The sequence below is a fragment of the Amblyomma mixtum genome, chromosome 2, assembly GCF_055824585.1.
Source record: "Amblyomma mixtum isolate Tamu chromosome 2, ASM5582458v1, whole genome shotgun sequence".
NCBI classification, from domain to species: Eukaryota; Metazoa; Arthropoda; class Arachnida; order Ixodida; family Ixodidae; genus Amblyomma; species Amblyomma mixtum.
In genome coordinates, this window is record NC_143013.1 from 18,182,060 (window position 1) to 18,253,291 (window position 71,232).

At 46.5% G+C, this 71,232-nt stretch overlaps 2 protein-coding genes across 4 annotated transcripts in view; one reads left to right on the forward strand and one right to left on the reverse strand.

The window, feature by feature from the left end:
• The window catches only part of LOC149358574 (muscle-specific protein 20-like), a 5,015-nt gene extending 3,889 nt beyond the window's left edge, over nt 1-1,126 (reverse strand). The window contains exon 1 of the mRNA XM_089570684.1: nt 839-1,126. Within this exon, the coding sequence (XP_089426810.1) occupies nt 839-1,111 (273 nt within the window). The 5' untranslated portion in view covers nt 1,112-1,126. The remainder of the gene's footprint in view (nt 1-838) is intronic.
• Nucleotides 1,127-29,851: 28,725 nt separating this feature from the next.
• LOC149358575 (transient receptor potential cation channel subfamily A member 1 homolog) lies at nt 29,852-60,629 on the forward strand. 3 transcript variants are annotated; one of them, XM_089570687.1, is made up of 22 exons: nt 29,854-30,193; nt 31,675-31,849; nt 35,249-35,325; nt 36,432-36,611; nt 38,418-38,612; nt 39,452-39,560; nt 42,904-43,099; nt 46,472-46,655; nt 47,085-47,192; nt 47,655-47,743; nt 48,054-48,312; nt 49,238-49,383; nt 50,029-50,150; nt 50,739-50,909; nt 52,094-52,194; nt 53,288-53,487; nt 53,591-53,723; nt 53,789-53,920; nt 54,781-54,981; nt 56,110-56,349; nt 57,123-57,293; nt 60,323-60,629. In XM_089570687.1, exons 1-22 carry the CDS (start codon nt 30,101-30,103, stop codon nt 60,515-60,517), a joined length of 3,477 nt encoding a protein of 1,158 aa, XP_089426813.1. In that variant the 5' UTR covers nt 29,854-30,100; the 3' UTR covers nt 60,518-60,629. The 3 variants fall into 3 exon arrangements, with proteins under 3 accessions (XP_089426815.1, XP_089426814.1, XP_089426813.1); XM_089570689.1 differs by lacking the exon at nt 54,781-54,981 and having other exon boundaries at nt 29,852-30,193; XM_089570688.1 differs by lacking the exon at nt 31,675-31,849 and having other exon boundaries at nt 29,853-30,193.
• Nucleotides 60,630-71,232: the final 10,603 nt, after the last annotated feature.

The window sequence follows — 71,232 nt, forward strand, 5'->3', positions numbered from 1 at the left end:
CTGGAGAATTTCGGGCAGCCCGCCATCTGTGACGAAGTACTCGTCGTGCTGCCGGGTGTTCCTAGCGTTTGTGATGTAAAGCTGTCTAGCTCCTTCGTTGCTATTGCTGCATCTCAGCTTGTCTTTCCAAAATACGCAAGATTTTTTTTTTTCCGGGATAGGAAGATGAAAAATCTGGCTGGGCGTTTTCTTGCGACGAGTATCGCATCTCAGCGAATGCGCAGGTCTCCTAGTTGCCGATACTAAAGCTGCGAATTGTTCAATGCAAGCAGTCTTCACGCAGCAAATGTCGTTTCACAGAAAGATACCGAAATATGAGTATTTGTTACTAGCCACAGTAGTCCTGAACTGTTGCCATTTTTATGGACTACCTTGAACTAACTGAGCTGTCAAGTTTGTGATGTGACAGTGGACTACGGTAGACAAATTCTGATTTGATCGGATCTGTTTTTTTTTTTCTAAGTCTTAATATAAATAACAGTTAAGCAGTAAACTGTCAATAACCTATCAGTAACTACTCTGCTTTTCGCCCATTGACACTCCGACGGGCTCGTTATTCTGCCACAGATGCAAACGAACGGCTCAGCGGACGGCTTCGGCTATCCCCTCGAATCGTCTAACTGCGCTGAAAAGCCGTCTGTGGAGGTCTAGACCAAGGCTCTAACGCTACTCCAACTGACACAGCCGCCATTCGGTTCGGCCTCCTCGGTTTAGCCACCCAGCCTTCACGACGTTCACCGGTCTTCTTTCGGCCGAACAGCTTCCACAATCCGGGGCATACGCGGTGTACTGTCCACAAGCACCGAGAGCCGCTGCTGCACACTTGGGAGGCACTCACCTTGTTCTGGACTTGGGCGCTGAGGCCGTAGGCGGGTCCGCGGTTAGCCATGACTAGTGTTGTGCGTTTGTGCGCAAAAGCGGGGGATGCGTTCTTCGGTGGTGCGTTCGGGGCGAGCACTGGACTCCGACTGGGCACAGTGAGTGGATGCGCTGCGGCCAAGGTGGCTCCGGGCCCTCCTAAAAATACCCCGTCGTCACGGGCTCCTGTCAGAGCCCGGGGTGCGCGCGGAGCCACGCGATTGGTCGGCGGTGATGTCACGGGTGCCCCCATAACGGGCCGCGATGGAAATTGGCCAATGACAGCGAGCCTTCCTCCTAGCCGAGGGTTCGGCTTTCCTTGAGTGCGCCATGGCGAACGGAGCGCTCTGCGCTTACCTATGGCGTCGTGTTGCGTACGCCCCAGACGCGACCCGTGAACGCGTATAATACATCGGAAAGAAAAGAAAAGAGGGGGTAAAGAAAGACGGCTGTGGCCTCGTTTGTTTTCGGGGTGAGTGAAGCTTTGAGGCGCAGCATTGACGTCATCGTGAGTGTGCCAGAGTGAGTCACTCGACTAGGAATCCCCTTGGTGAAATGAGGTGTCGACGGGTCCGGGTGTCAACGGCACGTGATTGTGTCTGGACCTCTGTAAATCAGGCTTTACTCGAAATTTAGGCAGCAAATAAATCTCTCGATGGAAGGGGTGATTACGTTCGTCATGTTGATTCGGGACTTATTGGAGTTTATATCCCTAATTTCTCTCGGAATCCTAACGGAGAAAGTGGAATGGATGCTTGTCTTCCATACTAAAGTAAGATAACCGCTGGTCCTTAAGAGCAACGGAGTGGATTCCAAGAGAAGGCAAGCATAGCAGGGGGGCGCAGAAAGTTAGGTGGGCGGATGAGATTAAGGAGTTTGCCGGGACACGGTGGGCGCAGCTGGCAAAGGACAGGGTTAATTGGAGAGACATAGGGGAGGTCTTTGCCCTGCAGTGGGCGTAGTCAGGCTGATGATGACGATGATAATGATGAAGCAGAGTTAACACTAGCTGTGCACATATATGCAGACAGGTAGAGGTACACGAACTTTATAAAGTTCGCGCTTCCCTTTAAATGGTTTGAACAGATTTGATTGCTTTCAGGAAAAAAAAAATGCTTGTTGAGCAGAATGTAGCATTATTTGTGACTTCTTGTTCGTTATTGATAGCCTTAGACTGGTATGCCATTGCTTCGATAAGGTTTGCCGCGCATTAGTGACAAGACAAGCCTCTGGAATAAAGTGTGCTCCTGTAACAATTATACTGTCAGCTTCTTTTGCGGCTTTATATTGACATTTTTTCGCATATTGTTGAAGTAGCAAACCCTAAAAAATATTTGAAATCACTTGCCAAAATAATTCCCGAGAAAAAAAAAGAGAAAATAAGTTTTTCGTCACTTCGTATTTATTGATTCGAATTCATGTGCGCCTACAGCAAAATAAGCTAATTTGTGTTACATGTAAAGCCAGTTTTCTTGGGGTCACTGCGCTCTTCTTTGTGGCTAAAGTAAGGGGCATCACACGCTGGAATGTTAAAGACAGTCCTTAACTGTTATGTGTGTCCACTTTTGTGCGCGTATCAGTCGCTTACTCTCAAATCAAAGCATGTACTATCTAAGAGAAAAGTATCCGGTAAGCGTGAGCACTAACCGAAGACATTTATATTAGGCGGTTGCTCAATGCCACACTTGTGGGGCTGAGACGTTATATATGGCGCTCTAGCTTGCGCTGGTGGAAACAGGTGGCAGGCATAGAACTAGTGCATCTAGATAACTTTTTGATGTAAAAAATGAATTTGTCTTAATGTAGGATATTGTAGTGGCTTGTATGACTTTATTTGTTGTTCAGTTCTTCAGTTGTTTGCGGCTGCAGTTTTCCTGCGTTTTTATTGTCTTGCAAAAAAAAAAAATGTAGGCAAGAAAAGAATTAAGAGAAAAAAAGATAATTCACTGACATTCGCATGTCAGTGAATTATCATTTAGGTACACCGCTGTGTGCCGCCCTCTTCTATTACTTCTTTACTAGACTATTTTCTAAGGGTCAGAATGCAATGAAAGCAAACATACTGACGCCATGCTTGCTATAGATGATTACGCTGTGATGGCACTGCTATTCGTCCATTATGATGTGTACTCCTCTGCGGCATCTCTCTTAGCTTCTGGTGTGGTAGCATGGAAGTCGGAATCGAAACGGAGACCTGTCTGCTATCAGCATATTTCAGCGCAAACGAAGAGAGCATGTGCAAGCGTGACGATTACCTAACAGACAAATACTTAAAATACTTTTTGGTTTAAAATTTAAACTTTTAGTTCTAAAAATTGGTAACGACACTGCGCTGCCTAGGCTAAGTTATCTGTGCAGAACCGCGGCTACATATGAAGGGGAAGCCTGGATGGAGAGCAGAAAAATGTCCCTGAGAAAAAGTGAGGAGGAACAAGTGAACAAAATGCGCATTTATTTTCGGATGCTTTTATTCTCGAAAGAGATAATGTTCCATCAGAGCAATGTTTCAGTATAAGTCATTTTGCCCACTTGGTGCTTACTAGTAACTTCCAGTCACATTGTATGCCGCGAAGGAGGCTACAACATAAAATTCCACTGACTGACTGACTGACTGACTGACTGACTGACTGACTGACTGACTGACTGACTGACTGACTGACTGACTGACTGACTGACTGACTGACTGACTGACTGACTGACTGACTGACTGACTGACTGACTGACTGACTGACTGATTGTGATTGATTGACTGATTTACTGACTGACTGACTGACTGACTCACTCACTCACTCACTCACTCACTCACTCACTCACTCACTCACTCACTCACTCACTCACTCACTCACTCACTCACTCACTCACTCACTCACTCACTCACTCACTCACTCACTCACTCACTCACTCACTCACTCAATCACTCACTCACTCGCTCACTCACTCACTCGCTCACTCACTCACTCACTCACTCACTCACTCACTCACTCACTCACTCACTCACTCACTCACTCACTCACTCACTCACTCACTCACTCACTCACTCACTCACTCACTCACTCACTCACTCACTCACTCACTCACTCACTCACTCAGCGGCCTAGCCTTCGTCGCAAGACTGAATCCTTCGAGCGAGACGCTCATTGAGAACATTGAAAGAATTCAGAATCTTGCAGCCTACGCTAAATAAGGACTGGAAATGCTATGAAAGGTGAGCTGGAATGGAAACTTCTTGCCTCCCGCCGAAGGAAATTGTCTTACGTTCTTATAAACAATACTGCATAGCAAAACCGGTATTGATAGCAACAGCTATCTCAAACAGCCTCTTCAGGCGCACAGACCGCATTCTTAAAATTCGCAAGTATCATGCCACCACAGACGCTTACATGAACTCCATCTCTTCCAAACTTATTTTAGGGTAGATTCATTTAACTGAAACGTAAGTGTGCTGTGTTAATCAAGAGTGAGGTTTTCTGTGCTTAAACCCCTCTGTTATAACGGCTTCCGGCGATTCGGGGTAAAGTCTGAATAAAGAACAAAGAAAAAAGGTTCCAGAACACCCCTTTTCCCGCAGTTACAAATCGAGGCACTTGTTGCGTTAGCGTGTAAGAAAATATACACCGACGGGGGCGCTGCTGCCAGCCGCCAGCAGCTAGAATTGCAGAATACATTCCCCGAGCGCTGAATGCGTAGATTGCGACGATTAACACCTGCCAAGCTGGCATATACAGTCTCTGTTCGTTTTATTTTGTTTTTGGTTACATGTTCTTGCGCTCCCAACTTTCTGCCCGGTAGGCTCCCAACTTTTCGTCATTGCGCTACGTAGAACGGATTTCGAAAAATCCTGAGCTCAGAAAGAGATTTCTAGGTCCCAAAATATCACCATCCAGCGGAGCCGCCGGAAACAGGCCAGGCGGAAAGCGAACAACAGGTGTGTTACAAAAAAAAATAAAAATAAAATTGAGATGAATGAAAGAAAGAAGAAAAGGAGCCGGTACGCCAGAGGTACGCGTGCCAATCGTTGTCGTCGGCTGCGGTCATGGCGGAGGCTCGCATTTTTTAACGACCGGCGTGGCCGTCTGAATGTTGACCGCGACACGTTCGCCCGGGCCTCACGCGACGTCGGACCGGCGCAGATACACGCCGGTTGAAACGAGACGGCGGATCCGGAGGTAGAAACCGGCGCCCTCCCTCCCCCGCCTCATACCCTTGCCTAACCACCCCTCTGGCCCAAAATAGGGCGCTGAATCAGTCGCGCGGACGGCTGTTACGAAACCGCAGGAGTCGTGGCTTTTGTGTTCTGTTCGGCAGACAAGCGAAACACCGGTATAAATAGTGCCCCTGGCGGGAGAAAAAAAAAAAAAAAACTCCGCAGATACGCGTGGCCTGGCAAACGAGAGGCTGTGAACGACGCCACCGCCGCAAGCCGTGCGGCCGCGATCGCACCAAGAGCTAGCTGTTCGGTTTAATGAATCGTCGCGGGAACAACTGAGACCGTCGGTCGCTTAACGAGCGTCGCATCTCACGTGCGCGCACAGGAAGCCTTGGCAGGTCTTCCTCTCCGTCTGGTTCGGTGAACGCCAGACGGTCAAGGCTGAAGGAAAGGGTGCAGAGGCTCATTGAAGCAGTGTCACAGCCGGTCTTTGTATCCAGGCGCAGTCAATGGATGCTGCGAGGAATGTGCGCAACAGATTTGTGAGCACCCTTTAGAGTGGTCATACAGTTACGCCTCAGGAAAAGCTCCAGAGTACTGAATGCATTATGGGAAACGGTGTGAGACCGGGCTCAAGGACCTAGGCGGAGCAGACAAGGATCGAAGTATCCTGCATGTTGCTAGCTGTCGCCTGTGTGGTGGGCCTGTTGTAAAAACGGCGCTGCTAATGAGGAAATCACCTGTAGGGAGTTCGGTTAGACTGTCCTGCGTTTACTTTACAGACATGTCGACGTATGGATGCATTTTCCAAAGCCTAGTATTGTACGCTTTAGTAAATGTCATGGGTACAGCAAATCTGATAATTTGAGACCAGGGCGCATGTCCAGAACGATGTATTACAAATTGTTCCGCAGCTATCTACCGCTTTGTTTATGACAAATGCGATGTAACTGCCTTTATTTTCATTCTTTCTTTATACTCGGGCTCATGACGGAAGCAAACAGTCACCGAAACCAAGATCATAGGTGATGTTTCTTTCTTAAATTTGTGGTTTTGAAGACATGAAAATTAAGCGGCATTGTTTTATGGCTTAAATATAATTGATAAGAAAGCAGGAGAAAAAACGACCACATGTCGTCGGGGGGGATCCGAACCTACGACCTCTGAATTTCGCGCCCAGGGCTCTGTCAACTGGGCTACGGCGACAGCTGTCCAATCTTCTGCTTTCGGGGGTATTTACATATAGTGTAATCGAACCGTGAGAGTGTTCACCAGCGCCCCCCTCGTCCATAGCGGCAGACGTAGTACGTCCTGTATTAACATGAGTGCCATGAAGGAGAGTGATCGAACGGTGAGGGTGGAAGCTGCACGAGAACCCTCTTATGCTGCCCATGGCATCAAGACTGCCAGAACCGAGGCCCCCGTTAAGCTATTGGGCAGAGAAGAGGAGGGAAAAGAGGGGCTGGTTATGACATACATGACGGAAGCCAACGATCACCGAAACCAAGGTGCACGGGGGATGTTTTTTTTTTTTTAATTTGTGGTGCTGCCGCATCGGTGGTAGCACCTGCTATCGCAGGGCGGTGACGCATTGCTTACCCACTGCACCACTGCGCCAGCAAAGGTACTAGGGCTCCCAGCGATCTATCTAACGCAAAGTAGAGAATGACCAATTCCGCATATATGGGCATTAACCCTTTAACGCTTTCACGTCATGCCCTTAAGGCGGAGTTGAACTGTCTCCTCTAATTTTTTTTTTCATCTTATTAATTTCATTTCAGGTAAGGAATGATCGCACTATTTATCTCCCGTTGATAAACAGCAGAAATAAAAATAGAAAACACTCTCCTATTCTTTCATTGGTTTCAGTGACTGTTTGTTTCCTTCATATGCATGTCTTAACGATCCTTACTCTTGTCTGCTTCTGGCGACGAGTTCCACTCTGTGGTAACATACGGGAAAAATAAATATTTTAATGGTTTCTGCGTGAGAAAAAGGGATCAAGATAAGGAAATGTTGTTTTCGTCTTCTAAATAACATCGCGGGGCTTCTACGGGGACTCCTAATTCAAAGCGAACAAAAACTTACTGAATAGTACTCAGTACTCAGTTCTCAGGTAGTTCTCAAGAACGTGACAGTGCCTTTCTGTACAGTGGCTGGCATTGTTAATGTATACAGTATCACTTTTACGTGGCAAGTTTGGTCTGAATAGCAAACTGAAGAAATTGCAAATTAGGACGACACAAAAGAAAACAACAAGGAAGGACAGAACTTCGAGCTGGTAATACACTTTAAGTCCTGGATATTCTTGTTTATTTTTGTTCTGACCTGCATTACACCGCTTTTAGCCTGTGCTCATATGCTTTGTCACCGATAAAACTCTTCAGCACATTCTCATATTAGAAGCACGGATACTTTGCTCACGCTTGAAGACACTGAGTAATGAGAAAAACAATGCCCATTCTATTTTCGTCTACTTAGTAGCGTATGAAAAATAGATTTTCTTAAGAAAGCCCTCTTATTGGCAAGCGCAAACTAAATGAAGCTCCTCAATCCGCAGCAAACCCGTAGACGACCGTTGCGTGAGGAAACACGCTTTCCTGAGGTTTCTACCTTTGAAGGTTCAGAAAATGTCTGAATATTTTACATACGACAGTTCTTTCAGCGGTTCATGCCGAAATCATGTTGGATGCTTGCAAACTTTGCAGTAAACACCCCACAAGCAGGCCAGTGAATAGAGGGAAGATTAAAACAACGCGTGAACTATAACAATTATTACGTTGTGAACTAACATGGGCTCTCATTCTGGTGGGCCAAAACAGCCCTAGACTTTTTGTATCGCTCTAGTAACATATTAAGGATTTTAAAACTTTACCTCTAATTTCTTTTGCGCACTCAATGTTTCCAGAGTTTCCTAAGTTTCCTGTGGATAGAATACAAAAAAAACAGAGATTTGTTGGAGACAAATGTTTTACATTTATCAAACGATCAAAGTGCCATACGACAAAGATAAAACAAAGGAGCAGGGCTCACAAAGAGAGAATTTAGAAAGGGAATGTTGCATACTGATTGATAAATTAAACTTTATTTTGAAAGGTGGCGAAACTCAGAGGGGGAGCCAGTGATGCGCGCTTAGTGATGCTGCTTATATTTGGCCACTGGGTTTTACTTTTCCGGTAGCATAAGCGCAGAGGAGAGCATTTTAGCAACCCAAGCAAGTGTCACTTTTGTGCATGTATGGGGCGGTGCTGAATGACTCCGTGAGAGTAACAAAAAGTCAGAAGCCGAAAGGACATATTAAGCTGTCTAGAGCTCAAAAAGCATTATTATTAGTTACCGTCATGTCGCAAGGCTGTAACATTTATTGCAATCGAGGAACGATTGCCTGGACTTATCACAGCGAGCCCATTGATAGGAAAATTTTGAAAAGCCGTCAGAAAAATTCTGCGCGTTCTCCGAATTTTGAACTCTGCAATGTGTCTTTGTATGTGACGAAAAATGAAGAAAAGCACGAAATGGTAGTTAACCTCAGAATTATAAGGGTTTCTCGCTTGCAGTGCTAAAGAATAGTGCAGTTTAAACAACCCCAATTCTATGCAGTGGTTTTTGCTGCCCATGGGAAAATTTACTACAACTTACTGAGGGGAACATTTCTTGAGGCCATCCAGAAAACAAAATAGTTTCAAGAAAACTTTTACTTATATTCTTTTGTAATTTTATCCGGGCACTGTTCGCAGCCAACTGAGGGCAGGAACCTTTTCTCAAGTTTCGTTGCCCAGTGCGTGGACCACACCGTCTAGAGCAACCTGACAGCACGTCTGGAAACGTCTTCCCGTCTTTACCGCGGTGAGAACGACCGCGGAGTTGCGTCGGCGCGTTGCGTCACACTGACGGGGAGTGCAGAACGAAAGAAACCTTGGCATACGCGCTCTATTGAGCAGCTTCTGCTCTCCACCCCATGACCTACGCTGTCTGAATTGTGGGAGGAGCGCCTTCCTAATCGTGTTTCACGCTTTGCGATGCGGGGGACGTTCCGCACCGCGCCCACGAAGCACTGTGAGCGGCTTCTGCTAATTTGTGTCCAACCGGCACCCTTGGTTCTCAGCCAGCGCTAGAGCCACACCGGAGGCGGTTGCCGTACTCTAACGAAGTATAAGTGCGAATGCATTATTGCTATCGGTCAAACCCGAGCAAGATCTTCGGATTTTTGTATGCTTGCCGTGTTTGTCGATTTGTGCCCAGTGATAGTAACAGAAAGAAATCAAATATTCACGACTGTGAGTCGAACCTGCGGGAACGCGAACAGATCAGCTTCGCAGGCCGCTGCACGAGAGCACTAGGCTATTGCCGCAGCCGATCAGGCCTCGTGTTAAACTGCCACACACTCTTGCGCAGTGCAATGCACACCGTCTTGATCAACCAATACTACTATCGAACTAATATTCGCGCTTTGAGCTATGTGGCGGTAATGACAGAGAGATGTGCGCTGGCGTGGACAATGTTGTGGCAGAAACACGGAACTAGAGCCATACGCGCTGGCGTTGGCAACATTGTCGCAGAGACGCGGCAGTGGAGCACAGGCCGTCGGTGTACATTGGCTAAATTGGCATTGACGATGAAAACGTCGAGGACACCCGTAACTGGCTCCCTGTGTCAGTGGACACTTCAAATGCGCTTTCAGGTACGTGGCGGTGGTGTCCACCTCCATAGAACTATGCTTTCGCACAATATTTCTTGCTTAGCAATGTTAAACCGCCAGCAATTTTTCCTCTTGGTGAGTATGTAGGATAGGCATGTTGTCTCCGAAGTTCAATGTTTTTGGTTCCTTTCTAGTGCGCACTTAGGTGTTTTTGATCCCCTGTGTGAGATTCTCGATTATTACTGTTATAACGGCTACAAGATTCCTGAATATGAATGACCAGGCTGCTGCGTTGTGAAAAACACAGCACATGCTTAAGCATGTGCTGTGTTTTTCAACCTTGCCGCTGTGTATATAATATGTTGTCAGCCTGTGTGTTTTCCCCTGTATCTCTGCAACAAGGATTTTCCTATACCCCTGACAGGCACCAACGTTTTCGTATATGTTCATCTATATAATACAAAAACAGTTATAGTCGCTAGCCTTGCTGTATTTAATACGAACACGCACAACTAGGCATGTACAAAACTAGCCGACTCTGAAAAGTAAAGGTAAGCTTCGGAATTCGCGGGAACTAAAATAATATGGCCAGCGCATGCGCGATACCGCCATCATCAGTATATGACCCGTGAATATAGTACAGGCCGGAAAGGCGCCTAAAGTGTGTTCGTGTTAACTGTGGCGATGACGGTGGCTGAACTAGAGGTGAGCACTGGCATACAGGTGCAGACAAAGTTTGCGGCAGTGGATGTGCTAGTCTTCATGCCTTGAAATAAATAGTAAGCCACTTCTGTGGCTTATGTGTATCTCACTATTGTTACGTGCGTGTGGAGTCCCTAGCGTGAACTGTGGGCGGCCTTACTTTGGTCTCTGTTTTCAACAAATGTCATGTCTCACTATATGTACATCGAATGTGCGCGGCTGGCACTGTGCTTAGTTTTCAGTATTTCTTTTTTGTCGGTACCTGCAAGAATTCCATTGGTAGTACACCTATATCCTGTGTGGTATCATGTTTATCCTGTGTACTCCCTTTTCTCGTGTTCGGTTCTTGCGCTCTCTACCACTAGCAATATACAGAATCATCAACTTCGTTTAAAAATTCTGGCATATCCTTGGATAAACCTGATAAATAAATTAAAAATCAGCCATGGCAAGAAAGGACTACTTCATAACCGGTGCGCTTTAATCTTTTAAAAGGTATTAGTAACAACTTATGCAAATTACTTCGAAATTCAGGCAAGTTTCACCAAGCGAGTAATTCATTTGGTTGCTAAATGCAGTTTTCTCATTGCAGGCAGGTTTCAAATTATCCGTACAGAACAAGGTGTTCCTCGCAGCTTTGAGTGCTTTAGGGTTACTAATGGTAACGTGTACCCCATAGTTTTCTTTCTTCCTTACCAGTAATAGTTTCCGCTTTCAAGTGATGGCATTCGGCTGGTGGGCACCGGCTCGCGAATTCGATATGAACCCCGTCCGTTGTGTTTTGATGGAGATGGAACGCGAAGTTAATATTTATGTACTCTTTGTTCTCTCAGAATAATACGCGAAGAGCCATCGTCTAAAAGTTGTTGCAGCTGCATGATCTGGCCGTGAAGCCCGATCACTGGGCAGACGGCCGTGCAACTACCAGAAATGCAATGTAAAAAAAATTGCGACGTGTTTACGCTGTGGTGCATAACGCGCTTAACTCAGCGAAAGCTGTTGCCCGGCCGCTGCCTTTCTTTTTGGGATGCGGAAGATCTATACAGTGAAGCTTAAGGCCTGCACAACTTTGTACCAACCTCGGCGAATACAACGATTGCAACGGGCGTACAGTCAATTGCCTGGTGCTGGTGACGGGACGACACGTGGCCAGTCAAGTGACAGCCACGTGACCGGACGTTGACGGTCTACACTCTGAATCCGCCAGGAAGGGATCTGTACGACATCTATCAGTGTACAAATGGACGTATCCATGACAAACGCCTGTGTAATGACATTTCGTGCATACCAGAAAGGAACAAATGTGCACACCACTACGACATGCCACTTGTGCAAAAGCACAGCGGTGCCGTTGCATTAAAAAATATACTGTATGCACGGTTACTTAACCCTAACCCTTGCTAGCAGGTCTCCGGCGTAAGAAATCCACTGGCCAGTTTTCTTCTCGTCTTTAGTGAGTGAGCTACAATTGAGAAGCTCAAGCGTGAGATCAATTTAAAGCTCAGATGCTTGGTTCATCTCTGTGGAATGGTTCAGAGGACACACACACACAAATCATGGTGTGAAGGCACCTCGAACAGTGTTATTTTTATGCGCAGTTTTCAGGTTACATAGGTGTTCATTGCTCGACCTGTTTGACTGGCAGCACTGACACTTTGCCTGTCTTCTCTGTGGTTGCAATCTTCACAAAGCGAAACCTGCAAAAATGCGCTGACTGTTACTCTACCAAAGGCTGCTTTGACAGCTCGTCTCACAAAACGTGCTGTCAAGGGAGAACTGTCAAGGATGTGGGCGCGTGCTGTGTGGCGGCAGGGCAAACTCTTCGCGGAGCTCGTCCAGGGCTGTATTCTTCTTTGCTTTTCATGTCTCCGGTCACCCTACGTTCTTCCTTCACCGAACAAAAATATCCCTGTAGTAAATGTGTTTCGGGCCTCTCGGTTGCAGAGTGCGCTGTACAGAACTCAAATCTGAACGAGCTTTAAATAACAAGCTCACTTCTATGTTTACTTTGTGGCGATGTGTCCGGCATGGAAAGTTTCCCTGTGAAGTGCGCGTCATTTCAGGCATAACGCCAAACTTTATTTGGCAGCTTAAGTCTGCGCAATATGCTGGTAGCACCTTAGTGCACTTTCCAGAGGCAGCAGATAAACTGAATGATCATATGTTGGAGTATGGTGGAAACTCTCATATTACAGTGAAATGTGTTATGAAAGGCTAGCATTATCGATAACGTGGCCGAGGGGCACGTACCAATGCTAACATTACTGTTGAAGTTAGGTGACGCACTGTGTTTAGTGGCACGCTCTTTTCGTAAGGTCACAACAAAAACCAAGTACTTCAGAACTGGTAGATTAAAAAGATGAGATTGTTCTAGAGCTCATTTCTGTTGAATACTGTATTCTAATAACCCCGTCATATATAAGTGAGTGTTAAGTTCGTATTTTCTTTTTCAAGAGACATAAAAAACTAAGAGAAAAGAAATGATCCCATCTTGCATTCATGTTTTCAGATCAGATGAAGTTCTTTGCTCACCGATAATCGCTGGCAAAGAGGACACTGTTATTAGCAATCTGGATAAGATAGATAAAGTAGCTGAAGTGTTCTACACAAACCTATACTGTAGCCAATGCAGTCAGGACGCAAATGAGAGAGGCAGTAACGCACAGCAATAGACATACGCCTGGTAGCCTCAGACAATCAACGAGGCATTCGTGATTGCCATTACTCTAACGTAAGACTCCTTAACCGATTATTACTGAAATACAATTTTTATGGCAAGTTGCTAGACAAGTCGGACCAAAACTTTTTATAGGAGTTTTTGTTGGAGGTGTCTCGCAGCTTGCTATATGCTATCAAACCTACCAGACAGGCAATTCTGTCAAAATATTTACTTTTCAGAAATGCCGTCAGTACGTCTTCTCCCCCGAAGCCACTTCTTCCGCATGAATTATACTATTTTTCCAAATAGGAGCGGTTTCACTACTTCCATGTCTCATATGGGGTGGAGCGCATATGGCAGGTTCTCTCAGATCATGAATGGTAGCTTACCAATATCCCTGAAGAGAAAAGTATACAACAGCTGTATCCTACCGGTACTCACCTACGGGGCAGAAACGTGGAGGATAACAAAGAGGGTTCAGCTTAAGTTAAGAACAACGCAGCGAGCTATGGAAAGGAAAATGAGAGGTGTAACGCTAAGAGATCGGAAGAGGGCGGAGTGGGTGAGGGAACAAATGCGGGTTAATGACATCTTAGTTAAAATTAAGAGGAAGAACTGGGCTTGGGCAGGGCATGTAATCTGAAGGCAAGATAACCGCTGGTCCTTAAGGGTAACGGAGTGGATTCCAAGAGAAAGCAAACGTAGCAGGGGACGGCAGGAAGTTAGGTGGGCGGATGAGATTAAGAAGTTTGCGGGGATACAGTGGCGGCAACTGACAAAGGACAGGGTTAATTGGAGAGACATGGGAGAGGCCTTTGCCCTGCAGTGGGTGTAGTCAGGCTGATGATGATGATGATGATGATGTCTCATTGTGTCTGACTATGGACCCTTTTATCGTTATCCAGTCTTCGTCGTCAGAAAAATCAGCCAGCAGATGTCTGACAAGAAAACCAGCTCTCGCCATTTGCGACTTTCCCCAAGGCTCGCTGTTGATGTTCGGCTGTTATTCCCGGGCACGTCCCTCCCTCCAGCGAAAACAGAGCGCCCGTTCTTTCGCTGCGTCGTAGGTGTGCGCCTTTTTTTATATCACCTCCGGGGCGCGAACCTGCCAACAGGCAGTGCAAGGATCGTTGGACAGACGCAACCAAGGTTGGCTACCCGCCGCGCTGTTCTGCCGTCGTAAGCTACGATCGTCCCGTCGTTGTGAGTCCTGAGAACACCTCCTCCGATTCAGGAGAAAGAGAGGGAAAGGGGCTGGGGGTGGAGGGAGGGAGGGTTTGTACGCGACGGAGCTCCCCTGATATCTCCGGGCCCATCTCGCAGCGGCAGCAGCGCACTGAAGACATCTTCGCAAAGCGGGTGCCGCCTTGCTAACTGCGCAGCCGGCCGGCCGCCGCCTGCAGACCGCGGCGGGGGCTGATGTGACCTAGAAGCAGGCCAGAAGGGCGCCTATTTCCAGCGGCCTCGTCGCCGGGCGCCCCAAAACCTCGGGTCCCCGGCCCGAGGCACGCGTACTTCGGCCGGCGGCAGCGGAGACATGCGTGGGAGGAGCCCTTCCCCCACTAACCCCCCCCCCTCCCCCCTCCTTCTTCAACTGTTTGCCCTCGCTTGCCCCCATCGAGACGAGGGCCGAACGAAGCACTGCGCCAATGGCAGTGCAGTTCGACTCCTTTCCTCTTCTTCACCTTCTGCCATGTTGCTTGTTCTGCCTCTGTGAGGTTCCGTGCTTGCCCTGGCCGTCAAAAAAGGTGTGAAAATAAAGCTTAAAAAAAAGGGTGCATCATAACTTGCCCCCGCTCGCTTACCGCTGGAAGAGTGAAAACCAAGCGCAGGCGGAGTAAGTAAACCTTCTAGTCCTCTCCCCAGCTCCCTTCCCCCCCCCCCCCCCCCCCTCGTCCTCTCCGGTTTCTTTCTGTCATTCTGTCTTTCTGGAACTCTGCTTTCCCAGGCACCCGAGGAGCAGCAAAAGGAATGTGCGATGAGAGGAGGGGGACGGGAAACAGGAGCAAGAAAGAAAATGATACAAAGTGCGCACAGGGTGCGACGCACTCGCCGATATTTCGGTACCTCCACGCAATGAAGCGGAATGGGGGTTGTGAGAACGCTGGAAGAAAGGTGTTGCTGTGTTTAGGGCAACATGTGGTTGGCGCATGGTGAGCTCTAGCTCGCGAGTATTATCTATTGTGAACACGACAGATATTGAGCGCAATACGCATAAACGCAAGGACTCGAGGGTGTTAGCAACGCCACCTTTTCCACTGCCAGCCTACACCCGTGAATGTGTAAAACTAGCCAAACTGCTGTGGTCACAAAATAACTCTGAGATTCTTCTGGCTTGGTACCGCGTTTGTTGTTGATATAGTACTTGTACTAGGAATGCTTATTTACGTGCGTCTAATTTTCCTTTATTTCTTCCTGAATTCGTTGCGTACGTAGCCTTCAAATCTCTGTAACTCAGTAGTGTGTACCTTATGTGGATGCAACGGCAAACGATGTGATAGAATGTATAGTTAAAATTGGAGGGGAACATAAGCTTCGCCTTAAGCATATTATATAAGTGAAATGCGCAACAACTTAGACGGGACACAAAAAGAAACACATACAACAGTTCACGAGCAACACATACAACAGTTGCGCTCGTGAACTGTTGTATGTGTTTCTTTCTGTGTCCCGTTAAGTTGTTGCGCATTTCACTTATATACTATGCAGAACCAACTAGCCCGACAACACGCTCTTCGCCTTAAGCGTATGCCGCGGTAGCGTTAGAGAGGTAAATCCGTGATTGGTGATTGGTATGCGTGATTGGTGATTCTCGACTTTAGATGCATAGATCCCTGACAATCATCATACAGCTCCTGGCGCAGTGGTGCAGAGGTTAAGCGACACTCCACTGACCAGTTATGGCAGGTGTTGCCACCGGTGGGGCTTGTGCGATCCAGCTTGCTCTTCCCGCGCAACATCTCTCAACCAATCATTTAACTGCCATGTGCCGTGGTGGTCAGTTTGTGATGGTACCACAAGGTCACGTTACCTAAGAGGCCCACTTAGGTTGCTTCATCGGGGATTTTTCGCTCACAATGATGACGTCGGATTATCTGCACCACGGGAGCCTTAACGCTCTAGCGTTAATATTGAATGGTAAGTGTTAGCTTATAGTGGTTGAACACCCTCGTTGTATGCGGTAGCTATTCTTTCTGGATCCTAGTACCGTGAGAATTCATCTATAGGTACCAGCATCCCTTTCCCATGTGCTTGGTTTTATCGGAGATGGAATGCTCAGAAATGGTTCTACCGGCGGAGGTGTGACCAACCTGGCAGGTCACAGAACCAAGGAGATGGTGGAGTTCTACTTAAAATGCGCCACGTGCTTCCCACTAGAAAACGCCTCACTAGCCTCAGAGGTCAAGCCACTCGAGTGCTTGAAGTTCGACCGAAGTTCAGTACCTGAAGAATTAAAGATTTCATTTCCGCATTACGTCTTCAGGACCTCTCAATACTGCAAAGCCCATTTGAATTCCAGTCTTTGAAGGATCGAGAGAATGCAAGAATGTGCGCGATGTCCGCAGAATCCCGTCGCCCGTGGCACGCTTCCAGAAGCCGCGCTTATTCTGCACACATTCCCAGTCGTTGAAACACCAGAAAAGCGCGGCGCCTCGTCAGTGTTTGCGCGAGTCGCACCTGCTGCAATCCTGTCCAACGGCGTCACACGGCGTGCGGTTGCACTGGCGAGGGCGGTGGAAGACCGCCGCTCCGTGCGAGCCGTGCGTCGAGCCGAGCTGCGCAACCACGAGCGGGCGAGCGCACAACGCCTGATGGCTTCCGTGTTGATCCAACGACGCAGAACGATGCCCTTCGCTCCTGGAAGCGGGCTGCTGCCCGGCGGCTTCGTGCAGAGGTGCCGGCGAGGGGACCCTTGTTGTGGCACTCGTCACATCAAATGGCACGCGACCAACTCGCCGCCGCCGCGGAGGCCCGCGCACCGGGCCCGCCACGACGCAGCAGTGCCGACTTCGTTTACAAAACAATGCGACCGCGGCGATGACTAGGCGGCCGCGCGAGGCGTTCCGTTGCTACCGTCAACGCCTGAGCCCACGTTTGAAACCTGTGTCTCTAAAACGAGTTGTTTGAAATCGGCAGCTTCAAAGTTTTTACTTTAGCCGAAGAGAATATAATACGACGGTCAACAGCGAAGAGTTCCTATGTAATAAGGAAATCGAGGTCAATAGCGATTTGAAGAAGTATCGCGGGAGGCTCCCGAAACGAATGATTCGTCAACTTGCTCGGAGGCCTGAATCGCTGGACGAGTTGGTTGTTCAAGTTCTAGCAAAAAAAGAAAAACAAAATGAACAGCGGCAACTGAGGACCAGAGGAAGGCACTCATACACTGTCTCTAGACTTAGTTGTAAGTCCGGCGACAGTGTGTGTGTGTTCGCTCCTTCTTCTGTTCCCGTGTCTCAGTTGTCACTGTTTCTTTTTTTTGCTAGGACAACCTGCTCATGACTCGCGGCTCACAAGCTGACAAGAACACAAAAAAGAAAGCGCACTTGCTTTGAACTTCTGCTCTCTCTGATAAAGCTATATCCCGCTGGTGCTTTCATGTAGACGTGCACCAATTATCTCAGATGTAGAACGTGAAGTCAAGCTAGTTGGCAACTCTTTTTCTGCGGCCCAGTAGATGAACGATGGCAAGGGAGGAAGAGAAAGAGGAGGAAAAAGTTTATTCAAGGTCATCACTACGACTGAGTGAAAAAGAGCGCTGCTCGCAGCTGAAGTTGGAGAGAACGCGGAATGCTACGCATATTTGCAACCAAGACTCACTTTTACTAAAGGCGGGAAAATATGTTGAATCCAGTGCATCAAGGTACAGTAGCTCTCAAGAGCCACTAGAGACACTACGCTGCTAAAAGTCGGTCGTGGTAGCTACTACGGCAAGCCGAATGTGGTCTTGCAACATTTGTGTCTACGTTCATAATAACTGTACACCATAAACACGAATTAGCCTATATGGGAGTGAAAACAGTGTAAGCTGTCGTTAAGCGCCCTCCCTTTTAGGGAATGAGCATGCTTTCCAAGCCCCAATGTAGATATACTTCACTAAAAATATGGAATATTTACGATTGGCAATAAAAAACAAATTCCTTCCTTAAAGCATGCGAGGTACTAGCACATACAAAGAGTTTCGCCAAAGTTTCAAACTTTCCTGTTTGCTAACCTTGAGACCTCCGTTGCCAACGTTTAAAATCCTCCTCCCGTTGCTAACTACATCAGATTACTATGCTTTGAGGTGGGAATATGCCTTTGTTGCCAAGAATTATCATTGTGTATATTTACTGATAAAAATCCATTCCGAAACTTGGGCAGTATACCCTGCCCTCAAAAGTGTGTGCGCTAAAGGACAGCTTACTCCCTTTTTACACCCATATAGGCTTATTACTGTTCAGAGTGTAGGCAGCAAATGAAATGGTAGCAACCGTTACCAGGTCAAGAAGCTAGTGCCGCTGACTAGCCTTGTCAACAGAGCCCACATAGAAGTACTACCATTTGAGCATATACCGATAGTAACTCTTTCGGTGAAACCTAGTTACCAGAACAACCATGCACTTTTAAATGAACGTCCTGCCACTTACTCTGAAAAAACATGTGTTGGACGTGTACAGTCATAGACAAAATTTTTGCGGAATGCGGATTCGCGGAAAATTTTGTTTCTATGTGATGAGGTAAAGCTCGACAATGAAAAGCCTAGAAATATGAGGGACAGGCGTGCTTCGTCTGGCGGAACGAATAATAGCTGACATGTTATCGGCGCAGCGACAAAAAGTTTTTTTTCGCATATTCGCATCCCGCAAACTTCTGTACATGACTGTACATTCCTATAGATGCTTACAGTATATTGTGTATGCATAATGCGTTAATTTTGGCATATCAGAAAAAATAGAAAGCTTAAAATTAAATGCGATAAGTGCCCGACACCAGTGAGTGGCGCGATCAGCGTCACAACGCATATAATTATGATGAGGCGCATACTGGAAATGAGGCGCGCAAAGCATGCGAGGCATTGACATCAATGACCAACTCCAAGCGGCAAAAAAATAGGTGCAGAAAACAAGAAAACCACAAATCCGGATGAAGCGCACAAACGCGACTTGTTCTCTGTGCGTGCGGTGATAATCTTTTCCCTCTATGTATGCCTTGTATATCTGGCGGCTCGATAAGGGATAAGGGCCAGTGGCTCTAAACCGTTACGAAACCACGCTTGATTATAAATGTGCAACTGCACAAACAGAAAATGCAGTTGGACACTTGACACTGCGAAGATATTGAGTTACAGAAGTCAGGCCAGTCCGCTAAGAACTGTTGCGGAATACTGGCTGAAAAACTGTCTGCAACTGCGGAAGAACTCGTGAAGGCTTTGGTTGATATGACACAAAAGCTAGCGTTTATCACAACCAGCCTAAGAACAGATATCCATGGTGTCGCAGACAATCACAAGGAACTGAAAGTGTCGAATGAATTCACGAATAGTACATCGGAAGAACTGAAGAGCTGAGTACAAAGTGTTTGTTTGGGCCAGGCTTCATTGAAATTGCAGCAGAGGGAGGATGCCAGGGAAGTAAAGGAGCTGAAAAAGCAATGATGTCAACTACGCCAAGGATTCATTGATTTCAAGCAACACAGCCACAGAAGCAGTTTTGAAATCAAAGCTGTCCGGCTCGTTGCTGATGAGTCACTGCCAAATGTAATATCTGAAATTGATTTTGCACTGAGGGGAACTTCATAGTACGAAGATCGATGCTATCCATCGTGTACGAACTAAGAACAAGGATGAACCGAGCATTACAGTGAAATTCGCCTATAGGATGAAAAAGGAGGGGATAGTGCAGAGGGCGTTAATGCAGGTCCACTAGGGAGCCAATGTTCATATATGGACACATTGGTCCAGAAAAGGTCCTCATTGGCAAGACTCTGCAGGCGAAAATCAGAAGGGCTTGAAGTTAACATGGGTAAGCCAAGAGAAGCTCTTAATGAGAAAAACTGAGGCTTGTCGAATGAAGGTCCTTCACTCAGTGTCGAAGAGAAGGACCTTGACCAAGTCGTTTAGGTCAGTGACCCCACTGCGCAAAACAGTTTTTGTTTATAAATACAAATGTGAGTTTTAGGCTCGCTGAAGGAAATCTCTAAACTGGTGAGAACGATAAATTCTCTGCATGTCATTGCAACATTCGGAGTTTCCGAGAAAAAAAAAACTGAGAACTTATTCTTAACACTGCTATCTGAGCATGAATGCCTGTATGACGTGATAGCTTTATCATAAACCTGGTTAAAAAGCGGGAAACAGATCCGCGTGCCCGGATATAACCTTCTAGCCAAATGTGGGAACTCCTTGACAGCAAACAAGGGAGGGGTGGAGCCTCAGGCTGGTAGCCAACGTTTCGACAAGAGAACTTGTCATCTTGCGGAAACGTTGGCTAAGAGCCCTGAGGCTCCCCTCTTCCTTGTTCATTTTTTGTATTGTAAAGAAATTGATCTTCCTGCCCTATCTCTATGTAGGAACTCCTTGTCACAGGGAAAAGAAGTGGCTGCCCTACTAAAATCGTCCATACGTCCCAAGTTTATAAACAGCCTATAAGTTCCTCATCATGCATTAGCTGAGTTGTCTAGTGCACTAATAGTGGGAGGGGCGGCATAATGGACCTCCCCGAGCCCCCTTCTGCAGTCTATACATATAAAGTGTAAAGGCTCTGTTTTAATAACAGAGAACTTCAACCCTGATGTATCTGCAGATTTAGCTTCCGAATATGCATTGTTGCGGCAGTCATAAAATCTTAGTAACTTAAAAACATTAGAGACTAGAATTGCGGCAACATCGGCCACTTTTAGGTCATGTTTTGACGTACGTTGATGTACTTTCTGGAGTGAATATTTAGATATACATCCGACCAGTTACTAGCATCTGCATTCCTTCGTATCGGGAACGCTGCTAACAGCCGCAAAACGACCTCACGTCAGCCCTGAATCAGTTTACAGCTTAATTCGAAGCAAAACAGAACTTGTGAAATATATCTGTGTCTTTAGCTTTGGAGATGATTTTAAATTTTCGAAATTTATTTGTGCCTAATTGATTTAAAACACACTGCCAATATCATAAAGGCAGGTATAGCGAACGAGCAGGTCCTTGGATGACTTTCACTGCATTCTACGTGATGAAGGAAAAAGATGCGTGGCACTAAAAGTACCACGTTGTCTTCAGCGCTGGTAGATTCCATATGTGACCGTAACAACTCGCCCAAATGTAGAAGACCATGAACGCAGTAGCTTCTAACTACAGCAGTTTTGTATGAGTATAAACGGAGTGGCCGCTATGATAAGGAAAAGGAAAAAAAACAATTTAGTGCCTTACTTATACCCCAGTTGCATGTGAATACAAAAAGTGTTGGAGGTTAATAGCGTAATAGAGAAACCGCCTCAACGATTCAAAGCTACTTATTTGGTAGATGCTAGCATAGTAGAACAATTTAACAAATGCTTCGAGAACATCGGCACGCAACTAGCAAGCCTGTCAGCCTTATTAAAGAATGTCAGCAGGATCGGTTCTGTTGGCGCGATGACGTTACAGGTAGTGTGAAGGCGGAAAGACCAACGAAGAACCGGTTGTTTCTCCTCAGAGCAGCCACGGACGACATTTTATGCCGTACCATCTGTTTCCGCAGAGGACGGGACAGTTGGTCGGCCGCGTTATTAGAGGTGCACTTGGCCAGCATTATCTTCTTGTGACACAACAAGTCCCCCCTCGGCTTGCAGAAAGAAACACGAGAATCTTATCGCCCACGCTGGGCTTACACCATATCCATGGCGCCCTAAACCAAGTTGTTCGTTTTAGTGCGCGCCAAGGTCACTCGGTATTGCTGTCGTGCTCTTTAATTGGGCGTCTGGCGTGGAGAGTGCAGGAAAATTTGTCGCGCCTCACCGTGATTTTGACGGTTCCTGCATTTTGTTCTTCGCTCTTTATGCAGGATTGCTGTGGACAGAAGCGCCTGCCTTACCTAGGGTAAAAGAAACAGTGGATGCGATGGCGAGTTTTCCCTGTCGTCGTCTTTCTTATAAAACACTCATGCATCGGAACGATGGCTTAATTGTTCAGTGGTTTCAACTCTCAAAACACAATTTCGGGTGGTACACGGCAGAGAGAGGGACGGAATATGCAATTCGGGACAGCACAAAATGAACGTAAAATGTCCGCTCAAACGTTTCGACAGACGTTCAGCTTTCGGATATCCCACTTTTAGTTTTGAGATGGCTGTGGAATATCGTAAGATACTGTTAGAAACATATTGATGGGAATGTTCTAACCTTCCGACGTGTAGCAAAATACTGTTTTTAAAGTTGGTTTTACGCTCGCAGAGAGTAGTCAAGACTTCCATAGATGAACAATGGGGCGGGTTTTTAATAATAATTGTCAGGTAAGTGTGTAAGAAACCGTTGTGTTCATATTGATGGGAATGGTCGAATGTTTCAACGCTTAGCGAAATTTTGCTTTCAAAGTATGTCCAGTGCTCGCACCAGCTAGTTAATCAGCAAGAGAAAACCAATTGGGTCCGTTTTTAAAAATAAATAGCTGAAAACTAAGAGTGTCCCGAGCAGGGATCAGCGGGTATATTGATTGATACCGCGCAATCATACGATATGCGAAAAAAAAAATGCATTTATAAACAACTTCCTGTGCTTGTCCTGAATTTCTGTGTGGGAAGAAGACTTTTCTTCGCCTGGGCAAGTGTTTTCATCATTGACAGGAATACTTCCTGTTTCCCGAAGCAAAGCCATACGCCCGTTAGTTTCAGTAGGGACTGGGGTGGGTAAGGGGAGGGTTCGGGGTGTATTGTTGAAATTGGTGGGAACGTGGTAAACTTGGACTTGAAGTAACTTTTATCAGGCCTGGGATACTTCGACTGCTCTCATTGTTAAGTTCGAAGCCGGGTTAAGTGAAGAGAATGCGAAAAACAAACGCAGAAGCAGCAGAATCGTATACTGACATGCGGTGAGGAAACAACAAAAACATGGCTAAAAAGGAGCGGGCGAAAAAAAAAAACACTTTCAGTGTAAAGCGAATGTCAAGAAAAGAAAAAAACAAGCGAGGGAGAAAAGGATCGTGGAAAAATTACAACAGCAGAGCAGTCAGCAGTAGGGAGGAAAGAAAATAAAAAATAAAAACCGGTGGCAGGAAGAATGCGGAGGAATGTGTGGAAGGCTTCTTATTTTTAATCTCTCATCAAGCTCTGGCCAGTTGCACGACATCACGAGAGGATCATGTCTGCAACGTAACGTTATCATCATCATCATCAGCAGCAGCCTGACTGCACCCCCTGCAATGCAAAGGCGGCGGTCATATCCTGCCCCTTCCCAACCAACCGGGAGACGATACAAAATTCAACATTCTTCGCGTTGCTGAGGAACGCAAGCCATCCTTGCTCTTTGCGGCTTTATTGCTGTCTTAACTAAGCAGCAATAAAGTTTACCATTAGTTTCATTACTATAGTAAAGCGCCAAACATAACTGAAGAAAACAAAAATGCCTGCGTCAGCAGTATACTGCAGCTCAAGTAGCAATGCGTAGAGCCTCTTCAGGCTATATTTTGCGTGCAGTTGATAAAATTGTAAAGAAGTGATACTTTTGCTTTAAGTGCCATTCCGCATTAAACTAACCTAGCACTGAGGTTATTGTGAAATAAAGCTTTCATAACAGGGAGCGAATTTTTTCCGCTCTTACATGTGATGCAGTGCATCTCAGCGGCCCTGCAGGCTCTGTTTACAGTCTTGTGTACAGTCTTTGTCAAAAATTTAGAGCGCAGGGGGCATGCCTCAAAGCCTTCTAGTGGGACTCCTGTAGCATTCATGGAAGTCCTACCCACTGGAGGAGGCAGGACCCTAAATCTTCTTATCTTCAGGAAATTCGGAACACTGGAGACACAATACGAACCATACGGTGTGGCTCAGAAGCAAACCCCTTGTGCTCCAAACTTTTGACAAAGGCTGTACATCTTGTCATTGCTGCATAATGAAGCGAAGCCCGATAACTGCATGGCAATTCGAGCTTCGATGTATCCCTCTATGCAGGTGTTGCAAGTCGTCGCTCGAAGGGACTCTTATGGTGATGTTCACAATGATTGTCGAATTGGCACCATAGAGGAACTATCGTTTGAAGACGTGCTCTTTCCCCAACATTTTAGCACCGCGTCGCTCTGCAAACGGTCGTGTCGCATGCAACATCAACAAATCGCTTTGTCCATTACCACACGGAATTATTACACGGGACACGATGATGTCTCATGTTAGGGCCTGGGGCTTGCGTAAAGAGAAATGAATGCAAAAATCTCTACAGCCGCGAAGAACACGCGTTTGCCTGTTCGCTCCATCAGCAGCTGTCTCAGTGCAAACACGGCGGAACAGAAGACCGAAAGAAGAGCGAACAACAAACACCATGCAGTTCGTTTCCAGAGCGCCCGCGTTGGGATCCTGACAGATACCGAGAACGGCTCGGTAAGGCGCCGCACCCTCTCGCCAGCTGCAGCATACGTGCCCAGGCGGCGTCCAGGTCGCGCTATTTTTGCGCACGTCCCTCTACCCAGCAGAGGCGCCAAGGCTCGAACTGCGTCCCACTGCGGACGCGCCGGAGCCCCCGTGTTGACTACCACCTCTCCCCTCTCGTGGCTCCGGGGCTCGCCGCGCCGTCCCACACCTCCCAAGCATAGGGGCTCCCTTGCGACAGCTGAGCACCTGGCTTCGACTCCGAGCGCGACGTCGCCGCCTTTCTTGCAGTGAACTTTGCAATCGCTTCTATTGTCATCCGTCGGACGAAACGGGGGTTATAAGCGGTGACTACGCGATTTCTGAATGATTACACGTTCCCGGAATTCGCGATCTATATTTGCAGCGCAGTCAGTTTTCTCGGCGCGCTGAGTCGTAGCTTATTTCGCGCACTCCATTCTCTGTGTGTGACGACATGATTTGTATTATTTTCTTTCTTTCTTGCCCAGTCTTTCCCTTCTTTCATTTCCGCTTTTAAAGTGTAGGATAGCTATAAAAACGAATGATTTTTAATTCGGGAGCATTTGATGCCTCATCGGGAAGTAAATGTGACGTCGGAAGCTAGTTTTGTGATTGGCCGGAGGAAAGTGACGCCTTAAGACCGGGGCATTCTCACTCGCTAATTGGCTGCAAGGTAGTGACGTCACCAAACGGAAGCATTCCCATTTGCTCAAGGGAAGCGTTGCTATCGGATCGGAAGTTACGTCACTTCCGCCAAAGGCATCAACTGCTAAAGCTACCGCGTTGCCAACACATAAAGGAATCAGGTGTCCCTGTTAATTTTCTTCCTTTTCTCGAACTCATCCATGTCATTAGTTACTTATCTCTCTCTGTATGTCCGCTGTTTTTCCTGTCATTTTACACTGAGCTTCGTTTTAGGCTGCCTCGACACGTTTTCTTTCTATTTTTCTTTCAATCAGTAAAAAGCTCGAAAGTTCAGTAATAAGATTCTGGTCTTGCAACGAGGAAGCGATCAGAATTGCCGTCTTTTAATGTTTCAAGTGGCGCAAGAGGAACTTACATAACCCTAGAATACTGGAAGGCAAATCAGTAATCAGAACCAGATTCATCTTGTGCACACATACACAACTTTGCACGTCGTCAGAAGCGCGCCAGTACAAGGCAGACGTATGAAATCGATTGCTATCTAAACGTGTCAGAGTACCTGCAACTGCAGCAATACACCCAGCAAGATACGATGACTGTGGATGGAGAAATAGGAGGGAATTGACCTCTCTCCTGATATCGACCGAAAAGCAGAATCTACCATACATTGTCCCGCTGGTTGCCAATCCGTTTGCAATTGCAACACAAACTTAACCTCCGACGAGCGTAATGCACAGCTAAAAGCATGCAGAGCCCAATGTTTGCGCTCTATGTCCTCCACCAAGTCGCTCGTTCCAGCTTCAAAGCAGCCTTTTCGAGGCTTCAACCCCATCCTGGCAATATGATTTTGTACTCTTTTAAATCTATGGTTTTCGTGCGGTCTCAATGACCCCGTAGACAGTAAGACGCCGCACGCAGCCGTTCTGACGAAAACTTGTTTTAATTTGAGTCTCGTGTCATGCCCTCGTATCTCGAGAAAAAGTTACGTTACGCGGAACACTTGTCGAAGCTTTTACGCCGTGCGCTTGAATACGACGCATATTTGGACTGTAGGCCTTCGCCTCACAAAAGCTCGACTAATTCAAGCTTGAATTTCTCGCACTGACTATTCGTCGCCTCTGAGTGTTGATCTTTTATTCAGGCTCGACCACATCCAATGACGACCCGAAACAACAAAGCGTGGTTTCCGAAGGAGGTGTGTGTGTGTGGGGGGGGGGGGGGGGATTCGCATCGTACTACGATGCGACCCCCCCCCCCTCCCCACTATCGTTCGCATCGTAGTACGGTTCGCATCGTACTACGATGCGAACCGGGCACTCTCAGAGGCGAAAGTAAAAGCCGTTCAAGACCAGATGCTCAAGTTGCCATTTCGCCCCCTCATCCGCTGCACTCGCTTATGCAAATGCACGACCCTCCGCCCGCGTGCCGGATGCTCTTGCTCGCGAATTTCGAGCTACGCTTAGCTTGGCAGCGGCCCAATGCGTCCTTTTCCTCCTACTCTCAGCTCTCTCTGCCTCTCCCTGCAGCTCCTCGCAGCCGCAGCTCTAAATCGAGCCTCCGAGGCAGACAGACAGACAGACAGGAAGGCAGGCACAGAGGCGGCGCTGAGGCTCGGACTACGCAGTATCCTGGCACCTCATCCTCAGGCTCCGCTGTACGCCGGCCAGTTGTGTGCGTCCTGGCGTAAACACGAAACGCGAGACCGAGTACCACGTGAGGCTGCCGCTATTCCGGGAGGCACCTGGAGGCGCACCCATATAAGCGAGCCTCAGCGGAGGTAGACGTGCCTCTGGCACACGGTTGCCTCAGATGCTACGGTTCACGTCGTTGGTCTTTCTTTAGCCACCGGTCAGTGGAGCCTCCTCGTGCCGTGAGGCTCCTTTCGAGTCACGTGTTTGGCGGGGAGCGGAGTGGCAAGGCGAAGGGGGTGCGCGCTTGCTTCACGCGCTGAATCGGCTCCTCTCTGCGGTGTTGCGAAAGAGAGTTTTCGCAGATTGCAACGCGAGCAGCACGGGTGGTCGTAGAAGTGTGGCTGCAATCCACTCGCCAGTACTACGCAGGCGATGAAGAAAGAGGGGAAGAAAAAGAAGCGAAGCAAACGACCACGCGAACGTCAGAAGGAAAGAAAAAGCTGCCAGATTTTTCGCTCTCCTGAGGGGTGGAAAAAAGAGAGGGATGGCGTAAAACAGCTCACGCCATGGCTCTCGAGAGTGCATCCAGTGTCAGTGCCAGTTGTCCCTCATAGCTGTGGACCAAGCAAGCTACATTCTCGGCGCGTAGAGGGCGCTGCAGTCTTCGGTTTCGACATACCACGACGCAGACGGCATTTCACATGGAAAAATGATTTCGCGTGCCTGTGGTTTTAGAAGGGACAAAACAAAAAAAAAAAACTGTCGGAGAGATTACAAGAAAAGGAAAAAAAAGAAGTGAAAAGGGAAATGACTAACGCAAAGTTAGAAAAGGACAAAGGCAGGCCTTCACCCCACATGTAACAACAAATATTAGCCTAGCCTCAGCACACTTGTTTGCCAAACTGTAGTTGCCTGAAAATCAGGAAATGCATACGAAATGAACCTACAACCAGTGAAATCAACGGGAGTATAGGAAAATTAAGCTTTCTTTTTGACGAGAGTCGGTGTTCTGGCAGTCTTGCTGTCATAGCTACAGCTTAAGAAGGCTCTTGCACGGTCGCCATCCGTTTCGTTTGATCACATTGCATATGCATTTCTGTCATTACAGGATGTCTAACGTCCACCTCTATGCCTAGGGGTGGCGCGGTGCACAATATTCCAGTGTTAGGCTTAACGTAATACGATTACACTCGAAATCAGAAAAGCACAGGAACCGTTGCCGTGACACTATAGTAATAGCACTGTACGCGACCTGCAGAGACCATGGGTTCGGAAGCCAACGGCGACATGTGGTCGTCTTACGTTCTACTTTGTATGAAATTGTTTTCTGCTTAAATGATTACGCAACTAACAGAAAGACGGACAGGATATACGCTGACGCCGACTACATCTAAAGAATTTTTCGTGGAAAAAGGGTCAGAAACGTGGAAATCCCTCAGGTTCTTACGCAAAAAGCGGCTGATGTGTTGCTGCCAAGTACCCTTCTCACTAACTATGGCTCTAAACGTTGCATCTGGTTTATGGGTCTTAACAGCAAAGAAGATTGACAAATTATTCACAGAAGAGTTCAAAACACCTCTTGCCAGGCTCTGCAGCTCCATGGATTTGCACAGGTCAACAGCCTTGCCTTTGATCCTGGTAGCGGACGACTTGATTTCCACAAAGCTCTTCGAAATTGCTTGACATGCTTTCTCGTTGTAAAGGCCTGAAGGCACGAGAACAAAGTTCCCTTCTTTGTACGCCTGCAGCAGGGACAGGCCATTCTCTTTGCAATGTCACACCAACTAGCCCAGCAAAAGGTTAAACATTTATAGCACACCACCCCAAGCAGATAGGGGGAGGGAAGCAGTTATTATACTGAAACGCTTTTCCATCTTAATTGCTCGACTCGCCATACATTGCGCGCGGAAGTTCAATGCTCAAGTGACAGCTGATGGACGTTTTAGGGACAGATATTCCGAGACATATATAATAAAAAAGCATTGAAAACAATCATCAGCCCTGTTGCACAGTTATGGGATACATTTTTTTTAACGATCGGTCCTATGCCGACAGTGAAGACCTTGCAACAGAATTGCAGCAAACAGTATGGCTGTAAAAAAAAAAGAAGAGAAGCTTTCGCCACGCAAAAACGCTGTATCTTGATTGTTTTAGGGCTTAGATTAAACCTTGCGTAGTTGAGAGAAGGGATTTATGTTCACACACCGTGCATGGTGGAAGTGAAAGACGAGGCCGCACACCTAAAAATTTAAACCTGTTGAATGGCTACATCTTCAACCACGAAACAAATGGTGAGCACTGCAACCTAGGCTCGTCTGAGCATTCTTTATTGTTTTTTTTTTGCATTAAGCAGAATGGCTCTTTTTTTCTTTCAGGAAATATATTGTATTTTGAAAGCGGCAGGAGGACAAGCTGCTTAGCAGCCAGTCTTAATTCAACGGCATTTTTACTTTCGGACAAATACAAATCTTGAGAGCGTGTTTTTTGCTTCGCGCATCTGGCGGTTAATCCATTACCCCACGTAGGCCTACGTATATACGTATTCAGCATCTAATGAACTAGCCTGCCACATTCCCTCCAGCTTAATTACCCTAACTGTCCGGTTTTCCTGGTTATATTTTCTGGTGCGTTATGTATAGACTCAAGGCGCCCAAGAAAAATAATAATTTGAAGACTGTTTGCCCAATTGCCGCTGTAGCTCATTACACATGCAGTGGACTCTTCGTGTCGCTATACAGCCATTGCTCAATACACCTTATCCTCGCGTGCCTCAAGCGTGTTTGCAAGGCTCCACTTCGCAAGAGCTTCGTAAGTAGTCTGCGAGGGGTCCCTTCGTTCTCGACTTTCTTCTTTCACTACTTCGCCTTGATATGCACTGACGGCCCTCGTGCGGCATAATCTCGCTCACCGCTGCTCGCAGCAACGCCGTTATCGGCGCCACTCTCTCTTCTCTAACCTCTCGCTGTTCGTAGTGCAGCTAGCATGCTCCGTTATCGCCACGCTTGGGGAAAAGTCGGCGCCGCTTCCGTGGGCTTGATAATCTTTGTGTGTCCGTGCCATCTCCGTGGGCGGATACGCCTTCCCTGTACGAGCGGTGCGCACAGCGACGTCGTCGACGACTCATCGGCGGGGCGTTCGGCGCGATGGCTTTGCCGCCTCCGCCGCTGATGCTATGAGTTTGCGCGGCTCGACTGCCGATGCAGTGGACTTCCCCACGTCTAGTGCAACAACAACGCGTACTGGTAGGCGTGTGCAGCCCTGAGAGGGCTAACCGGAGCCATGCCGCGGTTTCCCAAGAGGCAGCCGTCGCTCCTGGCCATGCACCTCCCACTAAGGTCTACCAAGTCGGTGCCCAGCATGGACCTGTTCCAGGTTTGACCCGTGGCTTCTGTCATTCGTTGGGCTGGGGTCTTGCTCTTAATAAGAACCCTTCACCGCCTTCTTAATAGGTCGTTAACTGTCGTTTTCTTCCAGCATGATTAGCGTGTAGTTGGAGTGACATGATTGCTAACAGAAGCACACATGAAGGTGCATGGGCGAGGGAAGCAGGTAGCAACTGAAAGAAGTGATAGTGGCGCCACGAATAGTTGACTGATGTTTTTGTTATTGTGTGTCGTTTGTTTGGTTAGTTGTTTATGGAGAACATTAACACGCACGAGCAAGTGTTATTTATAAGCTTAGTGGCTGCGAAGGCTTCGTGTTGAGGTCAAATCACCTTCAGTCACTCGCGTGTGTTCTTCAGTCGGGTTGTTATATGCTGACTAGGACTAGCAGTATGAGTTGCACTTTTGCTTCACACGATTTCCTGTTTTTTCTGGCCGCACATTTATTCTAAAAAGAGGCTGCCTTCTGGTACTTCACTTCACAAGGGAAGAGAAAATGAGTTCAAGAAAGAAAGCTGTGAATTTTTCGAATTTTCATTAAATGTACGGACGCGCGTGCTCACATGCACACACACCCACATGCACAAACGCATACATACATACATACATACATACATACATACATACATACATACATACATACATACATACATACATACATACATACATACATACATACATACATACATACATACATACATACATACATACATACATACATACATACATACATACATACATACATACATACATACATACATACATACATACATATCCGCATGCATACGTCATGCACACACATGGCATTTCTTATTGTTGTAACCACACCATGATCAGCTGAACGTACTGACTCCTAATGTTGTGAGGAGCAAACGAGCATCGCCCTTGCTGCAACCACGCATGTCCAATCTAATGGTTAATGGTACTTTATATGTCACAGGTACTTTACATGCTCCATATTATTTTCGGCCATCTGATGTTCCTTAGCTTACCCCAAAAAACCTCAATACATGCGCGTCTTTGCACTTCGTCACCACTGAAATCCTTATGGAATATACACTTGTGGAATACTTATGCGCACTGTAAAAATGCAGAAAAGATTTAAACATGGGAGTATTCGACATGAACCCTTAGTCAGAAGTCGTTTTCTAGACGGAAGCATGCTTTTTTCTACCGGTGAGCGTTTTTTTTTTATATGGTACAGAGTTTCACATTTTGCGTAAAGTTGCCTCCGAACATAATAATATTTTCTAGATATTAGAAAGGATAAACTGCAATAACCATCACTATTTCAAGCCCACCGTAGGACGTGCATTCCAAGAGGCGAAAGGTCCTAAAGGAAACACTTTCTCGATTGCCTTATTACCCTGACCTCGTTCCGCGCTCATTCCCGACAAGGCACTTCACAAGATCTCCGTGGGAGGTGTCGCGCTGCCATAAAGATACAACCGCCACACCGCGGCTGCGCAGGCGATCGCGGAGGGCAAGGAGGCCGTCCTGAACCACTACCTCGAAGACCTGAGCGACACCATACGGAGGCTGAAGGTCAATGACCGCGACAAAAACACCGGGGCCACGCTGCTACACCAGGCTGTCAAGGTCAAGAACATTGCGATCCTGGACATGCTGCTAAACTACGGGGCAGGTGTGTTCGTCTTCTGGGCTCTTTCTAACTGGTTATGCCTTGGTCGTATACTGGAGGAAAGCCATGCCGAAAAAACTTGGCCCTTTAAACATATAACCCACCAAGATCTTCCTTAAGTTCAGATTTTCCTTCATTTAAACGCGTGGAAGATGCAACAACTAATATTATTGCGCTTTAGCTTCTTCAGTACTGCATGATGACAAATAAACTGAATTCCCGGTTAATTTCACACTCCCAGTGAGGACAGCCGCACAGTGACTCTATTACCTGTTCACAGAACCCTGCCTAGTCATTTAGGTATTTCACTTAGATTTTCGCAGATATAAACCTTTTGTCTGGCTGCTTACGAACTGATAAATATTTACGCATGACACAGCCTCACCCTCCTCTAAAATAAATTAAATTATTTATTCATATCGCAAGGGCCTTGGCTACTTAGACGACATATATATATATATATATATATATATATATATATATATATATATATATATATATATATATATATATATATATATATTGCATTGCACTGCATTGAAATTCTTTTCTTCGCTTTTTGCGTTGGTGATTTCTTTTCTCCTTCATAAATATAATAATGTTCACATGTTTGGTTTTCTTGGCGAGCTGTTATATCCTGCACTTCAACTAAATTTAACCTCGGAAACCCTAGAGGGACGGTCCAATAAGCTGACTGGAACTTGGTCAAGTAGAAGAGAAACTCGTTGAATCGTTAGCAGACGACGAATAGAAACAGGGACGAAAAGCCTGAGCCAGATTTCTGACAGTAGAAGATGTTGACAGATTGCTGTGCAAGAACACTTTTCAAACCTTCTGCCAGCACTGCTACCCCAGCGTTTCTTTCATAGCCTGCCAGTGTTATGAGCACCTCTTTCTTCCGTCAGCTACCTGTCGAAGCACTTGTTATGAATCACTATTACCACATTTGCTTTGATGCCTTAATTTTCCTCAGCATACGCTTAAGCAGCAAATCGCTGTGAAAGAAAACAAGTTATATATTTGAAAGTCATGCGGGTAAAGAGAGATTTTTTTACCGCTGAGGTGAGAGAGAGTGATAGATAAAAGAAACCAGTGTCACAGTAAAGTGAAACATTTGTCACCTATCAGTTGTATTTATACTGCTCATCATAAGTTGTTTACCAGATAAAAATGGGATGCGTCAATGTTACGCAAGTTCATAGAGCTTTTGAAAAGTAGGTAGAGGATTTCAAACAAAAGAAACTCGCCAAGCGATAATGAATAATTATGCTATGATGGTTTCCAACCGTAAACACTGGAAGAGGAGATGCTTTAGAAACCTTAAACAAGAGAATAAGGCGGGCACTTTAGCGTAGAGAAACACAGTTTGAACGGAATGATCTCTACAGGCTCTACAGAAACCTGCATCGACGCCACCTGTGTATCTCGTTTTTTTTTTTAATAAAGCATTCGTAATGTTTCGTTTACCTTCTGAAAGAAGCCTAGACACTGGAAGTCCTATATGCAGAAGGCCAATGTAGACATGCTCCTTAAGATGCCACGTTAAGACTGGTACAGAAAGGTTTCGTGTACCGCTGCGCAAACTGCACATCTCCACGTTCGCAATGCACATCGAAAACTACTGGTTGTGAAGTATCTCTGAAACACCCGGTAAATAATGGTGCCCACCTTTACATTCACGTGGCGTTATACTAGCGTCTTGGTTAAACCTGCGTAACACGCATTTTCTTGCTCTGACGTTGAAGTAACAGGACTTGGGTCTTTCGGCAACGCAGTCAGGTACGTTTGCGTAGTTGTGGACAGTATCCTATGTGCGCGTTCGTTTTCCGTGACGTCAGTGGCCCAACGAAGCAGGCTCTGAGGAGATTGTTTTTGGCCTTACATACGTCATTCTAAAAGAGACAGAGAGAGAGAGAAATATACGAGACACCTAAGTAGAAAACAATGGCTGGAACTTATGTAGTTACCATTTATTGATTATTTATGGAACCCAGAAACACGTGATTGTCTCATTCGCGTCAACGGACAGAGTAAACAGCGCTGGATACACGGTTTGCTGATATGTAGTTTTCAGAAAACGGTACTTGTAAAAGCTCAACATCTGGACTACGAGTCAATTTTATTTAGCTTTTTGTTTTGTAACACATACTAAATTCTGCTCGTGAATCATCTTCCTATTGGTCATTTCAATGTGGCCACCGCGACCGAGAACTGATCAGTCGAATTACGCATTTTGCGAAGCCATCTTTGCGCGTAGTATTTTGCGATCAGAAGTGGAACTGCAATAATTTCAGACGCAAATAAAAAGAATTTCTGCCAGAAAAGTCTTGAAACATCTGTTATTGCATGCAGTTTCTTGTCCTCTGCTGACAATAAAGAAAAACCAACGTTTCAGCAAGGCGTGTATTTAACAATGATCAGGCAGTTTCTAAAACAGACATGCCTTTTAAAAAAGGTGAAATGCATAAAATAAAAGACAATTTTTTTTTGCATAGCATACCACACCTTTGACAGTAACACTAATAGCTCTCCTCAAAACTCTTGGTAATCATGCACAGTAATAAACAAGACCCCGGCTGATAACAAAAACAGCTAAGGCGCAGTCGTGTTGCTAAGGCATCCTTATCATGTTTGCTTTTGTTTGTGTCATGCGCCTGCATATCTTATTGTTCCGTTATCCTTTTAGGTATGTTAGACATTCCAGTACCGCTGTCGACGTCCGGTAATGTTAGTGGGCGTGTGATTAGTGGACACCTATACAGTTACACAGTTAAGTCTGGATGTAGTTTCCATTGTTCTTCTAAGGCAATATTTATTGTGTGTCGTTCATGCAGCCAGGACAATTGAACTAAATTGAATTGATAAAAAGAATGACCGTGACTAAAACAATATAAACATAGGTTACCAGCATTGTCGAATTATTACAGAAATTTCTGCCACATGCTCTTTATCTAACGCAGGGGATTGCCACATTCTCATAAACGACGTCCTTTGAAGCAACAACTTTATTTTTTGCAATGCAATACACTGATATGAAGTCAATTTGCTATGTTAGTTCTGATAACAAAATGCGAACTCTTCTAAAGTATGGGGTATCAGGCTGTTAACGCCATGTAAAATAGAGAAGAAAAGAAACACCTAAGAAGTCAATAGCAGCAACTTATAGCTAACATTTTTGATAATTTCCACAACCAAGGGACGCGTGAATTGCTTCTTCGCTTCCTCGGATAGTGAAAGGCACTACCGCGTCCAGAGATGCGTGATAGCGAAGGCGCAGAGAAGGCAATGGCCCTGTCTGCGTTTGTGCAAGAAAGCGATAACTAAAGAATTTGACAAGATTAAAAGTTACTTAGGTATTAATTATGCCCAACTAAAGTTTGTTGCTTTATTTTTCTTCCCCAGATCCAAACGTGAAGGACAAAATGGGCTTCACTCCGTTACACTATGTGGCCAAATTTGTGCGACCGGAGAAGAGAAGGGTAAATGCCTTTATTTCCATGCAAATGTGTCTCTTGTTGCCTCTGCCGCCTGTTCTTTTAACTTCAGGGTGGAGCACTGATTTGGGCAGGGACGAAATTGCTGCGAATAGGTGTGGAAATAGCAGAATAGGCTAGTGTATATAGTCATTATTTGCTTAAAAACTTTGTTTATTTCAATGCGCATGTAGGGAAGATATTGGCGAGATTTTCTGCGCTTAATGTTTTTTACAATGCTCTGGTTACTTGTGTTGTGTATCTATATGTAAAACGTTTTTTTTTTTAGTCGCAGTGTGTCTAATTCGATTTTTAAGCTACTTGCCGAGCACCTTTTTTGTTTTTCTTCCGATACCTGCCGCAGTATGCATCTTTTTAAATGGCTACACTATTAGCTACTGTCAATCAACTCATACGCTATTTGCATGTGTTTTGATGCGCGTACATGTAAAATAGATTGAATCTATCCAAATGCTGCATTACACTTCGTCTGGCCAAGTAGCACTGCACGTCATCTAATTGACGACTGCTGGCGCTTCGCCTGAATTCTAATGCAACGCTCTATACAGGAAAAGTTATCATCGTAGATGCCACAGACACAGTGTGTCAGGGCGCAGAACCAAGGGAACGCTCAAGTAATTTTGGCTGTTCCTGTATGCTGGCGCTTAAGTTAACGAAATCCTTTACTTCGTTTAAAAAACCGTAGGAGAATTGAAACATGAGCACGAAACTAAATGAAACATGACACAAAAATTGCCTAAGATTGCGCAACGCAGCCCAAAATTGAGCAGCAAGACAGCTTCCCTCTGCCAAAAAAGCCGAATGTGAAAGTAAACACTCCTGCACGAACTTACACAAGTAACCAGCCACAAGAGTACATCATTTAACTGTCACACATGCACATAAGCCAGATGCATCCCAACATTATTCAAAAGTTAGACAAGAAAAAATATTTGTATTTTTTTCTCTCGCTCAGCACAAAAGTGGTGCAATAAATAAGGTGCCTAGACCACTGCAATGCCATTATTTCTCAGCTTACTTGAATTAGTTTCTTAACACTACGAATATTTCTGAAGAACCTTGAGAAACGCTTGGTGTACTACGTTGCGCAGAGCATCATCCTGGCATGCGAGGACTCGGCGTCGCTGATGATCCAGACGCTGATGGCGGCGATGGGCACCGGTGCCAACGCCATCGACGCCTGGGGCATGACGCCGCTGCACCACGCGTCGCTTTCGGGCAACAGCCACGTGGTGCGCTGCCTGCTGCCCTATCCCAGCGTGGACAAGGAGGTGAGCGCCCCCTCTCCACGGGGATGGCTCCACTATGGCTATCGCCACAGGCATGAGATTAGAAATGTGAGAGACTGGGAAGAGCTTGACGCAATTTTATTGCGAAAGCAATACTACGCCAGATCCACGGCCAGGTCTAACCGCTCGTCGCGTGGTCCGTGGACTCCCCTGCTCCTCGAGGAGCTACCGCCGCGCCTAACAGATGGTGTGACGTCAGTCTCTCTGTTGCTATGGCGACGTGTGACGTCAGCTTGCGCTCTCCACCGCAGCCAGGAGGAGCTGGTCGTGCCGCGCTCCTCGAGGAGTCTCGCCATGGAAGTCACCGATCAAAGGGTCTATATCTGAATCTAGTTGCTCTACTGCTTCTGAACAGTTTAACTCTAACGCGACAGCCAAGCAAGCTAGGAAGAATGCAAGAAGGAGGTTACAACGTGTCCAAGAAATGGAACAACAACGAGAAGAAGCACTGCGGAAACGCCGAGAAGCCGAAGCAGCTAAACGAGCTTTCGCAACCAACCAGGTTTAACCAGAGCTAAACCACACCATTTTTTAACGTAACTTCTAGAAGAACCTGGAAGAGGCTACCTTTACGAATACAGTGAATTAGTCATTGGAAAGAAGTCAAAGATAGGAACGAGCACTAGGAGTAAGCCTCCAAGGATTCTATATAGCTTTCCTTTGCAGCTGTATGGCTGCACTTTCCGTAATGACTAATTACTTCCTTTTTAAAGTGAAACTGAAAACAGTGAACGTAGCTCGTGTTTTATTAAACGGCAACTGAAGACGCTGTAGAATGGAGCGAGCTTGAAGCGTTCAAATGTGTGAAACTTGCTGGCAAAGCATGCGAAGGTTTTTTTGTGCTAGAATTTGAAATGGTAACGAAATCGCTGAAAGTACTGGGTAGGGGGGGGGGGGGGGGGGGGCAATATGACGTCATCTTCTGCGGTGGTACACTTCCAAAGCAGAAAAACTTTCTCGAAGAAAAGAACGCAACGGAAGGTAAAGCTGAGTGCTGTTGGCCAGCATTCGACGACACACGGCGGGGTGTGGGCAAAGGCAGAGGAAATCTTAAACTTCACTGGCGATGGCGTCATTATTGAGGTTTTACTCTTCTCTTCGACGCTTGTAGGAGAAGCGAGAACATCGTCGAGGCGGCTTTATTGGCGATTACGTCACTATTTTAAATGCAAAAAAAAACAACAAAAAACTTGGCATGCTTTACCTACAAGGTTTATATATTCGAATCCACGAGCCTCGCAGAATTATCAAAAACTTTTCGTCTTCCCTTTATTCTTTTAAATATCATGCACCTCCACTACGCATTACAGCCGCTTAAGGCCATCGACCCTTACCAGACCCTTCCATATGGTCCTCAGTGCGAGCAATGGATGCACAGTTCTATTCTGACATTGTGTTTGATGTCCACGTTTTCCGAGCAAACATTGTAAACGCAAGGCCTTCTGCACAAGGTTATCTTCTGTTGGGACTTTTGAATACTGTCGGACTGAAATTATGCATCACGCTCATATACTAGACACAAGGGTTGCATATCTGGTGCTTTCACTGCGCTAGCAAAATGAACGCGCCATGCGTAGACCCAGGAAAACGAAGTTCACTTTCAAAGTTCTCGCCCATTCATTCCGTCCCTCGTTACTAATACCTTTCCTGCAGAGCCATTTAGACTTCGATACTTTTAGATGGCTTCTAAATAGCTGCAGAAATGCTTCAGTGACAGGCAGAGAGTGCGGTTGGATTTTCGTCAAGGCGTCGTGGTCGATTAAGGGAGCGTTGCGTTGTGTGGTTCAGGTGACCGATAAGCAGGGACGCACGGCCCTGCACAACGCGGCCACTCTGGGCGATGCCGAGGTGGTGCGGCTGCTGCTCAGCCACGGAGCCAACATCCACGCCGTGGACAAGAAGGGACTCACGCCCCTCCACATCGCCGCCAAGGAAGGAAGCCTGCAGGCTGTGCGCCTGCTGTGCGAACAGATACTCAAGGAGGTGAGCGTCCCCCGCTGTACGGCACGCTTGGCTAAAATGGGGAAATATTCGCAAAGTGATTCGTACGCACACCAAGACATTCTGGACAAGTGCATTCCTTCAACGGGAAGTTGTTGTGTCACCTTAGGTTTCTTCGACGTGTCCCGTCAAGGGCTGCGCTTTCGTAACTGAGCTGTTAGCAGGTTTCTCGAAATGAAGTAAATATTTGATGATAAATTAAACGAAGCCGCTGTGAATTTTGTGTTCTTGTTTTAGGACTGCACCAGACATTACATTTTCCTTTGATAAAAACTCGGACACATGCATGTGACATCTTGTATTAAACACATCGCCACAAAATTAGCGCTTGTTGAATGGCGCAAACAGGTCGACACGTACGATCTTCTAGCTGTCTTTCGATCCTGCCAGCTCCAGCATAATTTTGCAGAATATACGAATTCCTGCCTCTTTTTGAGTTACCTAAGAAATAGTTGTGAAAATAAGATTACCTGGCCGCCGCGGTGGCTCAGTGGTAATGGTGCTCGGCTGTTGACCCGAAAGATGCTTTCGATCACGGCCATGGCAGTCCCATTTCGATGGAGGCGAAATCCTAGAGGCCCATGTACTGTGCGATGCCAGTGCACTTTAAAGAATCCCAGGGGTCGAAACTTCCGGAGCCCTTCACTACGGCGTCCCCCATAGCCTGAATCGCTTTGGTATGTTAGACCCCCACAAACCAAATCAAACCAAACCAAACTAAGATTTACTGACATGAGTCCTTCTTGCGCGGCATGTTGTTTAAGCGCTCACTCATCTTCGAGGTCAACTAAGTCCGCCCTCTCGCATGTTCATTGACGCAGGACAACCCCCTGATAAGTCTGTCCAGAAGGGACAAGCAGAACATGACTCCCCTTCACTACGCCGTCGAGAACAACCACATCGAAATCGTACGCTTCCTCCTCGAAAAAGGTGAGTGCGTTCGAATTTTCTGCAAGGAAAGCAAGATTTCCGGGACTGCGAAATGCGGTAGAAAATGAAAGAGATGTGCAATAACATACGGCTGATCATTTTATCTCTTAATTCTTTCAATAAAATGATATTGACCAAAAATCAGAATGCATGAAAATTGGGGTCTCCGGAAATTTCACACGAGTTGTAAATAGACCTGGATTTATTCCTGCGTACAGTGCGTGCTGCACTGTGCTTTTTTCTATAAAATACTCGAGGTTTACAGATAAAGAAAGACAGCCTTCAAAAGAATTTTCCTGCATAAGAAGTAGGTAAATTATACACCGGCATCCCTGCTTTCCAACACGTCAAATAGCTTCAAACTGACTTTAAGAAATGAACATAGAACGTGACTGTGCGGTTTTGCAGCCACCGGTGCTCAGGCACTACAAGAAAGGCTCAGCTTTGAACTGCAATATCCTCGCGCACGCACAGGATGCTTTAAAGAGAAAGGCAGCTTTGCCCTACTGAATAACGTCACAAATATTAACGCTAGTTTTTTTTTTTTTTTCAGAATTAAATTAACGCAAGGTCGACACCTGCCCGACGAATCAACTCGGACAAGTAACTCCAGCCTCAGCGCCCTCTTGTCATGTCAGAATAACATAATCCCAATTAGTAGCATATCCAGTTTAGGAAATTTTTCATTGCTGCGCAAAAACAAGCTGTTGCGAAGCTGCATTATGTTTTTCATGTCTTATCTTCGTTTGTCGCCTGTGGCACGTGACCTTATCACTTTGTTTGCAACGCTAGACGTCCCGGGAGATGAGCGCTCTGGAACAATCACAACCACGTGCGCCCGTTTCTGCGATGCCGAAGTCTGTCGGCATTTGAGGAACCCTATCCTTCCGGCCTATAAACAAACCAATAGGAAAGCTCTGATTTCTTTGTTCAGTTATTGCTTTTTATGATCGCCTGACATAATATCTCGCAACAAAACATAAGAAAATCAAACCCTGAATTCGGAAAACGAACCCACACATATGTGCGGGTTGGTTAGCTACTGATGAAACTCACCACAGTGAAGATGGACACTTCGAGTTAGAGGAAATCTTAGCTTCGGTGTTGGTTGGTTAGCTTCGGATTCCTTCCCACGGTCAAACACAACTTAACTCAGACTTTGTGCATCAGGTGAAGTCCTCGAGCGCCATACAGGAAACTTTTAAGTTTGCTTCCTTTTGGTGAAGTGATGAGGGGTAGTATTTTATGCGTTTTCCCGAGCTATCTAGGCAGGCTTATTTTCTGAACCCTCACATACGTGTTGGCTGGGCCAGAACATGTACATTCCTGCCTTAAGAACCGAAATAGTTTCTTTTCATGCACCCACACATTTCTGTGGGCCAGGTTGTAAACGGTTATCTCGAAAGTTCTCTGTCACCTTAGAATTTAGCGCACCTCAGAACCAGTGTTGTAGGCGTTACCGAAAAAAAGTAACTAAATACGTTACTCGTTACGCTAAAAAAAAAGAACGCGTTACCGCCCTACGTTACCTACAAAAAAAGGTAACGCATTTCCGTTACCGTTACCGAAAAAAAGTATCGCACGTTACTTTGCCGTTACTCTACGGCCATAAATTTTAATCAGTGCGTCTTCGCTGTAACTGTAACTCGTCTTCTCTGCAAGGTCGCACTCTACTTGCAACAGAGTCTAGGCAGGAAAAGGAGGGAAGCCGTCCTTTGTCACAGTGTTGTGGGGAGTGCGTTGTTCCTTGTTCTGGCTAGGAAAGATATTGGGGTATGGCTATGAAGAGAGAAAGTTGGAGCGACAGTGTTGTTGAGCAGAAAGTTTTTAGAAAGTTTAGTATGATTGGTTTATTGGGTGCTTTATTGGGGTTTAACGTCCCAAAGCGACTGAGGCTATGAGAGACGCCGTAGTGACGGGCTACGGAAATTTCGACCCCTTGGGGTTCTTTAACGTGCACTGACATCGCACAGCACACGGGCCTCTAAAATTTCGCCTTCATCGAAATTCAGCCGCCGCGGCCGGGACCGAACCCGCGTCTTTCGGGTCAGCAGCCGAGCGCCGTTGCCACTGAGCCACCGCGGCGTGGTGTTTAGTATGAGGTAGCTCACTACTGCCGGCACAGGAACAAAGGCCTATTTCCTTCTTTTTCCTCTACTTCGGGGCTACAGCCTGCTGACTGCAATCCCTTTTTCAGTGCTGTACCATTGTACTCTTTAGACGGCTCTCTTAGGCCCATCTTGAAGTAAACTGGCGACATTCCTGAGTTTACTCAGAAGAGGGAACTGCTTCCACAAAGAATGCGAGAGTGTCGCCTGGGAACGAAACCTTTTGGTTGAAAAACAAGCTTGCGGAGAAACTGGCTCACAGATTTCTGCAAATGGTCCAGGTGGCTTGGCATGTGTCCATTCCTTAGAGAGTTGTGTGTGTGAGTGGTTTGGGGGTGAAGACAAGTGTATGAATGCATGTTCGTGCTTTTTTTTTAGTTGAGTGCGTTGACAAGGGCACGTGTTTTCTGGCATGCATGCAAGCTGCAACAATGGTCGTCGAGAGCACCTGCAGATTTTGTTGATTTGCAACATTATTTTCGGCGTTTTTTTTTCTGAACAAGAGGCGGAGGGGGACAACTGAAATAAAAAGTAACTAGTAACGTGACACCCCACGTTACCGGAAAATGTTAACGGAAGTACGTTACCTGTTACAGTTCCGAAATGGTAACGAGTAGTTACTAAGTTACCGGAAAAAGTAACGCGTTACCGGTAACGCCGTTACTTGTAACCCGTTACCAACAACACTGCTCAGAACAAAGGGCATTCTTAGCCGTAAGCACTTGCGACTGTCACACTCACCGAGTTGTTTTTTTTTCTTTTTTGTGACACGTTTTCCCAGCAATGATTTTGAGTTCTGCGCGAGCCTGATTGTCTGTCGTCAACGATCATGCCTCATACCCAACTCACGCCCGATCGTTCTGGAGAAAAAAATTGAGTGAGAAACCGTTTATGAACGCAGCTGTTTAATATATTGCAAGATTTCAGTATACAATCAATATATCTGCAGATCACCCGATGGTAGTCTCGCCTTTTTTTTTCTATTAACGTTTTTGATATCGTCAAAAGCGTTCCCCATTGGTTTCCTGTGGCAGCCTTAACCTAAGTTCGATGCCGTCGAAGTAAACACTCTAAAAGAAATATTTTTACACATATCAGAAGAATGGGCCATTACCTTCAATATTTCCATAACATTAGCGTACAATTTTCCAATTTTTCAAATTTTGTTTCCGAGAATGTTCGACATGAAGACGCACGGGGACAGCGCTCAGCCACACGAGTTCTGGCCCTTGCAGGCGTGGACCCGAACTTCCCATCGTCGACGGGCCTGACAGCGCTCCACCTGGCGGCCATGCGGGGCGGCGTGCCCATGTGCGAGCTCCTGGTGAAACATGGCGCCACCACCGACGTGCTGGCCGACGGCAACAAGACGCCACTCTACCTGGCGGCCACAAACGACCGGCCCCTCATCGTCGCCTTCCTCCTCGACCAGTGAGTGACCGCCGCTCTGCCTCCTGAGCTGGGTGTCCTGGCCAAACGGTGCCTGTGTAAACGAGTGTCCCTATGGTCGACGTTGATTAAACTGGCTTAGCAACCTTATCTAGGCTTAGGGCTCTCGAGACGCACTCCGAGAATCTAGAAACAATATTTTACCGACCAAAACTAAATAGAACTGTATTCTAGGTCAAGAGGCAGAAGTCATGCAATCCAAAGTGATTGAATTTATTTATTTAGTTTTACATACTGCTAATTATGTTTTGGGATTAATTGTTACAGAAAAGCATAATAATCGCAATAAAGGCATACCGGTTTGAGCATCCTCTTCGCACGCGAGAGGGGCGGTGTTCGATATTCAGTATCACCGTACACCCACTGGTAAAACAATGGGCAGCTTTCCGCTGGCCTGACGCTCGGCTTACCGGAGTTGAAATGCTTGCACGCTGGGTATTTGACCCCATCTTGTTTGCACGAAAAACACCTTGGGCCATGGTGCTTTTTAGCCAGACTTATCGCCATCATCGTCGTCATCAAAAGGCCCCCATAGGGAGGGCAAGCTAAAAATAGTAACTCGCCTGCTAATCCTGAGGACGCGGTCCGAATTCCGTCTGTGGATGCCTCGTTTCGAGGCGTCCGCGCATAGTTTAGACTTTTTCATTTTCTATTGAATGATGAATTATTACTACTGAGTATTTTATTCCGGTGTCCTATAACGTGTTTTTGTTTGGTTTTCCCCTTTATATGTGGTTTATTTTCTATTTTTGATTGATCCCCTGTTCCCACCGATGTAATACCCTCAGCCATGAGGGCCTTTGGGTGTATTTTGAATGAATAAATAAATTGATCCGGCGCACTCCACTACGAATACATCACAGCCAATGTGTCGCTTTGGTACATAAAACCCGTATACTACAACGACTGAAGTGTAAGAGAATATACAAATGGCGAGCATGTTAAAAAACTGCAACATATGGTAAAACACAAAAAAATGAGAGACGAGCACATGGTTCGATGCGATGAACTCCGTAATTAGATTGCACTTTTAGGATAATTATTTACATTTGATGCTCTTCTCTTTTGCTGCACGCATCCCACTGCTTCAACGCTGCACCCATTATTTTGGCTTACTTCAGCTGGCTTTGACGGCTCGCAACTTATTTTAGGCTTTTCATTTTCTGCAGCTACATTTCACTTTACTTTGGCCTGCTTTATGGTTCGTTAATTATTTTTGTGTGCATTTAAATTTGTTGAATTATCCCATTTGTTTGGAAGCATCTAGAGCTGTTTGCACGAAGTAAATGACACGAGCTTCATTTCAAGTCCCTACTGGACAGAATCATAGGACCATTCTGGGTTTAGGGAAAAGGTCGCTTTTTAAAAACAAGAGATAAAGATGGACGCCGCGAAGTTCGACGGTGCACATAGGAAGTACTGTCTGCTACTCTAACTTTTTCCTTCCTTTCGAGGCGGAATCATTTTCTTTGCAAAAACAGCTTCGAATGATAAAGAAAATAATAAATTTGTTATAAAACTGTTCTAAGATTTTGGTGAAAATTGCGTTAACGTGTAAATGCGCCGCGTGCATGAATTTCTAATGCTTTCGTGCAATTTGTGTTATTTTTGAGAAATAGCGGGTTGTAAATTTCCACTAACAATTTTTTTTATTTTTCTTTGTTGTAGAACTGAATAAAGTCTTGCGCGGTTGGCTTACATACATTTCGCCTTACTCAGCGCGGAGCATTGAATCAGCCGATGCCATGCTCTCGCTTTCGATGCCGCTTTCCCTCTTTCCGCACTCTCCGCAGGCTTGAAGGCGTAGATGTACTGGTCTTGCGCCTCCGCCGGTGCAGTTTCCCTCTCGCACTCCGCTCACTGTTGACGCCGAAGGCTTGATTCGACGGCCATGCAGACACACACGCCATCATTTTCGCCTTGCAGCACTCATACTGCTCAGAAAAAAGCGAACCTGTAATGTTGATAAAATAAAAACAAGACTTGAAATACTGCTAAGATGAGTATGAGATAAAAACTGGAACTTGCGTAAAGGGACCCTGAAATGATCTAATGGTCTTATTCTAGTGCAACAGATATGTAGAGATCTTATTTGTGAGTATAATTACCAAATAATAAAAAAAATTCTGCTCGAAGTAGCTCGCAACGAATTAGGGCGACACCCCAACGTGCGTTCTAAGCGCCTCTGCCCCAATGACGTCAGTGGGCAATCTGGGCGAACCTTCTAACTGGGCGTGCACAGGTGGCATGACCGGGGTGGGCTAGATGGGGAGCGGAGGGGTGCAGTCCCAACCTGTTTAGAGATGTACGAGCTCAGGTGGGAGAGGAGGAGCATAATTTTTAATCGCTGATATCTTCGGTGCTAATGAAGCTGACTTTAAAATTTTTGCGGTGGGGTGGTGACGACTAATGGAACAGCGATCGCTCGTGCGCTTTTCCTTAATTTCAGTAAATAACATTGTTTGGCCCCTTTAAAGATAATATACACAAAATCTGGGTACAATAAGTATTAGAAAAGTGCACTGAAAAATATACGAACACCTTTACAAAAATGGCTATCAACTTTCTTTAAATTTGTGTTAACATTCTATTGACTCTAGTAGCCTTGTAGTAACTTTTACATTCTATCAACAATTTTGGTTCGTCTCAAAAAAACTTCTGGTGTGGTGCACACCTGGCATCATAGCCACGCCCATTCTTTTTTTAAAAAAGCTCATTGAAGAGAACAATGGCGTGCGTTATTCGTACCTCTTGCCAATTATTCGAAAACTTCGAGCACTTGAGAGAACATGCGATTCGTTTCGAATGGTTTTGAGCTTGCCCTATTTGATTCGTTCAGCGACGGCATTGTCCAGCAAAAAAATAGAAGGATATTCGATTTGCTATTCGAAAACTACGAATACAGCTTAACAAGCGCGGCATAGGCAAAATACAGGCAGAACGAAAGCAAGCAAGACGTTATAGTAGAGGGGAGGGGGAGTGGTTAGCGTTCCGAAACTTCACATGGGCAGGGAAGCTGCGCATTAATTTTGATTACATGGGATACTTAAAAGCAATGGCGCTCAAGGGAGGGATCAAATCCCGGCCGCGGCCGGGGTTCGATCCGATTACATTGGGTTCAACTGCCAAACCGACAACTCTTAAGCCACTGTGGCAGGTCCTTAGTCAAAGTTAGCCGCGTTCTTGAGGACTTTTCGAAACTGCGGCGGACAAAAAAAAAGGGGGAATGTAGCAGAGCAAGGCTCCCATTTTCTTGTCTTCACTTTTCTGCGCTCTGTGTGAGCGGTGAAAATGGGAAAAGTCTCTAATTTTTAAGAAGGAGCTTTCCAAGACGCTGTAGATCTTCTTGTGCAGGGGCGCGTGCATTGAGGACCGCGACGTGGAGGGCAACAGCCCTCTTCTTGGTGCCGTGGACAGCGGCAGCGTGGAGGTGGTGCGGCTACTGCTGGACCGAGGTGCCGACGTCGAGTCTCGCAACAACGACGACCGCAACGTGCTTCACATGGCGGTGCTCTCCAAAAACGAAGACGTCCTCCAGGTAAGCTCTCCGACCAGAAGTCTCCTCTAAGAGTGCGTGGATAAAGTACTTGCATGGCCACCACGGAGCTTCTGGAAAGCTTTTCCCCGTTGTGGGGAGCAGATGTAACAACGACTGACTGCGGTATTGTGTCGGCTCTTTAGCCCACCTCTGTGAGGACTTCCTCCTTTGATCCCATTGTATTCTGCCACCGAGTCGCTTCATATGTAGCATCTGGTCATAAGAAGTTTCGGTATCGTGGTTTGCGAGAGCCAATTGTTTTGATTAAAATTTTCATCATATGGTTCACGCCGAGAGAACTGCATGTAGCTTACACCATCCGATCTTACAGTCCGCTGTTTAGAACAGTGATTTCAGCGGTTAGTGTCGGCACTGCTTTGGGTAGATGACAACGTTTTAACAAACTGTCCTTGCTCAAATCTCTTGTAGGTGCTCCTCAGCGTCAAGGCATCGGAGCTCCTCATCAACCGGAAAGACTACGACGGCGATACTCCGCTACATCACGCCGCGAGGAACGCTTTCCTCGAAATTGTTCAGGTGAGGACGGTCTTGAAGTGCTTTTCAATCATCCTGAAATAAGTTGCGTCAAACTGCGCATAATTTGAGCAATAACATCTGGTGTAGCAGTTAGCATCAGCAGAGTAATTTTAACCGCAAAAGCAGTGCTACTCTAGCCACGACTGTTTCTTTTTTTTTTTTTTTACAGCGCTAGTTGTACAGGATACTAACCCCGGGTAAAAGGGGTCAGCGGTGACATCCAATTTGCAGTAGTTATGTCAAATTAGAAGCTGAGCTTTCAACTGCTGGCTAATGAAAATCAAATGAGCGAATGAAGCAATGATAGTGACAAAACTGGACGAGTGAGCACTACGTAAGACGTCAAACCGTGTTAGTAGGTATAGAGTGAGGCGAAACTCGCAGAAGTTGGCGTGTGTTATTGTGCCGAAAGGCACAAAACCTACAGAGATTTTTGCTATGACAACACTTATTTGTTTTCAGATTCTTTTGAGACATGGAGCAAAAGCGTCCGCAAAGAACTCAAGCGAAGAGACCACTCTTCACGCAGCATGCCACTACAACTATCCAAAGTGAGTAACTTGGGCTTATTACTTAACGTGCTTGGTTTATTACTAAATAAAAGGATGCCGAAACATGACTGGGTGTCAAAACGTAGTTATCGAGTGGATCGCAATCAGAATCAGAACTTTACTAGTTATTTTGAGATGTGTCTCCTGGGCTTTTGCTTTAGGACCTCCTGAATAAAATCTGCAAGAATGTTTGCATTGGTATATATTAATAAATATTGATCGATGAAAGTGAATTGGTAAATGAAAAAAAAACATATCAGCTAGTGTCACATTCCGTAGATTAAACGAAGAGAGTTCGCTCCTTGTGCAGTGTGGTGCGCGAGATCGTGAAGCAAGACGCTCGTTTGGTGAACGAAACGGACATCCACTGGAACACACCTTTGCACGTGGCGGCGCAAGGCGGATACAGTGAGACTGCCGCCATTTTGGTGGAGGCCGGCGCCGACCTGGAAGCCAAGAACTATTACGAGTGGACGCCGCTCACTGTGGCGTGCAAGAACGGAAACTTTGACACCGTCTCCAAGCTCCTGGGTGCCGGCGCATCCGTAAACAGCGTCGACAAGATGAAGGTCGGTAAGAGGCCTAGTTCGGTAGCAGGCTCAGAGCTGTTCTATATCTACGTTGTGTAACGCTGCCAAACGCCGAGCTGTCTGTCTTCGTAGCACGGAGAGTGATAGACAAGAGTTCGGACTGAAACACGTCGCAGTGAACACGAGGCAGGCAGTTAATGCCACGCTGAGCGCGTGATCTTATTAAGGCGTAACGCCATCTATCGAATGCGCCAGGAAACTTCACTCAAATGGAGCACTGATCATGTGGTATCAGAGCCGGTATTTCTGTCGATTTATTGCGCAATGAGGAGGGAGATCTCTGTTCGTGAGTTGTTGAAAAAGTGAACTCACTGCACTCCACAGCCACACACAGCTGTAATTGAGCATGCCATAACCTTGGAAAAATGAGCATTCTGTAGTGTGACAATGTTTAAGCGCTGTAGATTGCTCTGAACTGTGTTGCTCCGGGCTAAACACTTCCGGGTTTTTGGTAATTTCCTCTTAGAGTGGCCGGCAGATTAGGCTGAAACGCTCCGAGTAATTTTGATTTTCGAGAGCCTTAGTTGTGGAGCTTTTACAGCATTTCTTCGTTGAATTTGAGACGCGTAATTTTTCCTTTTCACACGCCAATCAAGGTTCTCACGAGTATGAAAATTTGCGTATGAATAAACTAATGCGAATTATGAGCGCAAGCGTACTGTAGACACCGTATGCGGTGCCCCGTATCATGAAAATTTATCTGCAAATGACTTTAGTAAGTTTTCCTGTGGTGCGTGGTTAGTAGTACTACTTCAAAGCTAGTGGAAGAAACAAGTGTGCGCTTCTCCCGGATTTAACTGGGCTGGTACGTTTCCATCTCAGATGACTTTACACTTGTTGCTATTGCAAGCAAGATTCATATTTGCATTGTAACAGCGGCCAATGTAAAGCATTGTTTCCTCAGAACAGGCCACTTCACATCGCGGCCCAGTTTGGCAACACGACGGTTGTGGACCTTCTGCTGGAACGGAAAGATGTACGAGACTTCGTCTGCAAGCGAAATGCCAATAAGAAGAACTGCCTCGATATTGCCATCGAAGAAGATCACAGGTGCGGCTCCTTGTTCACCTCGGGCGGCCTTCAGTTTATAGACTTTTGCGAAAAAACGGGAGGAGACACTTAAGCTCCCCCGTAAGGGTATGGAGCCATAGCGCTATTTGATTAATGCCTATATATGCAGAATTTGTCATTCTCTTTGAATTCATAGACGTGGAGTCCTCATACCACTCCTGGCGCAGATGCGCAGCGGTTAAGCGACTCGCCACTGCCGCGGCAGGGGGCTGTTTCAAACACAACCGCCGGTTGAGGCTTGTGAGACTCGGGTTGCTCTTTCCGAGCAAGCTCTCGCGACCAATTATTTAGCTGCCACCTAGCACAATGGGAAGCTTAGTCGCAACACCTGGGCTGGTTAAGATGACGTCAGAAGATCACGTGACGTAGGTGGCCCACGCGCCATATAGGTGGGCCATTTATGTCGTCGACTTAGGCTGCTTCTCTGGGAATTTTTCGCAAACCCCACTGCCGGCGGCGCTGGGTGGCTGGGCTTTCCGCTGACAGGAACCCTTAAAGTTACCAAGTTAATAGCGTGCAGATATTTTCTGTAAGATTACAACAAACACTACCCCTGTTCAGCATTCGTTAGGTTACTGAATGTCGGTTTTGAAGAATAGAACTTTGAGTATCTTTTGTTTTCAGGGGTGTAGTTGAGGCGCTGCTGAAGAGCAAGTTCTGGAGGGAGCTGCTGCAAAACTCCATAGAAAGCGAACAGTACGGAACACACCAGACTCCTTTGCGAAGCCTGATCCGCACGATGCCAGGTAGGTGGGATTTGGTTGACTTGTACGGGCGACTTAAAAGCGTAGTAATAGTGGGAAGGTTGCTTGAAATTCACTTTTCACAGTGTAGTTTTGATCGCTGAGGCATACAATGCTTGCCACAAACCATCCTTGGATGCGAAGTACGCTGCTTCATCCTCAGTGTCGACAAACTACGACGCCAAACTTTGACGCAGGACCTTGAGTCAAAGCAAAGAAGGCTGTTTTTATTGAGGATTGTAGTGTCATATCATTCCTTGTGTTTACAGTTGCGCAAGGCAAGCTAAGAGAGACGTCGCGGCTGCTTCAGAAAGGAGAGCGAGACTAAGTGAATAGCAGCAAATGTTTCTGAAGATGAGCACAGTACCATGCTTTTTTTTCCCCTCTTGCTTTCACTGAAAACGGGCCCTATGACCGAACTGAAAACGTATTTACGTTCCCACAGTGTACTGCGTCTAACGCTATTGGGCGAGATCAGCGTCCTAATGCGTATGATAAGCATATTTTGTTCCACTGACTCTAGCGCACATTGTCCACGCCTGACTTCTTACGGGTAAAATATGATTTATTTCGCCTTGCCGTGGGTTGCAGATTTGGCTACGCTCGTGTTCGACAACTGCGTTTTAGTCGAAGCCGCCTCGGACGAGGACCCAAACAAGTCGGTCACGTATCAGTACCAGTACCTGGACGACGCATTCTGCGGCTGCGGACACGAAGACTCCGACGACGATAGCGACTCGGATTCTGACTCGACAGTTCCAGGCGAGGTTGCTTTAAAGTAACCCTAATTGTCACATCGGCACAGTCCTAAGGGCTAAGATGTGAGCAATGCAACTAACTGGGCTTTACACGAGCGAGTAGGTGGGCTAGTTTGTTCTGCATGGTGAATATACGGCGCAAGGCAACGGCAAGGGACAGAAACAGCGCCCGTGTGTGCCTTTTACTGTTTTCGTCCCTTGTCTTTGCCATGAGCTTTATATTCACCATGCATAACTGGGGTTCTCTATGCCTTTTTAATGATACCCTAAGCCTGGTGATAACATTAGGTAAGTTCGTCTTATGGTAGGCGAGAACTGAACAGTGGGGCTTTCATGCATTGCTACGCTAGCGTCAGCATGTGGGGGAGTGTAACACCGCGATGTGGATTCAGACGCGTTTTTGCTCTTATTTTGCCGACGGAGATTTTAAGAGCAGTCTGCTTTTATAACCTCTCTTCCGATGCACACTTGGGAGTCGTCTGGCGTGTTTTTTTTCTCCTTTGGATCGATGGAAAGGTATCAAAAGCATTGCAGTCCATCGATACCTAACAGCGGCCATTAATAAGCCATTGTTTGCCATACGTTAAAACGGTTTCTCATAACGTTTCACATGCCCCTTTAATTGCATATAATTCAGAAATTGATCTACTCTTGAACTGCAATAAGCTCTCATTGCACGATGTTTTTTGTTCGTTTAACTGAGGCGATTCTTAGAACATTTTTTTGCATCCGTCATCATCATCACCGTCAGCAGCAGCAGCAGCAGCCTGACTACTCCCACTGCAGGGCAGAAGCCTTTTCCATGTCTCTCCAAGTAACCCTGTCCTTTAGCAAACCATACTTATATATAACAAACCATATTTTCGATTACTGCGTGAGTTTTCCTATTTCCTCAGTTGAACGGTCAAGAAGGATCGAGATTATGCGCGGAAATGCCAAGGTTGCCACACCCTCACTGCTTCCCCGTTGCAAAACTGAAGCCAAATGGCAAAATCGAATTGAAGTATTGCTCACTGAAGTATTGAAGGTGGGCTCAGGCGTCAAGCAGAAGGGCACGTAGAGGCGGTGAATCAGCGGGACCGATTTCAGCAAATTTTTATTCATTAGATGTAGATTGTATGCCCTGACGGAACAGAGTTAAACCCAATCAGAATTGACGATTAACAATGAACCGTATTCTTTTCACAGTTAGGAAAGTCTACGATGACAACGGCAACGTGCTTCCTGGCATACCTCTCTACTCGAAGGACTTCGGGACACTCAAGCAGAATCACCCGCTGATGATTATGGTGCGTAAATCGTTGGCCTTGCTGAGATTTACGAATTAATTGAATGTATAGCATTTTGCATACACCGTTGCCGACTGACACGGACGGTTAAGGTGAAGGTTGCGCAAACATGGGGCGATCCACAACGGAGAGACACAAGGCCTGTTTACATGAACTCGATAGAGTCGGGTCGAGTTTGCTTGACGGGTAACAAACCAGTTGTCGGGTTCATGTAAACTCTATCGGGTCGAGTAAAATAAGCGGCAGAGCGAGTCGAGTTAACTCGCCTGCAGGGGGCAGGTTAACTCGCTTGACACGCCTTTCTAAAATCATGGAATCGAAGAGTCGGGTTCGCGGGAGGGGAGAGGATAAAAGCGAACCTGTTTCTCGCCAACGCCGACGCGCCTCCGAAACAGCGGTGCCGTGCCACCATCTTGGAGGCTGGCACTGCCCTCTCCCGCTTGTGCTGTTTCATGCTTGGTGTCGCTGGAGTTGAAGCGGTCTCAACTTGCTAAAATCGAGTTCATGTAAACACGCAGTCGTCGAGTTGGGCTGACCTTGCTCAACTCGTTCCCCTGACTCGACTCGCCGCTGTCGGGTTCATGTAAACGAGGCTACAGAAACACACACAGCGCCTGTGTGTGTCTTTGTGCCTCTTAGTTGTGGATGGTCCTATGTTTGTGCAGCCTTACCCTTAACAGTAACATGTACCAACTAGGCCCAACCAAAGTTTGACTGACACGGAGCTACAAGCTGGTGCTGACGGCCAAGCGCGCATAACCACAGCCCAGATAAGTAGCGGGCGAAGCACAGCCCATCGGTAACCAGGGGTTAATCGAAATGGAGATCAGTAGTTAGCCGGTCAAACATTGTTGCGTTATTTTATGTTATGTTGTCTTTTCTCGGTTGGCAGTCGCTCCCGATGCCTGATGAAATGGATAAGAACGCCAGGTGGTCGAAATTTCCGGAGCCCTTCAGTACGGCGTCCCTCATAGCCTCAGCCGCTTTGGGACTTTAAACTCCCATAAACCATAGATATTCAATATTGCAAAGAGGGAAAGCTGGCTGGACAGCGCCATGATTGTAGCGTTTTTTTTTCCTTTCATGGCCGCAGGCAAACGAAAGACGGCGAGCACTGCTAGGCCATGAGCTGTGCAAGAGCCTGCTTCTGCACAAATGGGAGAGCTACGGCCGTTACGTGTACTACGGCACTATGTCCATATATATGCTCTTCTTGGGTTGTCTCACGTCTTTCGCCATGGGCACACCGGCGCCATGCCCACTCGACTTCCCGCACTTCAACACCACTTGCTCGTGAGCATCAGCAGCTGCGCGCGAGATATATGTGAGCAAGGGAAAGAGTTTATTTCGTACTCACCTCTCTCAAACCCCTTCACGGGGTTTGTTACCTCCTCAGGTTCATCTCAAGGTACAATACATGCGCCGTTATTGGTGAGGCGTCCGACGAAGGGCAGTACATGCAGACGGACTTCGCTCGGAAGGCCAAGAATATCATCTTCATGGTGTCTCTCATATTTCTACTCAAAGAAGTGAGTTATTATTCGTGCGCAACTGTGGCGAAGCAAGTCGAGGAACACGAGCTCTGCGGTTTCAGGTTTTCCAAATGTACAACACTCGTTGGAACTACCTTGATCTGGAAAACCTGTCTGAATGGAGCTGCTACGTCTGCTCGCTCCTCTTTGTCGTCAACTTCACAGACTGCTCGAGGGCGACCGGAGTCCCTGAGGTATTGTCGCGCTTTTTTGATAGTTTATTTTATTTCTTTCCGAATCCTGCAGGCCACTGCTTGGCCCAAGTAGCAATCTTGCTCTAGGTATAGCATGCCGTACTTCTTTCGGTTACTTGAACACTTTTATAACCGTCTGTATCACTGGCAGCTGTAATTCACTGATTCAATCACTCAATCAATCAATCAATCATATATTCAATCAGACAGTCAGTAAGTCATCCAGTCACTCAGTGAGTCAGTCATTCAGTCAGTCGCAATCAGTCAGTCAGCCAACCAATCACAACCTGTCAATGCAGCATAATCAGTCAGTCACAATCAGTTAATCAGCCACAGACAGCCAGTAAGTGAATCAGTCGGTCAATCAATCCCAGTCAGTCAGTCAATGAATCATATTCAACCAGTCAGTGAATCAGTCAGTCAATCAGTCAGTAAATCAGTCAATCAATCACAATCAGTCAGTCAGTCAGTCAGTCAGTCAGTCAGTCAGTCAGTCAGTCAGTCAGTCAGTCAGTCCAGTCAGTCCAGTCAGTCCAGTCAGTCAGTCAGTCAGTCAGTCAGTCAGTCAGTCAGTCAGTCAGTCAGTCAGTCAGTCAGTCAGTCAGTCAGTCAGTCAGTCAGTCAGTCAGTGTCTATAGTTTCTCTGCTAAGACGGACAAACTGGACTGCTAGAAATTTTTATTGGAACAACCTAATCATGTGTTAGTCGCCGCTGTACTGACACAACTGATGCATTTTGCTTTCGTCCTTTTTGTGTCCCGAAGGTGTTTACTGAAATCTCCGCTACAGTAATCTCTTAAACGTGTCCACGTGTTCTGAAGAATAGATGACGCAAGGGATTGCATGACGTGTCTGCGCAGCCTTGGCAGTGGCACCTGGGCGTCGTATCCGTGTTCCTCAGCTGGGCTCTGCTGGTGATCTACATCAGGAAGCTGCCTTTCCTGGGAATCTACGTCGTGATGTTCACCAATGTGCTCAGCACCTTCTGCCAGTTCTTCATGGTCTTCTTCCTCTTCATTGTGGCCTTCGCCCTGACCTTCTTCGCACTTCTGCAGCACCAGGTACGAGAGACATAAAAGAGCAAGTCACGACCGGGGGTGGCGCCCCACGCGCTTTGATGGTTCCGCGCTTCTTGGAATAAAAAAAATCGTATTATTTATTTCGTTTACAAGTATTAGGTAAGAGGCGTCCGATGGACATAGAATTAACGCTCAACTGGTGCTCAGAATACTTGCGCGATATTTCTATTGGAAGGTTGTGGATGGAATGCAGCATAGCTTTTCACTTCACAGTAGACAAGAAACAATCGAAAAAAATGTTGAAAAAAACTTTGCTCTGCTGCCGGTGCCCTGCAAGCATTGCACTGAGGAGTGTCATGTTAACTGCCTACGCAAAACTTGACTGACCTGTCAGGTTTTGAACCAGCTGCCAGCCTGAAGAACAACCTCTTGGTACCTTTTGCTGCATTCAAAATGTCAAAGACATGCCGAGAGTGAAACGGGAAGTGCACGAAGAAGTTTTATTGCGAAAGCAATACTACTTGCACTTTCACGTCTTTGCCGTGCCGCGGCGGTGACCACCATCGTGCCGCGGCGGTGACCACCAAAGCAATCCTACTTGCACTTTCACGCCCTTGCCGTGCCGCGGCAGTGACCACCATCGTGCCGCGGCGGTGACCACCATTGGCCTTCATTTGACCTTGATTGCATTAGATTGGATTAGATTAGATTGGATTGGACTGGATTGGACTGGATTGGACTGGATTGGATTAGATTAGATTAGATTAGAGTAGATTGCATTGGATTGGATAGGAGTGGATTGGATTGCATTGGAGTGGATTGGATTGGAGTGGATTGGATTGGAGTGGATTGAATTGGATTGCATGGTATTGGATTGGTTTGGATTGGATTGGATTTGATTGGTTTGGATTGTATAACCGATGCATCACCACAAGTCTAACCACAAGCACCACCACCAGCTATACTACCAGCTGTACCATGGCGTAGGTACGGATATTGCTTTCGCAATTACCGGGCTTAACCAAGCTAAGCCACAGCGAATTTTTCTTATGCTTCTCCGCTGAGCTGAAGCAGCTACGTCCGCTTGTCATAGTCTGCGATTTCCGTTTCCGAGTTCAACGGAAAGCGAGATTTCCAAAGCCGCATTTTCTTTTTCTATGCCATGTGCAGGCTCCGTTCGACACCCCCTGGAAGGCTATCATGAAGACAACGGTGATGATGATAGGCGAGATCGAGTACGATACCATATTCACCGAGCAAGTGCTGCCCTACGAGACCTCTTCGTACATCCTGATGGCCATGTTCATCGTGCTGATGACCATCATCACGTCCAACCTGCTCGTCGGTCTCGCAGTCGACGACATCAAAGAAGTCCTCGAACAGGCCGAGCTAAAGAGGCTCGGAATGCAGGCAAGTTTAGAATCATTTAATGACAGAGATTCGCTGAAGCACGCGCATCCTTCACGAAAGCATCATTTCTTTTTTTCACGAAAATAGGTCACTATTGACGAGCCTCTTCAAGAATAATGTTTTCATTTCGCGCTTGTCGGCAATCTGTATCTTTCCAAGACGTCAAATACGAAGTTGTGAAGGTATAGGATGCGCAATCAAAGGACGAACCACGAAGAAAGACACAGAGACACACATTGAAGTTCAAATACGAAGGTTACTCGAAGGAAGGAAAAATGATGGGCCCCTGACGACTCCTTGGGTCCGCGAATAAAGCTTCGTTTTTCGCGAATAAGAAGACGTCGTCTCAATGGACACAACCACGAGGCTTATACCCATAGACATTGCTCATTCTCAGATTTTATAGACATCAGGTGGTTATTGTATAGCAACCCTCTACATATGCTATGGGATTTAACGCCGGAGGCGACATGGGTTGTTATGGACACCGTAGTGGAGAGTTCCGGATTGATTTCGTCCATCTGGGCACTGACATTGCACAGCACACGGGCCTCTAGCATTTCGCCTCCATCGAAAATCCGACTGCCGCGGCCGGTATCGAACCAGCATCTTTCATGTCAGCAGCCGAGCTACATTGCTTGGCTTGTTGGTTGTTCAGTGCATATAACGTAGTAGTCCAGCTGACAACTTAGATAGATCTAAGGTTATTCTTGATAAGTCTTTTTCACAAATATATGAGCCCCACCAAAAATATGTGCGCCATTTCCACGCAGGTGAAGTTGGTGCTCACTGTGGAAACGATGCTGCCTACATGGGTTCGACGTAGAGTCGTCGTGCAGAAGAGAACTTTGAAGCCCAACAAGAAGACCACACTGGCCATCTTACTGCGAAGAATGATTGGAATTAACATTCAAATGGATCAGCACAAAAAACAAGACGAGAAGGTGAGAACTATGGTTCGCGCTTACGATCACAAATGCATCATCGGCAGACTATCACGGGACATAAAATCGCTCTGGTATTGTCTACATTCGGCGTTATTATCTAGTACGAAGTTTGTTAACAGGCGACATTTTGAAGGAAATAAATAAGGTACAGTGAGGCGGTGCGATGGGAGCTATTATAGAGCTGTTCTAGACTATTTCGCGCTATCGCGCCAATTATTTTTGTTTTATTATTCACTAGAAGTTTCCTTTAGCTCGCAGAGACAAAAAGTATCAGCACAATGCTTCTTACTGTGCTCCTTGCTTACAGATTAAGGACAACAATTTGCAGAATGCTTAATAATTCTGCTATCGCTTACAAGTACAGTTAACTTATATTTGTTAGAGGGAACGTACCTAGTGAAATACGAGGTCTGTTAGAAAAGTATCCGACTTTTTTTTTTTGTTAACACCTGATGGATATGAAACAAGCGCGCTTGCATCAGCGGACCTTGAACCTTCGTGCACATGCATGAATTTTTTCCCGCCTGCCGATAGCGTCAGTCGCTGGGACGGAGCGTTTGAGTGAAGTAGTGCGCAGTGCTCTCGTCGGGTTTTTATTGCAAGGAAAATGGCGGCGCGACAGGAGCAGCGCTACTGCATCAAATTTTGCCAGAAATTGGGCGACAGCCAAGTGGAAACTATTGGGAATATTCAGACGGCCTTCGGTGAGGATGCTATGAGCAGAACACAGATTAAGCAGTGGTACAAATGGTTTAAAGACGGCCGCACATCGGTGGATAATGAGCCACGCTCCGGTCGGCCATCAACATGCCGAAATGACCAGGTCATTGCCGAAGTGAACGCTGTGGTGATGCGGGACTGTCGTGTGACTATCCGAGAAATTGCGGAAGAGGTGGACATCAGCAATTTTGCTGCACATTCCATTATCACTGAAGATTTGGCCATGGCGAGGGTTGCGGCGAAATTCGTGCCGAAGCTGCTCACGGTGGAGCAAAAGCAGCTTCGTGTTGAAGTCTCACAGGACATTCTAGATCCCACAAACAATGACCCCGACTTCGTCAACACCATAATCACTGGTGACGAGTCTTGTGTGTACGGGTACGACCCGGAACCAAATCCCAGTCGTCACAGTGGAAGCATTCCATGCCACCAAGACCAAAGAAGGCCCGCCAAGTGCGCAGCAATGTCAAAGTGAGGATGACTGCTTTCTTTGACTCCCTCTGTGCGACACACCACGAGTACGCACCCCACAGGGTCAAACAATGACCAAAGAGTACTACAGGGATGTCCAGGGATGTCGGCGGCGCAAGAGACCGGAGTTGAGGTCAACAGGAAATTGGCGCATCCATCACGACAATGCTCTTGCACATTCCTCGCACTTGATTCAGACTTTTTTGGTGAAAAACTAGACTCCTGTAGTTCAACAGGCTCCTTACTCTCCTGATATGTCCACCTGCGACTACTGGATGTTTCCCAAAGTTAAGAGGCCATTGAAAGGAGCGCGATTTCAGTAAAGAGAGGTCATTATGGCTGCAACGACAGCTGACCTTAACTCCATTCCGAAAGGGGCCTTTTCGGAATACTTCCAACAATGGCAGCACCGATGGGAGAAGTGTGTGGAGTCTCAAGGAGACTATTTTGCAGGTGATTAGGTTTCCAACGCTCCAGTTATGCCAGTTTTTTTTCTTTGGCCAAAGGTCGGATACTTTTCTAACAGACCTCGTAGAATTCCTTTACTACTAGCGTAATGAAATGCTTTTCGCATTGCAGGGCATCTTATTGTGTTGTATATGCCGAATTTATATTGACGATGGACCACACTCCCACCTCTGTACGGTTTATATCAGCAATATGGCCAATTTAAACTCTTGTCGTCTCATGCCTTCATGTTTTGAATATGGGCTCGACTGTATTTCTTTCTTTTTTCTATGGAAGCACCATGCTTTTTTTTTTACAATCACAGCTGTTATGGCCAAGTTTGGTGTTTATGCGGAGTCGGCATCGTTGGCGAAGCACACCAGGTGCAATGAATCGCACTGATTGGCCACAAGGAAGTGACGTCACGCATGGCGCTGTGACAGAGCGCCGCGCTGATTGCCCATAATGCCCCTCACAGATTGCGTCGCGCATAATGACAGCATTCACGACGCCGCGAAGGATTCACTAGAGTTTCCCGCGGCGCTAATGCGAGTGTAGAGGCATGAACTCAACGCACATCCTGTATCCGTACTTGGAGCTAATAAACACTCGCAATACTATTGTTTCGCACGTTCCTTTTTGACGCTTAAATCCGCATTACCACACTGAAGGCCGGTATTAGCGTGGAAGCACTACTTAACGCCGTTCCAACCAAGAATCTCGTGTGAAGCTTGACCTTGAGGGTGACTTTACTATAACACGGTTCTAACCAAGAATCTCGTGTGAAGCTTGACCTTGAAGGTGACCTTAATTAACACGGTTCCAACCAAGATACTCTTGTGAAGCTTGACTTTGAGGGTGACTTTACTATAACACGGTTCCAACCAAGAATCTCGTGTGAAGCTTGACCTTGAAGGTGACCTTAATTAACACGGTTCCAACCAAGATACTCTTGTGAAGCTTGGCCTTGAGGGTGACTACTATAACACGGTTCCAACCAAGAATCTCATGTGAAGCTTGACTTTGAGGGTGACTTTACTATAACATGGTTCTAACCAAGAATCTCGTGTGAAGTTTGACCTTGAAGGTGACCTTGGCCAACATGGAGAAACAAAATAAATACTGCCGCGACTAGGTGTCGAACCCACGACGCAGCAAATAGATCAGCTTCGCTAGCCACTGCACGAGAGCACTGTGCTATCGCCGCAGCCGATCAGGCCTTATGTTAAACTAAACACAAACTAAACACAAAGCAAAACCCCGAGCCAAGCGTGCTAAACACAAGCTTTCACATCGGTTTAACCTCGTTGAAACCTTACCACATTTTTCTTGGTTTCCAGCTTTTACAACAATGTCGTAATTATTTCCGTGAATTCTCCTTTCCACAGTACACGGTGGAGAAGGTGTACGAACACCAGCAGGCCATGGAGCGCAGCCTGAAGCACCTCCTGGAGCGCATGAACATCCTGACGCAGCAGGGACACCAGCTGGAGAAGTCCCTAAACGCGCTCTCACGACGGCTGGCCGACGAAGGCGACGGCAGGTCTCGTTCGACGAGGACGTCAGTCTCCAATGATCTGTGACCTCGTACAAGAAAGCGGGAAAGATGCTTTTTTAGAAGATAATTTTATTCAAGCACTTGTTCTCCATTCCTTTGCATTGTCAAGAAATGAATAAACATTGTACTCAAATGTTTGCTGGCGCAGACGAAGTGGATTAAAAGTGTCAAAAAGTGGCCAGCTGAACACATAATCGGCCCAATACTGGGAATGTATTGGTGAAGGCTGGCCCCGAAATGGACCAGAGTGATACCATTTATTTCCAAAATTGCGCCGATTACCTGTGCAGCTTGTGGTGGTACAGTGTTATGATCCATGGCTGCTATTCAAGGTGTAGCATGTCCGCCGGGCAGAATGGCCGACCCAGCGATGACAGCTCTTGAGACAATGCCGAAAAAAAAAAGCAGGACCTTAGGGAATCCAAATAGAATCCTTGCATTCTCTCTGGATAGGCAATCAATGTGTGAACTTCTGCTTCTATCGTAAGATGCGTGTAGACTACAGGTTTGCGAGTGGAATTTAGCTTTGTTGTTAATGGCGTTTGTCAAAGAAGAACAAACTATCTGCTTTCAAAGCTCCTTGTTTTGCCAGTATGCTACACCGGACTAAATTTTGTGCCACAAACGGTCCATAGACTGTAAGGAAAATGCAGTCGAGAGCTGATGTTGGCCAATCGCAAATGCTTGTGTTTGAAATTTGGTTAAAGATGCCATAAGCTCCTATACATATAGGGTACACATTATAAATCTACATTTACCTCCTAAGACATTGAAACTAAACCATATAATGACCTTTGTGATTAGAGGGCGGCGTCTATGTTGAGCCTCCGCGTTGACCCAACAGACTTTATGCAGAAAGTGCGACGTGATTATTTTGTGGAGAGCATTTTTGTTTGCTGCGACACGCAAATTTATTTTGAGAGATAACAGCACCCGGAACATGATAAAACTAAGTAGTTAGTGGGTGAGAGCGATTTTTCTAAATGACGTTAGTTTAACGGAGAGCGGAGTACGCACGGTGTGAAGGCTCCAAAAATAAGCCCCGAGAGGCTTCATCAGATGCGTGTGGCGCTGTTACGGGGGCTATTAAGTGTGGCATCATACCTCACAGTTAGAATTCAACGACTGTGGCACAGGAACCAAATTAGTTCATCCAGCGGTGAGTGACGTATATCGTAAAAAAAGAAAAATGTTTCCGTCTCCGAACAGCACGGGCGACAATTGCAGCAGGTTTTACCGCTAACCGTAGTAACTAAATCAAATGCTCCAACGTTAATTTCGATATCGAGACCTAAACAGTTAAAGTCAACCGAAATATAGCCTCTTTAAAATTACTTCATGAAATCAACATCGCGCATTCCAATAATTAAATCTATCCTTGATGTCTACGCTGTGAACGCGTGACGAATCTGAATCTTTTACTTTGGAAAGGCTTCGAAGAGAAATTGGGCGCATAGCATAGTCAATGAGAATATCAAGAGCATAGCTTAGGTTTTGCGCTATGCACATAGCATAGCCCCGGGGCAAGTGAAACAAAAAGAAAACAAAGCACAAAGTGATCTCAGAATTGCACCTGCATTGGCGTGTGTTTTCTTTTGAATCAGATCTTGCATCGGGCTGTTGCGCTATTATTATTATTTTATGCACCGCCATTGACTAAACTAATCAAGCAGTGGAGTTTGCTTCACAGCCATTTAGCGGAGCACTTACGTCACCTCTTAAGCTCTAAATCTTTCTAAGCAGAAACATTGCCCTCAGCTTTTGAGACCTTTTGATATTTAAGGGTGGGCTAGGACTCCAGTACACGGCGGAGAAGCGAACCCCGTTGCCTGTTGCTTTTGGATAAGACGGTATGCTATAATATGTATTATCACCATTTAAGTAACTACGAAAGCGGCAGATGTAGACTTCTCGTCGTGCGATTTCGCGTCCTGCGTTGCTCACAAAAGCCACCGATTGGCTGAAGGCAGGACATCATCACAATGTCACGTGACCACGGGGTGAAATTCAATACTGAAAAACAAGGGGGGCAGCGCACAAACGGGAAAAGTCGAGACAAACAGGTTGGAGCAAGTTTCTGGCGGACTCACTCAGCGCGTGATTATTGCCTGCAAATAAAGATACGATGTCAGTGCCAACATTATGTATGGAGTGATAGAAGTGACAGACACGTAAACATAAAACTGCAATGTTGCTTCCACGCTGTCGCATTCCACTCTAAAGGTAACTTATTCTTTCACATACTTTTTTGCCCCGTAAAGCATTGCCCCATATAGAAGACAAAAATGAAATACAAAATTTTTCGTAGATGACGTAGCAATGACAGAAAGACTTCAAAAGTCTTCCATTAATTTTTCTTGAACCGTTTTTGCTGCTGTGTTCCTCGCTGCTGAGGCAATAACTCTTGAGATATCGTCTGCAAGGGAATGGATAGTACCCTTCTGACGCGTGAACTATTCTAGTGTCTAGTCGACTCTCACCACCTATTTGCCGTTCTCTGCTGTTTCATATGTGCTACAGCGCCAGCCATAAAACATCCTGCCCAAGTGTACCGTCACCTCCTGGCAAGCAGCTACGTCTTTACTCTCCGTTTATATCTGCAAAACACAGGTAAAAAAAAAATTATTTGACTTAGCAGCGCCATCTATTGCTGTTTGACTACACTACGCTGATCACGACTACATGCGCGTCCCCGCTGCGGCGCTGTCGTCGCACAAACTTGCGTCGCTGAAATGTCTTCTCAAACTTAACAGAAAGAAAACAGGCTTAACATTTCCGCGAGTTTGTTGAATCACATTTTAATCAAGCGCTTTAATGCTGTGAAGTGCAGATTTCGTACTTGGCTTGGCTAGCGTTTCGCGATATCAGTGTTCCTGTAAACGTCCTGTTGATTCATGCGTTCCCCAAGGCTTTGTTCCGGAGCTCTTTTATTTTTTCTATTTATTCATGAGATTGCAAGCAATGTTGATCTATAGATTAAGTTATATGCCAGTGAATGTATTATTTACTCTGAAGTTACTAATACCTGTGATCAATTATAGCCTAATGTGGCTTCTGCTGACCCGAAAGACGCGGGCTCGATCCAGGCCGCGGCGGTAGAATTTCGATGCAGGCGAAATCCTAGAGGCCCGTGTACTGTGCGATGTTAGTGCACGTTAAAGAACCCCAGGTGGTCGAAGTATCCGGAGCGCTTCACTACGGCGTCCCTCATAGACTGAGTCGCTTTGAGACAGCCCCATAAACTATAAAAAAGTGGTCTGTTGATGTGAAATTTCACAAATACTGGTGTATTTAAAAAAAAAAAGAGATGTGAAAATTTTCCGCAAATGCAATCTCTTGATATTAGGTACTGAGCTCGTAATGTTATGCCATCGTTAGAGTTTGTGAATTTCAAGACATCTAAGCTGGACTAGATGTCAATGCTGTAATAGGCTATGCTAATGAAAAATTCTTTTTTCTCCGACCAGCGTTAAAACTGTCCCCACCTGATTTTCTGCTGTGAGGACTACCATATTATAACTTCTCCGACGCCCCTTCGAGTGCAAGAGTGCGCGCAAGCCCCGCGCGCACCTTGGACTTGCTTTCTCTCGCTACGCGTCGACGGCATGCCGCGCCCCGCGCGCACCTTGGACTTGCTCTCTCTCGCTACGCGTCGACGGCATGCCGCGCCCCGCGCGCACCTTGGACTTGCTCTCTCTCGCTACGCGTCGACGGCATGCCGCGCCCCGCGCGCACCTTGGACTTGCTCTCTCTCGCTACGCGTCGACGGCATCCCGCGCCCCGCGCGCACCTTGGACTTGCTCTCTCTCGCTACGCGTCGACGGCATGCTGCGCCCCGCGCGCACCATGGACTTGCTCTCTCTCGCTACGCGTCGACGGCATGCCGCGCCCCGCGCGCACCTTGGACTTGCTCTCTCTCGCTACGCGTCGACGGCATGCCGCGCGCCAGCGCCTCACATTTAGTGCAGTCGAGAGTGGCACGCGCATATCGCGCATATCCCGAGGGAGGCCGCTGGCTTGCTGGCGCAGTTAGGCAGTCGTTTGAGTGCCACCGGGCTCGCCGGACGCCTATGGCCGTTCTCAAATAAACAGTTATACTTTTGCACCTGTGTCTTAGTCTGCCCGGACACCCCTCCGCCTCACACTGCTTATTGCTTACACATGCATCGTGCTTCCGTCATTAGGTTACACAGCTATTATCGCGTACTCCTGCACGCCCTGTACTTATAACAGCCGCAGTTATAACGAACGCTTGCTTGTTAAGAACGAGAGGGATAGTACCGTCAAAATAAGCATTATGGCTATGACACTTGGTCTCAGATACAACGAAGAACTACATGAGGCCGCACGAATCGATTAGAAAGAACGAGGAGGCACCATAAACCCGCCCCCGCAGGCAAAACCTCGCGCTTCCCTAGTGGCGTCCGCCTACGAAGCACAGCGGAGGCGATAAGGTCGCGCTAAGAAACGGCTTCTTAGTGACGGCTGAGAAATCTGCATGAGATGAAAAAGAAAATGGCCTGGCTTAGCTTATGGTTAAGCCTAGGATGGGAAGCATACCGCCGGCGGAGGCTGCGTGTCCGCAAGCGAGCGCACGAGTTGAGCCCCAGCTTTCACAGCTGTTGTGACGTCATGTCACGTGGTGCGCCGATGTAGGTCAAGTGGTAGCTACGCGGCCGCGTGCGGCGCAGCAAGGAAGAGCTCGGTTGTGCGGCTAGTATGCTTCGCATAAAATAAATATGACTGGCGCGTGGTATGCGCGCAAGTACGGCCACGGCCGGTCTGGAACGCGCGCGTCCGTTCCAGACCGGCCCTAGCACTGCACGGGCGGATCTGTTCCCGAATGCTGCCGAGCTTGTATTTTGCTGGCGATATGCTGCGGTCCTGCGATTCACGACGCCCTTAAGTGGAGAAAGCCAAGAGCGTCTCCCAGCCTGCGTGACATCACCCCAAAGATAACTTGGTGATTCAAGAAAGCAGCCAAAGAGACTGCATTGAAACATGATACCGGCCAGTGGAGCGTTCGCGGACGGCCTAAAATGTCGGTCGGTGCGTGTTTGTGTTCCGAGTGGGCAAAGCGGGAAAGACGAGAAGAAAGTGCGGGTCCGAGACAGGGTCAACAGGCGGCATCGTGGGAAGCGAGACAACAGCGCAGGGTAAGCGTTCAACCAGTGAAAGCGATTTCAAAACTTCGAATGCCTTGCTGGACAAGGTGGTCACGTGGAACGCGCCATTTGCCTATTCGGCTTTCCTTCATTTTCACTGTTCGAGCATGGTTTGAGTGTGCAGGCAGCCCTTCTACTGCAGCCGGTGCATTTGCCACCAGTGACTTGATAACTTCTGCGCAAACTTGTAGCGCTCTAGCTTCGTCGCTGCATGGACAGGAAACGATAGATTACACTATCTAAAATCCACGTGATCAGACGCATGTGCATTTGCGCAATGTGTCAGCCAGCAGCCACAGCTGGCTGGCCCTCTGGGCCCATTGTACGCAAATTAAGAGCACTCTCCGACTGGCACGAATCTGATGGTGACGGCCATAGAGTTTCCTAATGTAACTCTAGGGAAAGCCGGCATCGGTGCACATCATCCACCTTGGAGGGGCGCAGGAACGCCGGGAAGGCGAGGTTTCTTACTTGGCTTGGCTATTGTTGGGAGTAAAACTTGGATTCAGCCGTAAAAATACGACTCTTCTCGAGGTGAACCTCGAAGAAATGCTGTGAAAGTTTCCATGCGGGCCTAACACCGAACTTTCACTTGTGTTTGTATTGAAAAAGTGAAAAACCCAGAATTAAAATAATTCAATCTACGCACAGAGGACCGCATCGCGGCGCAACTATCAATTTAGAGGTAGAATGGACGCTTTCGGCGTAACACTAGCCAAGCCAAACACGAAACCTCGCCTTCCCGGAATTCACGCGATGGATGGAGGACATTTATGAAACTCGCCTAGACGGTGGAGCCACCTTTGCCTTCAGGTAACATTTAGAAATTTTATGGTGATCAAGAAGAGACCTACCTAACCTCAGCCGCCGGAGCACTTCAACTGTGTCTCGTTATAATGCGTTCAGAAAGCTTACTGATCGGAAGCACAAATCTCAATGAGGCGCCCATAATGCATTGTAAAGTTTTGTAAAGCGCCGTGATAGCGTTTGCTCTGAAAAAGTAGTTGCATGCACTTTACACACCATTTTATAAATAACTGGCAGTTTTGTCTGACTTTGCAATATAGGCTGTTTATGGTTTTATAGGGGTTTAACGTACAAAGCGACTAATTCTGTGAGGGACGCCGTAGTGAAGAGCTCCGGAAATTTCGACTACTTGGGGTTCTCTAACGTGCACTGATATCGCACAGTACACGGGCCTCTAGAATTTCGCCTCCATCGAAATTCGACTGCCGTGGCAGGAAATATTGGCTGTAATATGGGAAGTGGCTGTAGTATGGGAAGTCCACCTATTACGAAGGTCGGATACAACGAACGTAATCAATGCGGCCTTCAGGAAGTGGGCTCGACTGTGTACGAAGAAAGGCAGTTCATTTCATTGACAGCAGCTCTCGACGAACTTCAATGAAGTCTCTAATAATTGTCTTTTTACATGATGCAATAAATGGCAGAGGCACGCCCTCACAGCACCTTCTTGATAAACGTTTTTCTCCTCGCGTCTCGGCCTGTTAAATTTATTGTGACCTCCTCAAGATTTATATACTCTGATGCACTTCTGGGGCACCTGCGGCTTGTGTTGAACTTTATTTGCTTGTTGAAGCGTACGGCTTAGGTAAAATGATCTAGTTCTACTGCTCGTGCTTTGTTCGGTTTAGACGCTGCTTGTGCGTCCTGTTGAGATTTTCCTAAGTCATGGAACTGAAGCAAAAGTACGCTTTTGTTTATTTAGAGAGCCGCCATATCAATTGGAATGGACACACCTAGTTAGAAAAGCACTGAAATAAAATTATCTATGGACCCAGATTTTGAATCGAGGCCAAAACGTTCCGTAAGGAAATGCGGCGAATATGAAGTAAAAAAAAAAAAGAAACGTCCACTTTCGGATATTTTCAGCTCAGTAGCAAGACATAATGATATTGAACCGAGATATAAGATTTCGGTATGCTATGCATGATAGAGCGTTCATGGTACAAAAAAATCAACTGTGAATCTACACGCGCGCATGGATGCCATGAGCAACACCGCATTAGTGGGCATGTTATGAAAAAAGTTTTTCGCTCATGTTCCTCTTTAAATTTTTCGCACTCTGGCCTAATGCTCCTTTAGATCTAAATAATCCGGAGGATGTCCAAAAATGAAAGCGCGCACCAAATTAAATTAAAAATAACTACCGCAGCTTCAGTAATATATTAGTGAATAAACCACAGCTTACAACGCAGAATCAAGTAAGAAGAAGCAACTCACGCAGGACAGGACTCACGAATGAACTTCCATGAAAGGACGACAAAGGGATTCATGTACACCCACTGCGCATGTCGCAAAGCTGATGAGAAAGCAAAGAAAGTTGCAGTTTTATATTTTTTACCTCGCGACACGCGCTGGTGTGTTTTGCCTCTCTTTTCTTTTTGCTCTTTGCGGCAAGCACTATTGGTGTCCACTTCATCCCTCTTTTCCTTCTGTTTGATTAAAGTGGTTTGGTTCGGTTTGATTTATGGGGTTTAACGTCCCAAAGCGACTGAGGCTATGAGAGACGCCGTAGTGGAGGGCTCCGGAAATGTCGACCACCTGGGGTTCTTTTACGTGCACTGACATCGCACAGTACACGGGCCTCTAGAATTTCTCCGCCAAAGAAATTCAACCGTCGCGGGTGATTAAAGTACAGCCATGAGTTCAGCAACGCGTGGGTCGCTTTTTCTCACTTTGTCCGGTCCTGTGCGCTGTAGCTACTTCAGCAATGAATCCGTACTGTCAAGCCCATCTCACTTTTCTTGTTCCGTCATGTGCTTATTACGTAATGCCTCACATTATCACGCTGGAAAAACGTTCCATTTGCACAAAATGCAAGGTGTACCTACAGACGACGCGTCATTAAAAGGGCCCTTGGCGTGTAGACGGCTCGGGTGGCTTCGTTGGCACAGTCCCCACCATGCTTACCGGGACAAGTTCCAGCTCCATGGTTATACCTAATTACTCCAGTGCCTGACATATGTAAAAAGAATCTCGGGCTCGGAACCATTCCATCGAGTCCTGACTTCATGTGACGAAAAATAGCTCGTGCAGTAAGCTAGAGCACAAATTTACACTCAAAAAGAGCCTCATGATCTGCATCATCCTGCGTGACAGTTCTTAGTGTGCACACCGATCCCTGGTACGGATGCCTGATCAGTGTACTCTCTCTGTCTCCTATTAGCTACTTTTGAGCCGCTTCTCGTACTTCCTTTCGTTCTCATAGAACTCTTATTGAAACTCTAATATGTAATAGAAGTTACCGTTTGTGTTCTCATAGAATTCTCATAGAAACTCTCATAGAACCTACCATGTGTTCACTTAAAAATCTCATAAAAATTCTCATAGAACTTACCATGCGTACCAGGAAGGGTGCTCGAACAGGACGACAAGTCAAGGCATGTCACTTCACTTCGGAAATTCTACGGATTAGAATTTCACAGGGCCATAACAACACACACTTAATTTGGCTGGCGCCCTTGAAATAAAGACCACTTTCTTTTTCTAATCAAGAAAACTACATCTAATTACACTTTATGTACTTTTACTCAGTCTCCTCGGTGGCAATGAGCTGCAGAAGCGCCAAAAAAATGCTCCTTACTTAGTTGGGATGGAATAAGAGACCTGTCCTCTGGAAAAGAAAGCGCAATAAGCAACCGTACGATATCGTTTCTCTTTTCTTCGGCACCTAGGAAGTAATACACGGTGTCCTTAAGAATGCTAGAGAATGCTTCGCTTTCGTCGTTAAGGTGACTTGTCGTAACGATTATTTTTAACCTTTGACTTCCGCGCTGAAATCGCACTTGGTAAAAGCTGTGCCAGATGGCGCGACAAGTCATACAAAACGTCAAATTGCATGACATGTGGCGCCATCTGGCCGAGTTTTCAGAAGATGGATTGCAGCGCGGAAGTCAAATTTGGTGTGCTATATGGTGACGCTTAGTGGGGCTGTCTATTCTTAGCTTCCCAGCAACGGCTTGCGTACCCTAAAACAAATGTTAGTGCTTTCGTCAAGTCGTCTTATAAGAATGAGTGGCGTCTTCGTGCACCTAATACTAACGAATAGATAAGTGACAACTTGGCGGGCAAACTTCTCCACGCGTCAAAGTCCGTGCTATGTTAACCTAACCCTGTCGGTTTTCCAGCGCTGAGTCGATGCAAACGTTATTTCTCATCTCGCATTCATATTTCAAGGCCCTCCTGTCTAGATCATTGTATCGTTTGCCCCTAGCGTAATAAAACGGGCTAGGACGGCGCAGGAGGTAGACACCAGCAAAGGAAGAAGAGAGGCATTTTTGACTGACGAGTGAAGCACAACTACGCGCTTCCTAATAATAGTAAGACATGAAAATATATGATTTTTCCGTCAAATGTGCCAACGTTTGCTCCTGTTTTGGTGCAATGGATACTTCGCAGTATAGATACAATAAATGGCACAGCTGCGCAGGTCTATCGCCTGGTAACACGACGAAGCACGGTGGATATATCTTATTTTTAATATATATGGTGCCTTTATGCACATTTTTGCGTGACTTTCATCAGCCGCCTGTCATCTCATTTCATTGAAGCGCTTGGTACCGAACGTTAGAGCTATCACCTCGCAAGGTGTAGGTTTGATTTTCCCTTCACGCAGCGAAACCGCAAATTCGCCACGGGTGAGGGGATCCCCAGCTTGAGTCTGATGGGCGTGTATCGAAAAGTCTACAAGCACGGACCTATTGAAGGTATAAATCAATCACTCAAATACGCAAAAGTGAAAGGCGTTTTCTTTACTCATCTCTTCGGTTTGGAAACATGGGAGAAAAATGAGCAGGATATCGATGGAGAATCTGGTTTGTTCTTTGCTTGGTACATTTTTTTTTTTTTTTTGCAAGAGACTAAGTGCAAGTACTTTAAATGTTAGCGCCAACACAGAGCCTGCCTACAAGAACCGATGACAGCGTTCCGTATTTTCTATAAGGAATACAAAATTGCGACATTTATAGACCTTTTCACATTTGCGCTTTTGAGCGCAGCCATCTTAGCACAGGACTGTGCTAAAAGCATTCTAATTGGTGGATTTCATACAGGCATCTACTGCGCATGAGCAGCACAGTCCAACACGCACGCGCGCTCAATCAAGCTGTGAGCAGTGAAAAGGTCTATTGAAGAAGTGCAAGAATGGTGGGATGGCAATGAATGGAAAGAGAAGAAAAAAGAGTAAGAAGAATGCGGCAGCGAAACCCGTTGTACTCTGTAACACCGGGCACGAATGAAGGACTACCGCGCAGTAGGAACTCGTTCACGGGGCTCGCGTTTTCTCGGCGGAAGTTTCTGGCAGACCCTTTACTGAAACGCGGCTGCTTCCTCGTCAGGCGAACGGAGAACCCGGTAATGTATTTTCCGGTTCAGACTGCGTCGAGATAATCGATTTTCTCAGGCAGTGGAACAATTATGCAAAAGTTGTTCCAGGAAGTTGTCCTGCGAAGCATCTCGTCACTGCAAAAGGTTAAAATACTCACACTACAAAAATGCGGCCCCCGCCTCGGGCGTCATGACTCCCCTGCATATCCTTCCCAGTTTCCCTAAA

Bases quoted from the DNA above. Each gene is read 5' to 3' on its own strand.
- LOC149358575 (XM_089570687.1), top strand. From the start codon at position 30,101: ATGCCGCGGTTTCCCAAGAGGCAGCCGTCGCTCCTGGCCATGCACCTC. The intron at 50,151-50,738 runs GTAGGTGGGATT...CGTGGGTTGCAG, and splicing joins CCTGATCCGCACGATGCCAG to ATTTGGCTACGCTCGTGTTC. The intron at 53,488-53,590 runs GTGAGCATCAGC...TTACCTCCTCAG, and splicing joins CACTTCAACACCACTTGCTC to GTTCATCTCAAGGTACAATA.